The sequence below is a fragment of the Artibeus jamaicensis genome, unplaced genomic scaffold, assembly GCF_021234435.1.
Source record: "Artibeus jamaicensis isolate MK-2021 breed Jamaican fruit bat unplaced genomic scaffold, CSHL_Jam_final contig_3214, whole genome shotgun sequence".
Classification (NCBI taxonomy): Eukaryota; Metazoa; Chordata; class Mammalia; order Chiroptera; family Phyllostomidae; genus Artibeus; species Artibeus jamaicensis.
Genome location: NW_026521760.1, coordinates 5,580,587 through 5,652,675, shown reverse-complemented (window position 1 = coordinate 5,652,675; position 72,089 = coordinate 5,580,587). Strand labels below are relative to the sequence as shown.

The 72,089-nt window shown below is 34.9% G+C and overlaps 1 pseudogene; it reads left to right on the top strand.

The window, feature by feature from the left end:
• The first annotated feature begins 28,629 nt into the window (after positions 1-28,629).
• On the top strand, positions 28,630-55,045 carry LOC119055581 (myotilin-like; annotated as a pseudogene).
• Positions 55,046-72,089: the final 17,044 nt, after the last annotated feature.

Below are 72,089 nucleotides of genomic sequence, written 5' to 3'. Positions count from 1 at the left end.
TATATGCTATATATAATTTTTTGTAGATATTTTTATGGCTTGTTGAAGTCCCATATATTCTTATTTCTCTGTAAGTTTTTATCACAAATGGTGAGTTTTTCCAAATGCTTTGTCTGCAGCAATTAATATCATCATATAATGTTTCATCTTTAGCTGGTTGATACAATGCATTATGTTAATTTTTCAATTTTGAACTAACATTGAGTGCTTGGAATAAATAGTACTAAGTCATGATGTATAGTTTTTAAATATATATTTACTTTTACATTATACATATAAGTAAATATAGTATATTTGAAATTATATTTACTAATATTTTGTTAATAATTTTTACATCTAGATTTATGAGAAATATAATCTATAGTTTTCTCTTTATGTGTTATCTTTTGCTGGTTTTAAAAAATAGTACTAGTTTCATAAAATAAGTAAGAAAGCACCCTCCCTTTTATTTTGGAAGAGATTGTGTAGAATTAATGTTAATTCTTCTTTACATCTGATGGAATTTGCAAGTTAAAATATCTGGGTCTGGAGATTTCTTTTTCTGAGAGTTTTAAAATTAAAATTTCAATTCCATGAATTGTTACAGTGCTCTTCAAATGATCTATTTCAAATTAGGTTAATTTTTGGTAGTTTGCACTTTTCCAGGAGTTGGTCCATTACAGCTAAGCAGTCAGATGTGAAGAATTGTGCGGTTACCTTACTGTGTTTTGTTGTGTGTAGGTTCTCTGGTGGTATCTTCTTTGTCATGTATTTTTCTGAATTCCTATTTCTTTTCAATTCCATTTACTTCTGCTGTTATTGTTATTATTTCCTTACTTCTGCTTGCCCTGTATTTTTTTTTTTTTGCTCTTCTTTTTCTGGTTTGAGTGTCTTAGATTTTTTACATTTTCCTCTTTTCTAGTATAAGTGTTTCATGCTACATTTTGTCCTCTCAAAATTACTTTAGCTGCCTCCAACAAATATTATGTTATATTTTCAATTTCATTTAGTTCCTTGCATTTAACTTTTCCTTTAGACTTGAATCTTTGGGTTATTTAGCTATCTGTTTGGTTTCAAGTAATTGAAGATTTTCCTGTTATTCTTTCTGTTACTGATTTCTAGTTTGATTCTGTTGTGGTTAGAGAACACACTCTATATTATTTTCTTTTTTTAAAAAATTTGAGTTTTATTTTATGGATTAACATATGATTTACCTTGGTTTCCGACAAAGAATATATATCCCTTTTGTTATTGATCTGAGTGTTCTATAAATGTGTCCACATACACACACGCACGGTGTTGACAGTTTAAAATTCTACAGGTCTACAGGTATCAACATTTTAAAAATGCAGTTGAAGTATACAAACCTTGCCTTCATCATGCCTTTTATCTTCTACCCCTAATCTAATTGTCTTAAATATTTTTACTTATATTAAGATACACATGAAAGAGTTTTGTAATTTTTGCTTTAATCATCAAATAATTTAGAAAATTCAAAAAAGGAGAAATGTCATTATATTTACTCCTACTTATATGTTTTCCTTATTCTTTCTTTCCTCCTTTCTGATGTTCCATGTTTCTTACTCTTTATTGTTTCTTTCTGCTTAGAGAATTTTTAGGCATTTTTTTTGGACAGGTGTACTGAAAAAACTTCTTAGTCTTTTTCACCTGAGAATGTTTTGATTCACCTCTTCTCTCTCTCTCTCTCTCTCTTTCTTTCTTCCCTCCGTCCCTCCGTCCCTCCCTCCCTCCCTCCCTCCCTCCCTTCCTTCCTTCCTTCCTCCCAGTTGGGTCTTTACTTCTTAGAACTTGTCTGTGATATGTAATGGCTTGTATTTTTTGACAGTTCTCATTAATGCTGGGTGGAGTTAGAGTACAGGCTTCGTACACTCCCCCCAGACATCCAGGGCTGGGCAGAGAGGAAGGCCTGCATGAGGGTGCTATGCTGGGCTGCTGGCTCAGGCTCCCTGCTAGACTTCTGTTGATAAATCTCCTGTCTGAGAGAAGGAGGTCACCTCATTACTGCTAGCAGTGGTGGAAATCCTGATTTTCCCTTGGCTTCCTCTGAAACCCCCTCTGGACAAAGGAAGGAGACCTCCACACTGACAAACGGGGATAGAAATATAAGCTCCTCATGTGGTCTCTCCACTGACATCACACTAGGGGCCTTTTACCACTCATTTGGGATGAAAAGTCCCAATTTCATATTCTGACACCACCCTGGTAGAAATTTGGAGTGGGTTATCATAAGCTGATTACTGCAAATGTTTAGGCTCTGTATTTGAACTTTCTTGTGGGCTGATGACGGGGTCACAATTTTTTCTTTGGTGCTTGCCTAAAGTAAAGTGTTATAATTAAAAGTCTTCTGTTTGCTGGCTGGCCTTTTTCTGGTTTTTTTTTTTTTTTTGACTAGAGAGGAAAACATTTTTCAGGTTTGTTTCTGTTTTTTTTCTGCACCCATTGATATTTCTGGGTTGGTGCCTTCACCAGTACCTGACGACTCAGTGTTATATATATGAGGTAAAAGAACATCCAGACAAATCACCACTGTCCTCAGGCTCTCCAGACCTAGTTTGCCCTTCTTGCTCTACCTTTATCTATCACTCTAAACAAACAAACAAACAAACAAACAAACAGAAAAACAAAACATAAGTAAAAGCAGCTCAATTAGATGATGGGTAAATGACATGAAGAGATATTTTACTGAAGAGGACTGCAGATGGCAAATAGGCACATGAAATGATGCTCAATATCTCTAGCCATTAGAAAAATGCAAATTAAGACCACAAAGAGATATCACTACTTTTATATTAGCTAAAATAAAACATAATGACAATACCAAATGTTGGCAAAGATGCAGAAAAACAGCATCTCTTATGCATTACTGGGCAGAATGTAAAATGTTATAGTCACTTTGAAAAATAATCAGGTGGTTTCTTTAAAACAAATACTAAATATACACTTGCTATATGACTCAGGAGTTACACTTTTAGACATTCATTCCCAGGTAATTAAAACACACAAAAACCTGTCTATTAATATTCATATTTGCTCTGTTTGTCATGGCCCAAACCTAGAAACACTAAAAAGTGTCCATAGGTAGGTGAATGAATGGTTGATAATACAGCCACATGGATGGATCTCAAGGGTACTGTTCTGAATGAAGAAGCCTATTTCAAAAGGTCTCATACTATTTGATTATATTTATATAACATTCTATAAATGACAAAATTAAAGAGATAGAGAACATACTAGTGGCATTCAGAATTTAACAATGTTCTATATTTTTAGATTCAATTTTTATTTATTTTTAAATATATTTTATTGATATTGCCTTTACAGTTGTTCTATCCCCCCCTTCATTTCCCTACACCCTGCACACACCCTCCCCCACCATTCCCTCCCCTTTAGTTTATGACCACATGTCTCAAGTTCTTTAGATTCTATATTTCCCCTACTATTCTTGCCCTCCCCCCAATTATTTTATACCTACCTTCTATGCTACTTATTTTCTGTACCTACTCCCCCCTTCTCCTCCCACTCCTCTGTTGCTAGCCCTCCATGAGATCTTCATTTCTATGGTTCTGGTCCTGATCTAGCTGTCCTCTTAGTTTGCTTTTAAGTGTGGTTGTTAATACCTGTGAGTTTGCTGTCCTTTCACTGTTCATCTTTTTTATCTTCTTTTTCTTAGGTAAGTCCCTGTAACATTCCATATAATAAAGACTTGGTGATAATGAACTCCTTGAATTTGATCTTATCTGAGAAGCACTTTATCTGTCCTTCCATTCTAAATGAAACCTTTGCTGGATAGAGCAATCTTGGTTGTAGGTCTTTGCATTTTATGACTTGGAATACTTCTTTCCAGCCCCTTCTTGCCTGGAAGGTCTCTTTTGAGAAATCAGCTGACAGTCTGCTGGGAACTCCTTTGTAGGTGACTGTCCCCTTACCTCTTGCTGCTTCTAAGATTCTCTCCTTTATTTTAATCTTGGCTAATGCAATTCTGATGTGCCTTGGTGTGTTCCCTCTTGGGTCCAACTTCTTTGGGACTCTCTGAGCTTCCTGGATTTCCTGGAATTCTATTTCCTTTGCCAGATTGAGGAAATTCTCCTTTATTATTTGTTCAAGTAAGTTTTCTACTTGCTCTTTCTCTTCCCCTTCTGGTACCCCTATAATTCAGATGTTGGAGCACTTAAAGATGTCCTGGAGGTTCCTAAGCCTCTCCTCATTTTTTTGAATACTTGTTTCTTCATATTTTTCTGTTTGGTCATTTTTTTCTTCCTTCTGGTCCACTCTCTTGATTTGAGTCCCGGTTTCCTTTCCATCACTATTGGTTTCCTGTGCCATTCCCTTCATTTCAATTAGTTTCGCCTTCATATGTTCCTCTAATTTGCGGCTAAAATTGACCAGTTCTGTGAGCATCCTGATCACCAGTGTTTTGAACTGTGTATCTGATAGGTTGGCAATTTCTTGGTCGCTCAGAGTTATTGGCTCTGGGTCTTTGAGTTCTTCTTGAGCCATGTTTTGGTCTGTTCGTGCCTGTTACATTTGAGGAGAGGTGCCTTAGTTGTTCACTAAGGCGGAGCGACCCAGTTCACTAGTTTGTGACATTGTACGTGGGGGCGGGGCCAGAGAGGTGCAATAGCCATCCCCTCTGCTACTTCCTGCCGCTGGGGCCTGCGTGGTCTGTCTCACTGCTCGCTCCTTTGCTGGTTTATCTGCCTGCAAATGTGTGACCTCAGTCAGCCTGCCGCCTTGCACCCTCAGTGGGTCCGCTTGTTGCTACCCCATACCTGGGATCCACCCATGGCTGCCTGGGTCAGGGGATCTTTCCTGCCGAACCTGCTCCTTGGCTGGCTCCGCCCCTCTTACCTGTCTGGCTGACGGGTTTGTTTGTTGTTGTCAGACTTCCGTATAGTTAAATTTTCTGTGTTTTGGCTGCGTTTTTTGTTACTAAAACTTTGTTGTCTTTAAACTTGGTTGTGTGAGAAGGCACAATATTTCTACCTGTGCCTCCATCTTGGCAGAAGTCTCAGGATGGTCTATTTTGTTTGCTAGAGCTCCTGTAACAAAAAATTCCCACACGCCAGATACTTCAATACAACAAAATTTACTCTCACAGTTCTGGGGATTAGAAGTATGAAATTAAGCTGTGGGTAGGCTTCCTACTGGAGGTTTTCAAAAGAAATCATTCTATTCCCCTCTAGCTTCTGGTGGCTTCCCACAACCCTTGGCATTCATTCCTTGGCACATTGCCACATAACTCCCATCTCTGCCTGTAGCTTCACATGGCCTTCTCTGTGGGTTTTTTTTTTTTTTTTGTATCCTCACCTCCTCTTATAAAGACAACAGTCATTGGGTTTGGGTCCTACCCTAAATATAAGATGATTTTATTTCGAGAGCCTTAATTCTTTCTGAGAAGACTTTCCATCCAAATACCACCACATTTGAGGTTTTGGGGAGATTTGAATTTTTGAGTGATACTATTCAACTCTTTCTAGATGGTGATGGGGAAGAAGATGAAAGTGACCATAAAGAGTTAGCATGAGGGAGAGCTTTGCACTGATGGAATAGAGCTGAATCTATACAGAGCTGATTATTATATTGAGCATCACATAAATAACATTTATGATAAAGGATATATGAATTTAAATATTCATTTTACCAATATTAATTTTCTAGTTTTGATGCTCCATTACAATTATGGAATATGTAATCATTAGGGAAAAGGGATAAAAGTTACATGGGGTCTCTGCGTGCTCTCTTTGTAACTCCTTGTAAATCTATTCTTATTTCAAAATAAAAGTTAAGGGGTCTAGTGATTTTCTTATAGATGATAACAACATTTCTCTTAATTATGTGTAAAAGTTTCTTGCCTTCCTTTGTGTTTAATACAAGAAATAAATGATCCCTCTCTCTCCAAGCAAGAAAAAAATAATAATAAACATTAATAATTGCTGAAGTGTATCATGAGTCATATGTTTAATATTTTAATAGATTTCTTATGTTGCCACAGAGTTTATACATCTGTTTAGAATGTTATAAGAATGAGATCCAAGAATTGGCTCCAGAATTGAATAGCAGGACTAGCACATCATTTTCTATGTGATGAGGCTAAGTTAAAACCCAAATTAACTCTAAAGTGCCATATTGCATTTCATGTCTTCAAAACTCCTTTCTATCCTTAAGTTAATTTATTTATTATTAATTGTATATTTATTGGATTTAGTTGAAAAAAGTGTTATAGAACAATTAAAGATTTTTAAAACACAGAATCTTTTCCCTAAAGATAAAAAATAATATATACAATCTCTATATTTGCATAAACCATTTACAAAATAAATAAAATAATAAAATAGAATATTGTCCAGGGACTATCCTTAGCACTAGAAATTTACCAAAAAAATTTAAAAAGGAAAAAGAAAGAAGTGTAACCAAAAGCAGGTCTGGGTGCCTGCCTCTAAGAAAGCCAGTACTTGAAAGGCAGGTGCTGATGTAAAGGAAAGTGGTTTATTTGCAGATGCAGGCCATCTGCAAGATGGGGCATTCATGTCCCAAAGCCCATCACCTGGAAGATGGAAGACTCATGTCATAGAGCCCATCTCCATCTCTCCTTGGAAGCAGAGGTGTTTTATAAGGAGGGAGAGGGGAAAATAACAAAGAGATCATGGGAGCGATTTGCAAAGTTCTTGACATACAGACTGGTGTAGTCCATTCTAATAAGGCAAGTAATGGTTCATTGCATATCATCCTGGTTTAGTCATCTTGGCTTCACATCATCCTGGCTCCATGGATGAAGGCTGGGAAATCTCCAAGAGCTGAGATGCTTGGAGATTGGGATCTGTACCTTTTGAAGTTATTTCCTAGGATTCATATACAAACATACTGTTCATCTATAAGCCACATATTAGTCAGTGTCAGTACTTAAAGAAACAATGTCAACAGAATGGTGGGGTGGGTTCCAATTCCCACTGTTACCAATGCCCACTATCAATGTTTCTTCCATTTATGGAAGTTAGACAGCTTGAAACAAAATGTTTTAGAAAACTAAAAAGTTTAGGATCCATTCTTGCTCATAGGTGAAAAAAATGTACAGACAATTCCTGATTTAGAGTCTAATTTCCACAATTGTATGCTATAGATTCTATTGAAACACAATTTTCTCCCCAAATCCCCCTCATTTTTATCAAAAAGCCAAATCAAGACCAATTTATTTACTGTATTAAGTCCAGTTGTAATTTCACCTGACTGTTTGCAGAATAAGAATAGCAGTTGATCATATAGTCATTCTTAGGTTTTCTTTACTAGAATGTTACAAGGAATTTCAAGATTGAACTTCAGTTAGCCCCACGGGGTGGAGAAACCAAGCCACACAGTTGCCATTAGGCTTTTCCTGTGGTATCTGTAGGTTTGGGTAAACACCTCAAGTTCTTGAGGTCCTAAAAATGTCTTGAAGTTTTTCCTTGACATATCCCAGGAAAGTAACCTTCACTCCTTAGCTAAAAAGACTGCCATGAATTTAATGAATAAGCAAGTTACCAGGCCATTTCTTCAGGGGGCTTTTCTCGGCTTCAAGGTCAATCTTTATTTCTTAAAGCTTTTTTGCTGACATCCAGAGTCTAGGCTTATTTCTTTCAGACATAACATTCTAGTCAAAGTCTCGGTAAATAAATCCACAATTGGAAAGTGTAAGAAATCAGATTTCTATTGGATTCATGCAAATAAATGTATTATCATCAAAATAATAATACTCATAAGAATTGTCAAATTCTGGAGAGATCAAGTAGAGACAAAAATATAAATGCTTCAATATTGTTACAATTTACCAAATTCTCTAAGAAAACAAACAATTTTTAAAAAATCAGCAGTATTTTGAACAAAGGCATAAGAACAGTAATTATCCTCAGTTCATTTAGTCCTACAATCAATTCTTGTTTACCCTGATTATTTACCAGCATCTTCATAAACCCAGTCATTGCCCAGAGCCCCACAAATCGCTGTTATTTCAAAGGTATGATTTGTTCTGAGAAACTTATATTTTATTGTCAGAAGATGTAATATTTTTGCAAATGCATCAGAGTAAAACAAAAACTTTCTTTAAATAACCAAAAATATTTAAATGGCATGGTTATAGATCAGATTACAATGTAATTGACAAAAGAATTTACTTTTTTGTAACAACATCTTAAGATATCAATCAAGAGTACAAATAAAAGTATATTAGAGCAAGAAATCAATTCAATTTGTTCCCCATTTTGTCAGTGGTACCTGTAGTTTATATTGGGAAATAATAATTGGTTTTGGAAAATCAAAAGGAGCTTTTGACTTTTTCATTTGTTATTAAAAATGATTATTTTGCTTTACTATCTATGTGTCTTTTTTAAATTTCTTTTTTCCCCATTTCTATTTTCCTTCTTGAGTTTCCTACTCCAAAGATCTCTTCTTCCCATATGTCATTTTCTTTATCTTTTTTTTCATTTCCCCAATTCTTTCTCTTTTTGTTCCTTCCCTGTACACTGTCCTTATTGGACTTGCACAGACCCCCTTCAACTTGCACAGACCCTCTGCACTTTTCCTTGTCCCTTTTAGTTTGTCTTTTTTACTTAGCCAACCAACCCACTTCAATTTTATTTACTTTAAAATATATTGCCATAACTTAGACCTTATATTACCAAAACCATATAGTTTTTCCCAATATAATTCGAATTTTCAATTTTTAGTGACAAGTAAAAGTAATTAGCATTTTTAGATTAGAAAAATTATAAACATATTTCAGAAACATTTTTTCCCAATTGACAACTACATATTTTTTTCTTGATGATAACTATATTTCTTTAATGTGCTCAAAAGTGAGCTGTTTCATTATCTAATGACTTTGGCAAACTTTACACAGAATAGAAAAGAGGCCAGGGAGTTATTAGACTTGGCACGGCTTGTTCCTAGGACAGTGGTTCTGGGGACTCCAGAGGAGAATTTGGAATGTTTCATAGACTCATTTTTTTTCATTTTCTCTTTGAGTTGTACTGTTTCAGAGGGGAATAAGATCTTTTCTCCTCTTTGAGCCATCAATTTTGATTCTTTCTCAGTAGAATTCCTTATGATGCAGTAATATTAGAGGTCTTATTCCATTTACCAGACCTTCTGCAAAACAATTTGAGAATGAGACCACACTGTTCCTTTCAAAACAAAAACAAAAATGAAATCTAAAGCAAAGACGCAGATTTATAAAACAGCAAAGATCAAAGTTCCCAAAAGATAAGAAACCAAGCGAAACATTACAACCAAGTTTCATTTCAGACAGACAGGAGAAACAGGTGAAACCTCTCAGAAAGAAACAGACTTTCTCCTGCACATGAACAGAGAAACAAACTAATAATTAAAAGGCAATATGCAACAAGAAAAACAAACAATACCAAAACTAAAAAACAAACTCAAACAGCACTTTAATCACATCCCACACCAGGGAACTTGTTTTTGTTTGTTTGTTTTTTGTTACTGAGTCACGCCTACCTCTAAGCAGTGCCTATTGGTTTAAAAAAACCACATGGTGGGGCAGGGGCTCCTGGTTGTGAACACCAGGGACTTAACCCTGTCTGGACTCATCAGCCCACTAACAACTCATTTTCTTTCTCCTGAAAAGCATTTAAAGGCTACTGATGCCTTGAGAAGGAGAGCAGGAAGAGTCCCCGAGATAAAGAACTCTCAGCAGTTGCTGGGAAATTCCTGCAATTCCTGCTATGGGTTCAGGCTGCTTCAGGCAGTTGGGACCCCCAACCTGGGCCCTCTTCACCTTATGGGGTGCCCCATATTGTCCCATCTGGGTCGCCAAAAACTGTAACTGCCTGCCACTATGAAAGCTAATACTTGAGAGGCAAGTGCTGATGTAAAGGAAAGTGGTTTATTTGAAGATGCTAGCCATCTGCAAGATGGGGGACTCATACCACAAAACCTATCTCTACCTCTCCTTGAAGGCAGAGGGTTTTTTTTATAGGGAGGAAGAGGGAAACAGAACAAAGAGATCATGGGAGGGAGTCTCAAAGTTCTCTACACGCAGACTAGTGCAATCCATTCCAATAAGGCAAGTAATGGTCCAGTGTGCATCATACTGGTTTAGTCATCCTGGATTCACATCATCCTGGCCTCACAAATGAAGGTTGACAAATCTCCCAGAGCTGAGATACTTGAAGGTTGGGATCTATCTTTTGAAGTTACTTCCTAGGATTCATATACAAACATGCTATTCATCTATAAGCCACATATTAGTCAGAGTTAGCACTTTTAGAAACAATGTCAAAAGAATGGTGGGCTGGGTTATAATTTTCCTCTGTTACAGAAAGAAGGAAAGATAGAAAGAATACAAACCCTCAATGGTAAAGTGTGTCATTTAGAGTAATTTAACTATTTTATTAATAAAAGTATTATTTGAAAATGATTTTTCTTAGTAAACATTTTTGACTTTCTAAAATACAAAAATGATTTCCCCATGACTTAAAGCTACAGGATAGTTATATTTAGGTAACTGACTGGCAGGTGTCTCTTCTTTTAGAAATGAGATTCCTCCTCTTCTGTCCACCTCAAATTTATCACAAAATATGTTACCAAGGAGAATTTAGAGCTGATTATGATTGATGCTTCTTTGCAGGTAAAAGCTCCCTGGGTGGAATAAAAATATCATAAGGGAAATAAAGCTGTAACAGAATAGTCTACAAAGAAAGGAAGAAAGAATCACTGTTCAGGCTATGGGTTGTTTTTAAGATGATGATGCTATTTTCTAATTAGACTTGACTTTCCAATTTTTTATTTACAGATAGAAATGAGCCATGAATTATTGTTTTAAAATACCATTCTTAATCACAGCAATAGCAGGCTTACAATGAATTTTTAAATGATATCTTCTCCCACATAGTATCATAGCATAAATATTAATATTAATAATAGTACCCTACACTTATCTTTAACATCAAAAATCAAAACATATTTTACAGATTAAGTGCCTAACATTTGTGGTAGAACTCATTAGAAATTTAAGAGTAGTTATACTACAATGCAAATTGGAATTACATATAAGGGGAAGTGTAAAATTTATTTTTCAATATCAAATCAAGGTAAAATGATCAAGATAAAAATAACTATGTCCTGGATGGTGTAGCTCAGTGGACTGAGCAGTGGCCTGCAAATCAAAGGGTCACCAGTTTGATTCCCAGTCAAGGCACATGCCTGGGTTGTGGGCCAGGTCCCCAGCAGGGGGTATCTGAGAGGCAACTACATATTGATGTTTCTGTCCCTTTTTTTTTCCTTTCCCTCTCTCTGAGAATAAATAAAATCTTTAAAAAATAACTAAATAAGAAAAACTGTATATACATTTTATTTTAAATTTATTTTATTATAATTGACATATTATGTTAGTTTCAGGTGTTCAACATATTGATTCATCATTTACATATCTTATGTTGTGATCCCCACACTAAATCTAGTAACAATGACAACCATACAAAGTTGCTATAATATTACCAACTTTTTAAACAAACTCTAAAGTGACCCTGACCTTCAATAAATATCAAAAACTATTTTTAATATACATTGAACCAAATATGAAAGCAATTGCATTACAAGGATGTTATTTGTGATTTAAATATGTTTCACTACCCTTATTATACAAACTTATTGAATGTCTTATTCTGCTCTGGTTGCTATGATAAAATACAAAGGATTGGTCTGTGGCTTCTTATGGTTCTAGAGATTGGAAAGTCCAAGAACAGGGTCCTGACATATTCAGGCTTTGGTGCGGGCCCTTTCCCTCACTTGTAGAGAGCCACACCTTCTGATGTGTGCTCACGTGGCCTTTCTTCAGTGCTTCCATGTGCAGAGTCATCTAAGGGTTCTGAGGTTCCCACTCTCATTACCGAATCTAAACCTAATCCCACCTCTGAATACCACCACTTTGGGGGTTAAGGCTTCAACATTTGGATTTTGAGAGGACACAAACATTTATTCTGAAACATTGACCAGTACACCATGCAATGTTGAAAGTGAAGTTAATGAAAGTGAAGTCAGGAATGAGAGCTTGCTATTATTTCTAGGCTTTCCTTTGTGAATTACATTGTGGCACAGTAAACTAACAGGGATCATTTATTTTTTAAAGTGTTTTTTAAGATGCCTATGCATAAATTTTAGGCTTTTTCAAGCCATAGAGCAAATGAATGACAGAATTCAGAGTATAATAACGCAAACTATTTGTGTTGTGTTATCTTGGCCTTTTGTTTCTTTTTTTTAAAGATTTTATTTATTTATCTTTAGAGGGGAAGGGCAGGAGAGAGGGAGAGAAATATCAATGTATGGTTGCCACTCGTGCATCCCCTTCTGAGAACTGGCCTGCAACCCAGGCATGTGCCCTGACTGGGAATCAAACCGCAATCCTTTGGTTCCCAGGCCTGAGCTCAATCCACTGAGTTACAGTAGCCAGGGCATGACCTTTTGTTTCTTATTAATTAATTGCACTTTACTCCTTACCTTTAGCCCAAACTTCCCTATTGTCTGAAAGTCCTCCTTGTCTGGATAAATCTCTCAATTCATAGTATTCTATTTAACACTTATGGTAGTAAAATTATTGAAGTGTTGGTCTCTGTCACTAGTCAGTTAGTGCCTACTGCCCAGTGCAGTGATGGGTGTTACCTGACAGCCCTTTCTTCCAGACTACCTTCTCAAAGATGTTTTACAGCAGGGTTCAGGATAATAAAAGTAGTGTCTCCCTCCCAAGCAAAGGACAAACTTGCTTGGGGTCCATTGTAGAGGATTTGCTTCCCTAAACCGAAGGTTCCTCAGTGGGGATTCAAATCTACTGCATATACAATATGTATCTTCTCTATCTGAACCACTTCATGTTGTCCCTAATGGGACTTGAGGCTGAATCGAAAATGATACAAATGTAAAGTTTACGCATTTCTCCTTGGTCATGAGTAATAAAGTCTTTGGCTCTGTCCTAGGAACCTCGAGTCTCTTCTGACAGCATCTAGGAAACTCTAGCATGCTAACTCATTAACATTCAAGTGTACTAAAATCCCAAACACTGCACATTTATTTACATCACATATTCAATAGTTGTATGTTAAATATGTTTCACTGAATCATAGATGACAAAAAATTAAAGGCCTAATGAATCATCAAATCTACAACTTTTTTTACCGCTGTAACATAGGGGTAAAACCTTCTTTGAAGGTTCAGAGAAGTGAAGTGACTTATTCTTTGAGGTGATGATAAAAATGTATTTATATAAACACTCATTCTATGGGTAATTATTAAATTCTATCATGTTTGTTACTATTCAGACTATTTAATTAATTATATGATCATGTAGAAAATGACTATAAATGTGTCTTACCATTTCATGTCAGTGCTGATATTTACTATCAAGATTCATGTTTACAGTCATATGGTACCTTGATGTATAGCTTTAATTATTCAGAATGATGAGAAATAAATGAGGAAGATGATCTACATATGTTAAATTCATACTAAGACCAAATTCTTTAGTAGCTTAGTTGGAAAAAAAGTAAAAGAATAACTTTTCAAATAATCCCTGGTAGAATAAGCATACATATTTTGAGAAATCTGTATTGTCCAAGACATTAAATCAATGTTTTTGAGTTGCATTTTATTTTTAAACAATGACCATATTCAATTGGTAATTTTGTTTTTGTTACAATTATATGATCTGTGAACATGAGATATCTATATACTTATATTCTATAGGTAAGTGATGTTATATGCAAATGATTTAAATATACAGGAAAAACCCACAATAAAGTTTTCTAAAGAAATCTATACATTTATATTAATTTATACTTCAGAAACTCTGCTCAAAGCCATCAAGCAAGTTAAAATAAAATATAGGTTATATTAAACCCAAGATCATTCTCATGCCACTTTGATTCCCTTATTCTTTACTGTTTCTCTAAAGAATAATAGAAAAAAATTTCTCCTACTTATTAAATTTTGATGAAGTGAAACTTAATGTTAGAATGTAGTTATTTGGTTCTAGAAGACAGCAAGTTATCTGATAATTGTGGTTCAAATGTTTGGAGTCCCATTGACAAATGTATATGGCAAACTACAAGTCACTGTCTTTTTAAAATATATTTTATTAATTATGCCATTACAGTTCTATTTCCCCCTTCATTCTCCTCCACCCTGCACATACCCTCCCCCACCATTCCCCCCTTTAGCTTATGACCACGTGTCTCAAGTTCTTTAGATTCTATATTTCCCCTACTATTCTTGCCCTCCTCCCTATCTATTTTCTACCTACCATCTATGCTACTTATTTTCTGTACCTTCTCCCCCCTTCTCCTCCTCCCACTCCCCTGTCGCTAACCCTCCATAAGATCTTCATTTCTATGGTTCTGGTCCTGATCTAGCTGTCCTTTAGTTTGCTTTTGTTTTAGGTGTGGTTCTTAATAACTGTGAGTTTGCTGTCCTTTCACTGTTCATCTTTTTTATCTTCCTTTTCTTAGATAAGTCTCTTTAACAGTTCATATAATAAGGGCTTGGTGATGATGAACTCCTTGAATTTGATCTTATCTGAGAAGCACTTTATCTGTCCTTCAATTCTAAATGAAACCTTTGCTGGATAGATCAATCTTGGATGTAGGTCTTTGGATTTCATGATTTGGAATACTTCTTTCCAGCCCCTTCTTGCCTGTAAGGTCTCTTTTGAGACATCAGCTGACAGTCTGATGGGAACTCCTTTGTAGGTGACTGTCCCCTTATCTCTTGCTGCTTCTAGGATTCTGTCCTTCATTTTAATCTTGGCTAATGCAATGATGATGTGCCTTGGTGTGTTCCTTCTTGGATCCAACTTCTTTGGGACTCTCTGAACTTCCTGGATTTCCTGGAAGTCTATTTCCTTTGCCAGATTGGGGAATTTCTTTATTATTTGTTCAAATAAGTTTTCCACTTGTGGCTGTTCCTCTTCCGGTACCCCTATAATTCGGATGTTGGAACATTTAAAGATGTCCTGAAGGTTCCTAAGCCTTTCCTCATTTTTTTGAATTATTGTTTCTTCATCCTTTTCTGTTTGGTCACTTTTTTTCCTCCTTCTGGTCCACTCCTTTGATTTGAGTCCCAGTTTCCTTTCCATTACTATTGGTTTTCTGTGTATTTCCATTCATTTCAATTAGTTTAGCCTTCATATGTTCCTCTAATTTGTGACTAAAATCAACCAGTTCTGTGAACATCCTGATCACCAGTGTTTTGAACTGTGCATCTGAAAGTCTGGCTATTTCTTGGTCACTTAGAGTTATCAGCTCCGGGGATTTAAGTTCTTCTTGAGCCATGGTTTGGTCTGTTCATGCCTGTCATGTATGAGGAGGGGATCCTTAGGTGTTCACCAGGGCGGGGCCACTCAGGTAGCTGGTTTGTGGTGCTGTACGTGGGGGCGGGGTCAGAGAGGGACAATACTGGTCCCCTCTGCTGCGTCTTTCCCCTGGGGCCTGGGCGGTCTGTCTCATTGCTAGCTCCTTCACCAGTTTATCTGTGCTCGAATGTGTGACTGTAATCAGCCCTCAGTGGGTCCACCGCTTTGCACCCTTAGTGGGTCCCTCTGCTTCTCCACACCTGGGATCCACCCACGGCTGCTGGCGCACCTCGGTCATGCACCCAGGCCGGTCTGGTGGATATGTCCTGCCCGACCCCGCTCTGCTGCTGGCTCTGCCCCTCTTACTGGTTTGGCTGAAGGGTTTGTTGTTGTCAGACTTCCATGTAGTTCAATTTTCTGTGGTTTGGCTGCATTTTTGTTGCTAAAACTTTGTTGTTTTTAAACTTGGTTATGCGAGAAGGCACAGTGCTTCCACTTATGCCTCTATCTTGGCGGAAGTCCCAAATCACTGTCTTATTATTACTTATTCTGTATTGCAATATACAGTACTTCATGCAGATTTGTGAAAATAAACATGTAGCTAAATTTCTTATAATAAAATCATAACAAACAATTATTATTCTCCTTTCTTCTCGAACATTCAAAAATTAAAGTAAAAAGATGATAGTTTTGGCCCTGGCTGGGTGGCTCTGCTGATTGGAGTGTCATCTCGTATAAGGAAAGGTTTGCCGGTTTGATTCCCAGTTAGGCACATACCTAGGCTGTGGGTCAGGTCCCTGGTCAGAGCCCATCGGAGGCAGCCAGTCTACACTTCTCTCTCTCTCCCTGACTTCCTCTCTTTAAAAAATCAATAATCATATCCTTGGGTAAGGATTTAAAAAAATAATAGTGTTTGATATAATCTCATTTTCTAGTAACATTTATATATTTTTCTTTTATTTATTTAAATTATTGTCACAAATATTTTAGTCACTCCATGTTTACTTCTGTAATAAAAACTATCCTCAGACCTCTTTCTGTGTATCTCTACTGTCCACTTCTTACTATTTATTATTTCTGTATGTATAAGATGACAGAATAAAATATAATACCATGCGAATGAGTCTTTTTTTAAAATAAAGGTAGGCTTCATTAAAAAAATTATTTATTTATCTTTAGAGGGGAAGGGAAGGAGAAAGAGAGGGAAAGAAATATCAATATATGGTTGCCTCTTGTGTGTCCCCTCCTGGGAACAGGCCTGCAACCCAGGCATGTGCCCTGACTGGGAATTGAACCATGGTTGCTTGGTTCCAAGGCCCGTGCTCAATCTACTGAGCTACGCCAGCCAGGTTGAATGAGTCTTAATGTATATACAACGCACAAAAGTATATTTTAAAGTTCCATATATTTTAAATTAATTTTAAATTTTGAAATTTAATTCCAGAGTTGGTTTAATCTGACTTTATCTACAAAAGTGATGATACATCTCAATAGCAGAGCCAGAAAAATTTTGGTTCTTTTGCCTAATGTTAAACTTTAAGATTAATTTCTTTGAAAGTAGTAACATTTCATCATCAATACTTAAAATGCTTTTTCTTTTTAAATAGTATACATTTTAAGAACATAACCATGCCATGGAAGCCTGGATTGATTTCCTGTTGTGTGAGTAATTATTCTGACGCTTTTATATTGGAGTAAATCTGAGTTTCTTAAGGGAATGTATATGGTAACAATCAGAAGGCATTTAAAAGGAACAGGGGCAGGGACATAAAATGGAGTAAAAATAGCCTCTTCAATAAATGGCATTGGGAGATCTGGCCAAGTACATGCAAAAAAAATGAAACTGCAGCACCAACTTGTACACCAAAATAAACTCGAGATAGATAAAATATAGATATGCTCAAATAGCATATAATTACATATAAGTTGTGGCACCATAAAAGTCATAGAGGAGAACATAGGTGGGAAAATCTCAGATAATCTATGCAGCAATATTTTCACTGATACATACCCTAGAACAAGGGACATAAAGGAAATAATAAACAAATGGGACTTCATTGAAGTAAAAAAGCTTCTTCATGGCTAAAGAAAACACCAAAATGGAAACGGTGCCAACCACATGGGAAAATATATTTGCCAATGATACCTCAGATAGGGGTTTGATCTCCAAATATGTAAAGAACTCACACAACTCCAAACCAGGAAGAGAAACAATCCAATTAAAAAATGGGCAAACGACCTGATTAGACACTTCTCCAAAGAGGCCATACAGAGGGTCCAGGAACATAAGAAAAGATGCCCAGCATCACTAGCCATCAGAGAGATGCAAATAAAAACCAGGATGAGATACCACTACACACCTGTTGGAATGGCCATCGTAAATGAATCAACACACAACAAATGTTGGCGAGGATGTGGAGAAAAGGGAACCCTTGTGCACTGTTGGTGGGAATGCAGACTGGTGCAGCCTCTGTGGAAAACAATATGAAATTTCCTCAAAAAACTAAAGATGGACCTGCCTTTTGATCCAGGAATCCCACTGCTGGGACTATACCCTAAGAATCTTGAAACACCATTTCAAAAGAACCTATGCACCCCAATGTTCATAGCAGTGTTATTTGCAACAGCAAAGTGCTGGAAACAGCTTAAGTGCCAATTAGTAAATGAGTGCATCAAAAATCTGTGTACGTTTAAATGATGGAATACTATGCAGCAGAAAGAAAGAAGGAGCTCCTACCCTTTGCAAAAGCGTAGTGGAACTGGAGAGCATAATTAACTTGCTTAATTATCATAGGTAAGTGAAATAAGCCAGGTGGTGAAAGACAAATAGCATATAATTTCACCTATAAGTGGAACCTAATGAACAAAACTAACAAGTGAGCAAAATAGAACCAGAGACTTGGAAATAAAGAACAAACTGACAGTGACTAGAGGGGTGGAGGAGGCAGATAATGGTGGAAAGAAGGGGAAGGGGCAAACAAAGGAATATGAATAGAGGATTCATGGGCACAGACAATGGGGGGATTGACTGCGGTTGTGGGGGAGATGGGGTAGGGGAGAGCAATGGGTAAAAAGGTGGGACAACTGAAGTGAATATAAAAAAAAAGAATGGAATAAAAGGAACAAAAACCTTGTATTTGTGAATAATAATGTTATAATAAATTAACAACCCAAAATTTTAATTTTTGTGACTCAGAACCTATGGAGTGCTCTTTATTATTGTGGCTATCCTTGCAACCTGGTTTCTAGAACTGATGGAAATAATGATTAACAGCTTCTAAGTTCCAGGAGGTGAGTGGAGGAAAGATCTGAATGGCCCTGGGGCTTATTTCCTTTCTCTTTTCAAAGTTTAGTGGAGAAACTGCTGGATAGATTAAAGTTAGCTCAAGGGAAGAATAGGCTGGTAGTAGCAACTGTGTTTAGATGCTGACCTAGTCTGACCAGGCCACTTTTTTGACAACAAAACTTCCATGGTCACAATTCACATATATTTCTCTTTTCTACCTTATTCCTTTAAATATGTAAAACTGTATAAAGACAGAATTCTTCTTAATTGGGACACTGGCAATGATGCATATGGATTATTTTTGCCCAGAATAAGGTGTAAGATAGATTTTCTGGATGTACATTACAAACTTCTCTACCCTGTTTTACTCTAATAAAACTCTTATATCTACACTATAAACAAACACACCCACCACCACCACCAAATGTAAACTGGTGTCAGAATAGGACAATGCTATAAATCTGATCTTAATATACATGAGTAAAATTATAGATTCTTTTATCTAACTTTAATTAAGAAAGGCATAGCAATTAAATTGTAACATCTCTTTATGCAGGAGATATGCAGACTGGGGAGAAATCATGAGGTCAAATCTTGTAAACATGCTGATCAGAACTTCAGACAGTATTAATTAGTGGAAATATTACTTTATCTTTGGAATTCTTTTAGTTGGCTATTTCTAGGTTGCTCAAAGTAAATATTTGGATTTTATAGATTTATGGAGCACAGTCTATTAGAAAATGCCAGTGTGCATTTTGTAATTGTTTAAATAAAATATGAAAACATTTTAGAACTTAAATGGCTCTCTTTCTTGAGTTATGCCCTGTATGGAGGACTTAAAGTCTCAAACATTAAAGTGACCCAGAGCTTATCTTTATGCCCCAAGGAAGGATCTTCATAGTCCCAGATTTCTGCATACTTTGCCTCGGCTTCAATTTTTGCTGTATTCTTTGCAATTTTAGTTATACGATACCAGAAAAAGATATCTGGTTATGATTATAGTTTGACAATCTGACCCTTTGCATTATTTTAGTTGTATTTTGAAAATTATTTCTTTTAAAGATGAATTGTTCTCTGTTCAGAGAAATGATTAGTTTCGGTATTCTGGCGGCTACAGCAGCCTAAGGGGAAGCCTTCCTAAGGGGAAGTATTTTGATATAGAGGGATGGCAACTGCTCACTGGTGTAATCTTATGTTTCTTGAAAAGCCTCCAACTTGTGGGAAAAAAAATATCTACAGCTTAATGAGTATGACATGGGCCAAATCTTTTTCCTATATTATGCTATTCACTCATAATAATGAGCACATGAGCCATATAATATATTCCCTTTTGAGAATTAAGAAAACTGGGTGTTTATTGGTTTAGAGAAAAAAGAATGAAGGGGGAGAGAGAGAGACAGAGATAATAGAGAAACATCAATCCATTCCCCCCTGTATCTCCAACGGGTGACAAACCAGCAACCCAAATAAGTGCCTTGACCAAGAATCAAACCTGTCAACTTTTGGTGTAGGGGTGATGCTCCATCCAACTGCGCCACATGGCCAGGACTGGAAGTAATGGTTTTTATCTATGAGTAGGAGACTCTTCCATTCAATAATGTTTAATTTTATGTGTCATTTTGAATGAGTCGTAAACTGCTCAAATATTTGGTAAACTATTTCTGGTTGTGTCACTGAAAGATATTTAGAAATGCTAGTGCCTTTACACATATAGTTCCATATAATGTTCACTTGATTTTTAATATAAATTTAAGTCTGAGAATTTTTTGTTATTAATTTGCCATCAATTCCTTTCTTTTGCACAATCATTTCTAACTTGGAAAAAGTATCAATTTACAGTAATTGTTCATATAATTCCAATTAAGACTGAAATGCTACAATAAAAAGCAAAACAGTAACATTTTTGTTGAAAGATAAAATTAAATCTTGGCTCTTCCAACATTGCTAGAAAACCAATAAAAATTTTTCACTGCACATTATACTGAACCTTTTTTATTTATAGCTATTCTGGGCAGGAGTGCTATAAATTCATGGGAATGAAAACTGTGTGAATGATTCATCTGGCCAAGAAAAATGTCAAATGCTCTAACAATTCTTTCTAAAATTTAAAAATAAAATTTAGAGAGTTTAAAACTTTTTTCAAGTCTACTAAAAATGGAATGTTTGTATTCTGACTATTATTCTCTTCTAAGAATACATATTATTTTCTAGAATTCTAAACATTATTGTCTAGATATCATTTGTTTAATGGAGGACTTAAATTTTAGTACATTGATTTTAGCCTTTTCCCTTCCAAGAGAGGTGCAAAAGAAAGTTCTTGGATGTAGGAAAGAATGGCTAACAGTCATCAGAAACCATCAGAAATACATCTTCTGCTCTCTGAGCATGTGCAGTCTCTGGGGCTTTTGTGGCTATTACCTTAGAACATTATATGTGGTCAGGGAGCACAGAGAACTGCAACACGTTAGATACACAACTAGTAGTTTGCTCATATTTTATTCAAGGTAAACCTCAAAAACAGAAGAAAAATTGCTGCAATGCAGGTAACACTTCTGAATCTTGACTGCATGTTGGAATCACCTGAAAAGCTTTTAAGAAGCCCCTGAAATTTGATTTGATTGATTTTGGGTATTGACTTGATATGAAGATATGCAAAAGCCTTCCAGGTTATTCAAATCTGTGTCCAGAATTGAGAACTACTGAAGTTATATTTAATTTGGATTATTTCAATTTCAATTTCAGCATTTGAGATGAAAGATAATTATAATTGTAAATAGAATGTGTCTCATTTCCATATGTGATTCAACTTCAGCTTTGACCTAAAATATGATTGAAATAAAGCCCCAAATGAATATATAATGTATGGCTTGAAAGTTTGAATAAAATATATTTAATATAACTTCACTCATCTTTTTAAAATATTAATTTTTACATAAAAGCAAATGTGATCTTATGTTAGATTACTTCTTCCTAAGTGTTGAATATTGATCATTAATTCATAATTCTTTAGGTGGAAAGATATTTGTGGCACACAGTGAAAAAATGAAACTATAAAAGGTAGTACAAAAGTAAAAGAAGGATCAAGGTTAAACTCATTTTTAAGCGTGTTCGCGGGAGAGATTCTTTGAGGTTTTGTTCACAGCAGTGTGTATGTACACTAGCTAAGCCTCTGTCACAGGCTGGTAAAATAAAATGCATTTTAATTTTGACTTTATTAAAATAAATTGGTTCTGACAGTTTTCTTTTTATATGTAGGCTATTTTATTCAATTGTAATCATATCCCATATACAATTTGTAGCCTAATAAAATAGTGTATGCAAAACAGTGCAGCTAACAATAGTTTTCCAGAGAACTACAGCACAGTTTATTGAAGTGGTTGGCTCATAATTGAATATATAATCAATTCATCTACAATTTATATGTGGTTGTATCACTTGTAGATACTTTTTGAAATAAATGGTTTTTAAACGATAGATTTCAAAAGTTCTTTTTCTATTGCTTTTCATTTATTTACAATTATTTTCAAAGTCCTTGGAGCAGAATTAAGTGGTCGACAGAAACAAAATAATTAGAAGTTATGGAAAGAATAAATATACTTAGTCCTTAATGATGCATGAACCAGACCAAGTGACTTAGCTGTCAATATTAAGAATGTGTTTTCCATAAAGATGAGCTTCCCACTATCTCCCTCTGGCAGAGATGAATATGTAATATATGTATATATACATTTTATATGTCACATACATTAAACATTAATAAGTAGGTTTTTAAATAACATCTGTTACATTTTATGCATATGTTTTGGTATTGTTCACATATGATATTGACTGATTGATCTATTAATCGGAAGCATATGATTATACACACATTAGTATGCATTTTGTGTAGCTTAGCACCAGAAAAATATGCATAGATACTAAATTAACAGACCACAAGCATGTCAAAGAAACAAGTTTGGAGAAATAGAAGAATATTTGAAAGGAACAGAGTAGAAGAAAAGAATATGTGGGAGAAACTGTGAAGAAAGTAAAGGAAATGATTATTCATGTGATGCAAATGTCAGTACTTTATTGAGATGCTCCAGGCCATCCAGTCTTGAAGACTAGCCATATCCTATCCTGAGGGATTTGCTTGTTATAAGCACTTCTTTTCAGAAGTTATAGTATTTTAACACCTAGTTTGGGTTCTCAAAACAGCTACAGACACTTAGATTCCCATGACCACAGATCAAACACTACCCAGATCTTTCTGCTATCGTCCAAACGAGATAAATGCTCTATAGACACCAGTGACACACTGTGTAATGGCATTGCAGTCAAGGCCAGGCCACGTATCCAACGATGGTCCCATAGATTATAATGGAGCCAACTTTCCTGTAAGAAATAGAAGCATATGTAGCTCAAGATAATTTTTTTCTCTGGTGGAAGCAATGTGTGTGGAGCTTGGCAGTAAATTGGCACCTCAATTTTGAGTGCACAGGTCGTGTCCCAACCCGGCAACCTTTGACCTGTTTCAGCACAGAGGAACTGTCCCCTTATTGCTACCTATTTGAAGAGCACGAGAGCCCTTCTGGATCTAGCTTGATGGTCTTCAGAGTACATTATTGTAAATTCTTTCTGGGGCACCCACAGTCCTGTACAAGGACATAGGTCCCCAGGAACTACCTTAACAAATATTAAAGGCCACTGCCACTCTAGTGAAAGCTTTTTGTGGTAGTGTGGAGCCACCTGTCCCTGTACTTTGGAAATGTTTTCAGGTTGTAATGATATACACCACAGATAAGTTTTATTTCTTCTGTCAATCAATTCCATAATAGAGAGAGCCCTTTGTGCCTGATTGGGTCAATGGAACCAAAAACAAATTTCCAAAGACAAAACGTTGAGTTCTCAGCCCTACACTCTCTTCATGTTAAACACCCTCTTTTTTTTTATACCACAGAGTTCCTTACCCTGCCCACTGTTCCCACGTGCAGTAGACAAAACCCCATTGCCATGACAATTCCTGTGTTCCTTCATCTCTCCATCTTGATGTCTTATTCCTTCTGATCCTCATACCACCTGTCACTCTCAATGACTTGTCACTATTATGGTGATTTATGTCTTTCCCCACCTGTTTCTCTTCAATATTTCTGGTCAGTCCAGCCCACATGCTCATGAGGCAGCATTGTCAGCTTTGATGTCCTATTTCTGAGCCTGTCAGAAGGAAGCCAGGGGAAGGCTGGGGGGACAGTGTTTATAAAGTCTACAGTGGTATACAGTAATGTCCTCAGCCTTCACATTCATTCACTGACTCATGCACAACCAATGCCAGTTCTGCAAGCTCTGTTTATGGTAAGTTCCCTATGCAGGTATACCATTTGTTATCATTTATACTGTATTTTACCATGCCATTTTAAGTTTAGATACACAAATACTATGGCATTATAGTTGCCTTTAGCATTCAGTGCAGTAATATGCAGTACAGACTTGTAGCCTATATGTGTGATAGGCTGTACCATCCAGGTTTGTATTCCATCACTGTGATGATCACACAGTGATGGAATCACCTACCGACACATTGCTCAGCATATATCCCTGTCATTCAGTGATGGATGGCTGTGCTATCTTATTTATATGATGCTTGTGAAAACTAACAGTAAAATATTTTTCATTGTTTTCTACTGTGAAGGACAGCACTTAAAAGGACATGGCAAATTTATTAATATTTTAAACTTGGCTAAACTACAAGTGACCATGGAAGATTATAATTATGTTGAAAAAAATAGCAACAGAAACCACAAAGTACAATCTTATAAATTATAAGACAGAACCAGCTTTATCCATGACTTGCAAAGCTTGTATTTTATTTTATTCAAATCTGTGAGGAAAATATTATAACAAAGTATTTCCATAATTAATAGATCTTGTACATTATTCAATATAGCTAATGACAGGTACAATAGGTGTGCACTGTCATCGATATTACTCACATGATTCTCAGACACTAAGCAAGTGACAGTAGAAGTTTGTGTGGAGTAATTTGCATTCCTTTACTTGTGCTTGATTTCTATCATAATGTTTTCTACTTCAGACACTTTTAAAATAAAATGCATTTATCTACAAAGAAGATCCAAAAGTAATTTAACTACAAATGTATTTTATCCCTACTGTGTGGCATATCCCTACTTTATATTGATTTTTTAATCTTTCAAAGAGATTATTAACAGCTTCCTTAATATTTGTTTATAGATCACTCAAATACGAGTATCATTACATAATTAGAAAATAATTCATATGAAGTTTGTTAACTCCAAAACGAAAATGATTGCATGTGCTTTTCATCTGGATATGAATACAAGACTCCCTAAGATTTGATCATTAGTATTAGATGCTGTTTTATACACATGGAAGAAGAAGTCTAGTCTGTATTGGTAAAGGCATAACAAATTATACTTCAGAACTGTACATTAAGGTCCACACAAAATGTCTGAGAAGTTTTCCTGCTGCTGTAAATGATGGGATTTAAAAAACAAGTAGGATACATAATTTTTTGAAGATTTTATTTTAGTTTTGGGGAGAGGAAAGAGAGGGAGAGAAACATAAATCAGTTCCAACCAAGAACCTGTACCACAACCAGGCATGTGCCCTGACTGGGAATTGATCCAGCAACCATTCAGTTTGCGGACAGTGCTCAACCCACTGAGCAACACCGGCCAGGGTGATACGTGATTCTGTTAAACTTAAAAAGGTAGGAGAGTGTTTTTAAATTAAATAAAATTCAAATAGAGGAATTACATAGGACATTTCCACTAAACTTTTATTTTTTCACTTATATTTCTTCATGTAATAATGCCTCACAGATGTAAAAGACAGTAGGCTAGAATTCATGATTCTAAACCTGGTATTTCTCAGCCTGATATTTAGCCACCACCCACTATTGCGCACTACCACGGGCAAAGATTTAGATTGTGAAGAAATCATTTTCCTCATGTGTAAACTGAGAGAATTGACGAATGACATATTTTTCTCCACTAGCTATTTTAGGTATATTCCAATCATTTTACGTCTGTATTATCAATATGTTAGAGTAATCACTTACATTACAACTTCACAATTAAGTATAAGAGTGATGCTTTCCATGCCCTAAATATTTTATTTAATTACTATATTATTTTATTTTATTATAACTAAATTAAGAATCTTTATTGAAATGTTTTTTATATTTTTTTGTTCAAATGCCTGTATACTTGTTGTATTATTAAAGGGAAATGAAGGGCAAATCAAAGCCTGACAACATGAACATGAAGATCTCTAGTCAATGTGCAGGATCAAACTTCACATGGATATGTTTGTGATGTAGGCTGTCGGGCTCACAGACACTCGGTGAGGATTATCACTGGAACAATTCATAACTCTTATGACTTTTATATATGTCCTGATTCAACCATTTGTAATAAAACTGCATTTGAGGGGAATAAATTATTTTATTTATTGCCACAAATTGGTAAATATGTCACTGACCGATGACTTAGATCAGGTCTGAACTGATGACCCTGAGCTAAAAGGCTTAACATCCCATTATAAATCGACCCCGAGTTTTCTTTCTTTCCATTTGTTTTTTTAAAAGCTGTTATGTGTATGCCTGAGCACTGTTCTTTAAAGATACATTAGTGCTCTTAAGCATTTACTATAAGCAACTCTCATTGCTCTCTGGTTTCCAGGAGAACATATATTAAATATTTACCATCAAACTAAATAACTACTTACCCTATAATTCTGATTATCCTAAAATAAATTTCATTAGGTAAGTATACTGAACCACCTGTCAGTACTCAGAAGTATGTTTTTACCTAAAGATTTAAAACAAATTTGATAATATAATAGCATTTAAAAATATTACTTCATTCAGAAAACAAGATTTTGTTATTTTTTAGCTAAAAAATACTATTAAGTTAACAAGAAAAAGTCTAGAAATTTCTATTTTCCAAAGAGTAAAATCAGAGCAAAGAAATTTTCTTTTTGAAAGGACAAATTCAAATTGTACAAATGAAATATTTGTACATATCTGCCATGTCCCAGGTATAGTTCTAGGTGAAGGGACAAAATAAAGCTATGCCCATATAGGAATACTGTATTTCCCATAAACTTAGTTTTTGACTAATGAGACAGAGTAGGTTCTACCCTTTGCAATATATAGAATGCTGGGTGACACACAGAGGTATTGGGTATTCTGGGTTCATCCGACTTGTCTTTTTATCTTTGCCCTCTATTTTTTCTGCCTCTCCTTAAGTCACATCATTTGTATTTTTCCTCTGCCTTCTGTTTGTATTACTCGAACCTACTTCATATTTTACTAATTTATTTTACTATTCATATCCTTTATCTTTTTTTTTACTTTTGGCAATTATGTTTTTATTGCATACAATGTTTTTCTTGCACAAATCTGTTTTATTATAATTTGATTTCATTTTATTGAAAGTATAAATTGGCTACACTTAGGAAAGTTGGGGTAAATGAGGTTACCTTTTCTGTCTTCTCTTACTGTAATTCATTTTCAAAGTTTATTCAAATATAGACAATTATAATAAAATACTACATACTATTAGGTTTTAAAAATAAAGGGAGAAGAACAGAGAGATAATAAGTGTTTGTTAGAATAGTATAGTTCTTAACAATATCTTGTAGTTAAGTATGGGTAGAAATTTTCTTCAGTTTATGTACTGATGTCAGATAACTATATGTTTTGGAACACTGAACTCTTGTGTCTTTGCAATTGACCTTGAAGGCAGTTGTATTAAATATGAGATAAAACCTGTCATTTTCAGTGCCATATTTCCCTGCTGAGAATGTTCCAGCCAGAATGACTTGATGCCGTATGACATTTGATTGTTTATTGAAGAATAAATGGGAAGATTATTGTTTCTTCAAAAAAAAAACATTTAAAATAATGTCTGTTGGTGCCTCTATACCATTAGATCCATAAGTTTTAATATTTTTACTGAGTGTATACAAGCATCATTAATAAATATTAACAATATTTTAAAAAACTGACTACTAGGTATATCCAAGATAAGTATAATGGTCTCATTTAATATATTATTCAAAAATTGCATAATATATTTTGTGAAATTTGTGGGAGGAGACCTTCAAGGATAATACTTTGTAAGACTTTATAAATCATATAATTCTAATTTACAAGATGTAATGCATATTCTTTTAAACATTGTTTTTATTCTAGTAGAAATATGCATCTATTTTTTAGTATGATTCAAAATTTTTCTGTTGACTACTTTGGGATGCTTATTTAGTTTTGCATAATTTATGGGTATGGAAGCATCAGTAACCTTTAATAATTAGGATAAAGCACAAATACTTTATTTTTTTAAATATTTTATTTATTTATTTTTAGAAAGAGGGGAAGGGAAGGAGAAAGAGAGTTAGAGAAATATCAATGTGTGGTTGCCTCTCATGTGACCCCCCACTGGGGACCTGGCCTGCAACCCAGGCATGTGCCCTGATTGGGAATCGAACCAGTGACACTTTGAGTTCGCAGCCTGCGCTCAATCCACTGACCTACACCAGCAAGAGCAAAAACTTTATATTTAAAGCCATAAAACAAATTATTGTTAAGAGAATTCCATTTTGGTTGCCATTTTTGGTATCATTGCATTAACTTCTGCATAGTTCTTTTTACCCACCTTAACACACCATTATAAGATGCTTAATTTTACTTACATGATCTCTACTTGCAGTGTCTACATGGAGCAAAGTATTTTAATTTAAAATTAAGAAGCTAAAGAAGTTGTTAATAAAAGTCCAAAATGATTGGCAGGAGAGAACTCAAAACAGCACTGAAAACCACAAATGAAATCACTATTGAAGTGAAAAATAAAAGACTAAATTATCCAAACACTACCATTTATATTAATGTTGAATAGTTTATATGCTAAAAAGTATCAATATCAGCATTTGTCCATGTTTCAACCCCTACACTACCCCAATTTGGTAGTCTAGCCTAGCTTTTGTAGATCAGATAATGGGCAAATCTGGAACTGCATACTTTGCACTAAATGAAGCAGGTAAGCATTATGGCAAAATCAACTTCCTCTTCTGGACATGCAGTGAGCCAACATTTCGTGACTTCCTTTGTAGTGCAGTATGACTATTGGAGTTGTTGGGATTGCACTGTGAATTGAAGTGGTGATCTAAAATTGGAATAGATAGAATATACTATCTAGTAAAAAAAAAGTCACTTTTATTAAAGTGTAGCATTAGTACTGTAACAATATTATCTCCCAAAAGCAATACAAAGTTAAAGTTGCTTCAAACACCTCCTATGTGCATTCTTTTTTTCCTCTTCCTACTTGGTACAGTTAATGACAAGCCCCCAGGGGGTGGTAGAACCCCATTTTAAAGTGCATGGGTCTCTAAATACCTTCATGGAGAAGAACAACTCAATGATTTATGACACCTGTTTTGGACTCTTGTTTAAATAAATGATCTTCTGTTTTATTTGAGCCATTGTATGTTTTTGAGGGTTTTTTTTACTTATCATTGTTCAGTTAGAGTTTTAAAATCATAATTCTGCCTAACCATATGAACACACACATCATTCTGCCTGAGGAGAGTTTTCTTTGTAAGTTGGAACTTCTTGTGGTGCTAGACTTCAATAGTCCTGGCTGTTTTATGCCAGCTTCTGGCCTTGTAAGAGGACTTCATCTGTGAAACATTCTTACCTATTTCCTTATTACTTTTATGGTTCTTAAAAGACTACCTCACCTCATGCATTGCATGCTCCTGAGTGTCTTCTAGTAACTGATTAATAGTCTGCTTATACATTAATAGCTTGACTCTTGACTTTTTAGCTAGACTCTTACTCTGAACTGCATAGTAACTGTAAACTTCAGAGACTATTGTCTGTCTGCCCAGCTCCTGTATCTGGCCTGTTTATTTGTACCCCACCTAGCCCCATGTCTGATTTTCCCAACTTGTCTTGGATTTAAAGTTGATGTATCTTTGTCTGAAGTCCTATTGGAAGACTGGCAATGAGAGAAGCTAAGGTGTGCTATGTGTTTAATACAGTATATCTATGACCATATAAAGTACAAAGAGGAACTCAGCATAGCATTCTGCTTAAAAGGGTAGGCCTCCGGGTTAAGTCACCTGGTTTCCAATCCTGGCTTTATCACTCACTAGTTGTAAATTAAAAGTTGTTGCCCTGATTAATGTTGCTTAGTGGTTGAGTGCTGGCCTGAGAATCAAAGGGTCGCTGGTTTGATTCCCAGTCAGGGCACTTGCCTGGGCTGTGGGCCAAGTTCTTAGTAGGGGGCATGTGAGAGGCAACCACACATTGATGTTTCTCTCCCTCTCTTTCTCCTTCCTTTCTCCTCTCTCTAAAAATAAATAAATAAGATTTTTATTTAAAAAATGTCTTTTTCATTAAAATGGGATCTCCTCTTTATCATATGTCTTGAAAAAATGTGCCTAGAAAACTTCTTTAGGCACTGAAAAGTCATTTTGAAAGATACAAGTTCCCTACAGCTCATTCTTAAATATATTTTATGTGAGCCATTTTAATAATTTTTAATGTTTTCTTCCTTTCTAAGAATAATGTTTACCAGCTTCTCTAATATCTTACTTATTAAATGTTTGGATAAAGTAATAACATAGTAATTAGAAAATAATACAAAAAGAATTGAAAATGCACATTTCTTCTTTTATTAATATGTGATTGACATATAACATTGTACATTGGTATTTTAATTCTCATAATATTATTATATCTCCTTCGGAAGGAGATGTAATAATATCTCCTTTGGAGGGAATCTTTCTAAAGTTTAAATGAATCAGTGATGCATCTGAAACTTGACAGGAAACTGATTGACATGTAATTTGTACATATTAGAAAGTAGACTAACTTGCTGATCAAAAAATAAAAATAAAAATCCACAAATAACAAATTTTCGTAAAGTGGTTTGAAAATAGCAGAGGTTTATTCCTAATTTATGTGGTAGTGGGAGGCAGGTAAAAAGGTCGGCAGAGTGGTCCTCCTTCCAGTAATTATGCATGGTTGACATTGCTTCTCAGGTCGCCCTCAGAATTACCTCCATTCTCATTGTTGACAAGGCAGATGATTATGGGAAAGCTTCCAAACAAGAAAAGGCTTCCAGTTTTTACGGACTAGTTTGGAACAGGTGCATATTGCTTCTGCTCACATTTCAATGGGCCAGAAGTAGGTTCAGTGAAGCTTTGGAAATATACTCCAACTTTTTCCAGGAAAAAGAGAGGCTCTTGTATTTTGGACAGTAGCTAATAATTTTTGGGACAAATGTCTTTTCATCTTCAGTGTATGTTGTAGTGATACCTGCTCCACAGAAAAGCAGTCTAATTAACCGGCATGTTACTAATCTTAGATCTGTCAAACAGTTCACAACATGGGAACCCAGTAATGAAACATAGACTTATTTAAGTAAATTAATATGCTAAACAATAACACTCTCTACATCATTAAGAACTATTCACATATAGTATTTTCCATTTTTTATTGTTATTCTATTAGAGTTGTCTCCGGTTTTTTCCCCTCTGCCCTCCTCCACCCAGCCCACCCCCCACTCCCGCAGTCAATCCCCACACCACGGTCCATGTCCCTGGGCCACTCATACATGCTCTTTGACTAGCCCCTTTCCTTCTGTCCACCATTATCCCCCTTACCCTCCCCTCTGGTCACTGTCAGTCTGTTTCCCTGTTTCCATGCCTATGGTTCTATTTTGCAATGATGTGGGTAGAACTGAAGAATATTATGCCGAGTGAAATAAGGCAGTTGGTGAAAGACAGACACCATATGATCTCACCTATAAGAGGAATCTAATGAACAAAATAAACAAAAAAATAGAACCAAATATAATATATTAATTATGGTAATCATAAATTATGAATGAATGATAGTTTAAGCAAGTTCCCCCTATTTATTATTTAACTATTTGCCATCATTGTAAACAATTGAAAATGATATGACACTTTTAAAAGACTTTTTAAATCTTTTTATATAATTTTGAAAAAAGGTATGGCTGGTGTGGCTGTGTGGACTGAGTGCCGGCCTGTGAAACAGTGTTGTCACCAGTTCGATTCCCAGGGAGGGCAGCAAGCCTGGGTTGCGGGTCAAGTCCTCAGTAGGGGGAATGTGAAAAACAACTACACATTGCTGTTTCTCTCCCTTCCTTTTTCTCTCTCTGAAAAAATAAATAAATAAAATTTAAAAAAAAACGATTCTCCTGCTTTTTTAGCTGTATTACCAAAACATGCATGTCTAGGTGGCAGTTCATTTGAATGGATGAATGAATTATTTAGTAAAAGTTGCCGATACAAGTGGTTAGTCATCTAGAAGAAAATATAGTTTGGTCATTAAGTCAAATATAATCAAAATTAAATTTTGAGAGGTAAAAGACTTAAGTTAAAAAATAAAACTTAAGGGAACTCTTGAAGGGCAGTTATGTCTATGTTAGAATAAATAAAAGTAAAAACTTGAATCTATGAAAAATGTTTTGATAAAAAGTGTACCATTAAATAAAGTGAAGTAAAAGATACATTGATGGAAAAATATTGCAACTCTAGCTCAGATAGTTTACAAGGTATAAATCTTTGAGAGTTAACTAAACAAAAACAAACTCACAAATATTTTATAGAAACAAAACAAACTAAAATAATAAGCAAATGATAAACAAATGATCAATAATCATAAAATCATATACAACAATAATAGGAAATGCAAATAGGTACAGATATTTTGGAATATTATCAGACATTATCTGTTAAATCAAGAGGCAAATACTTTCTGACCTGGAAATCATGCTCCATGATCTTCTATTCTATGCACAATTAGTAACCAATATGTAGTATTCAGGAACAGAGATGTTTATTACAGCATCATTTCAGTGTAAAGAAAGTGGCAACAATCTGAACAGGAAATAAAAGTATGTTGTGACATAACATGGAATACTTTGCAGACAAAGTAAGTGAGTCAGAGCTTCCTCCTATTTTCTCAGAAGTGTTGCATTGAGGCATTGTTGACTGTAAAAACAGAGATGCAGAGAGTTATGGGAAAAACGAGCCATTTTTATAAAATAACCAATAATACATTTTTACTAAATGCATAGTTATAAGTGTACATATTTAAATTATACTTAATATGTTGGTATTATGGGCAGATTGAAACTGTGAAAGCATAAAAATAGAGATAAAATTATATTCATGTCAATATCTGTTGTATTAACTTTATGTTTCTGCACAAGAAATCACCACAACCTTTATGGTGTAAAATACTATGATTGTATTATCCCCCAGATTCTGTGGTTTTGCAATGGGGTTAGCTAGGTCCTCTGCTTGGATTCTCAACAGGCTATACTCAAGGTATGTCCCAGTGCTGTGCTTCCATCTGGGGCTCGAGGTCCTTTCTGAAGTCTGTGTTGTGGTTGTGGACAGAATTGGAAAAACTTGTGTGCTTCTGAGCCAGAAGAGATCCAGGGACCAGTTATGGTTGTCAGACAAGAAGTGTGTCTCCAGTCCTACATGAGCCTCAGTGTAGGATACTTTTTCCAAAAGACCGTACATGTTAAATTCATTTTACTCATTTGTTTCTTTATCATATATGGGGAGTAATGAGTGATACTGAGACTTCTTTATCTGTCGGCATTGCAGTTACAACTATATGCAGCCTGATTTGGTTACATTAGTTTTTGTTTTTAACTTTGCTTCAGAATATTTTGCATTCATTCAGTAGACTGGAAATCTTCAAATAGGTCCCTCATGGATGATTTCAAATAATGTGTGCTGTCTTTTGCGTTTCATATCATTCCTTAGATGTAACACTTAGTAAAAATCACGATGCTCCATTTTATTTTTAAATATTGGCAAGAATAAGAGCACGTATGGAGAACAAAAGTTACAGTTCAAATGCTACTTTGAGTGTTTCAGATTTTCTAAGGAGGCAATGCCAATGGACATAATTATTTCAAGCAGTTGTTTACACAAGTAACTTCAAGGAATTTTGCAATCAAGGCACATATAGCAAAAATATTATTTAAGTAAGAATTAAGCCATGAAGACAAGCTGTTTTGAAAATCAATTTCTCAGTAACTCTGTACTAAATCACTGATTTAGCCAGACTCATCTCTAGAAAGTAATATGCATATTTTAGCTTAAAGTCCAGGAAGATGTATTTAATAACAAGAGAAGGTTAAATTTGTAAGTTATGAAAGATTTTGTAACTTTATTTTATTGAAGACACTATCATGAATGTCCCCCTTTTCCCCTCCTCTCTCCCTCCACCCAGCCTTCACCTCTGCTCAGTCCTGTCACAGAAATTGCAGAATAATTATTTTTTATAATACTGTATCTTGTCCTTTTTGTTATTGTCTTTCAGAGGGTCTCATAAATCACTGAATCAGTAGATTAAAGAAAGGACTTGATGTCAAGATAGCTGAGATCCAATTCAAATCCACACTTCTATTGATAATGTTTAATCTTCATTTGAGGTTATTTTCTCATCTCTAGAACAACCCTATATGCATCTTTCTGGGGAAAAAATCTCTTTCAAGAACTTAAGAATCATAAATACAATTTGGGTGGAGAAAGGAAAATAAATTCACATATCGGTGCATTTTTTAAATGTTAGTTTGCTTTTGGAGGAATAATAACTCTATTTTATCCTTTTCATTTCCTTCATCATCTACTTATATCTCATCTCAAAGATTACTCAAGAAGCAAGAAGTCAAAGGGAGAACTGAGATCATTAACAAAAATTGTTTTTATATATTTCAAAAATACAATTAAACTTGTGTTCTTACCATTCAGTTGTAAAATGAAAGGGCACAATGTTCTATGTAATATAAATGAACACCTATTATGTAACATGATTTTATTTTTATTTTTTATTATTATTTTATAATCCTCATTCAAGTTTATATTTATCGATTTTAGAGAGAGAAGAAGGGAGAGAGAGAGAAAATAAAACATTGATGTGAGAGAGAAACACTGACCAGCTGCCCATCTTCACCTCATATACTTGGACTGGGGATTGAACCCATAACTTCTTGGCGTAGGGAATGATGCTCCAACCAGTGGAGCCACTGGGGCAGGGCCCATATTTTTATTTGTTTTTAATTTTTAAACTTTTAATTGAATTTATTGTGGTGAAATTGGTTAATTAAATTATATAAGTTTCAGGTGTATAATTCTACAATACATCATGTGTATATTATATCTTGGGTTCACCTCCCCAAGTCAACTATCCATACATTTAAAACAAGACTGCTGTCATAGTCAGAAAGGACATTTATTCTCTCCCATAGCCATTTTTTGTGAGCCTGTCCCGAGTCATTCTAAAATGACAACATATTTTTTAAATGGCACACAACAAGTGAAAATAGAATAATATTAAGTAAACTCAGCTGATAAAAGTGTGGACATTTTGAGACCTCATTGTGATGATATTTTCTCCCTCTGGGTAACTGAATCTATGTTCTTAGTGGGTTTAATGCCTAGAGTTATATGAGTTTTTATAATTCCATCATAATAAAAATAATGTGGCAATAATTCTACCTGTGTACCTTTTAATTTATTCATAGCCTGCATACTGATCCAGTAATTAGTGTAAAATCTCAGTATTTATGGCTAATTAGAAAAAACACACTTCAAATTTTTATATGCTCTTCAATAAAGAGTTGCTAGCTTAGGTATGTTTAAAGCACTTTCAAATGCATACATTACTGTTTTATCATCCAAACTTAAACACAAAGCAAAATCAGAAATATTTAAATAAATAGATTTTCAAAATTATGAGACAATTGGATACCACAATTTTCTGTTTTCAGGCTGTGCATCAGTAATAATTTTTACTGATATTCAGTGTGCAATTTCTAAATTTGACCCTATTCTTGACAGGGCCAAAAATGACTGCAGTTATCTCAGAAGAGCCGAATCATCTCACATAGCTTCATGGTTCTTTAACAATATGACAGAGCATTTGCCAGCTGGAGCTGCACCCAGGAAATAGTGATTAGGGTTGCCATCAGAGAACTCGTTCAGTTTCAAAGCCACAGCATGGACAGTTGCTTAAGGTCCTGCTAATCCTTCTGAAGGACACAGGTTTTACACTGCAGTGTACGTGGAAGCCCCGAGTATGAAGTAAGTAATTATAAGTTAGGACCAGGCGCAAAAATGACAGGGAAACCTGACAAAGTATTCTCCCATATTTCCTACATAAATCGTGTAGAATAGGTTACCTCCCACTGTACTATATAGTGTCCTTCATTAAATTATTTTAGTCCCCATCAGTGTGCAGTGTGGTTCAAAGAGCTAGGTTGATGAACTAGATTAATTTTACATGAGGCTGTGGGACTATGTGTAAAAAGCAATTAAAATGCACAATAGCTTTGAGCATCTTTTAATCTTTTCTACAATTTATAGGCAATTCTTTAAAGCTTTTGCTATCTCAAAGTGTTATATAGTAGTTAATACAAAGCAGTATGAAATTTTTGTGGGTTTAAGAGTGGGTTTATTTGTAGATTTGCATTAATTGTCACAGTCGATACTAAATGATAAGCTTTTAACATACTACAATAATATTACCTTCTATCTGTGATAAATTTTATATTTTCATGCAATTTTCACTCTAACAAGATTAGCTATTGCTGATTGTCCACACAGATGTCCAGGTATCAACCTTTACTCTAAATAAAGATGGAGAGAGCAGCTGTCAATTCACTATGTATATGCCTGTCCAGTGCAGTTTTTATTTGTGAGGATGTTTCAGGGAGCATGCCAGAAAGGAAGTCTGATGACTATCTTTGTAATTGTGTTTCTAATCTTGCTTCCTATATCTCAATGATATACGAAGAGAGATTAAAATGTCAGCTATCAAATTGAAAAAAAAGAATAAATAGAAGTGAGTTGTAATAATCAATTGCTATTTCCCTTGGAAATGTGGTTTTGGAGTTTTGCATATTGGAGATTAGATTTTAAAATTTGTTTGTGATGCTTTGTAATCAGCATAGTTTTGCAGAGAGGAGAAGCTGTTTGAAACAACGTTCTCTTCACCATTGGTGAGCAACACTTCGATACAGTGCTCTCACCACTTGCTTTGTATTTCATTAGCAACAGCCAGTCTCTTGGCCGCTGTCACCTAGTGCGATGGAAGCACAACTTGGCTTGGCCATGTGAGCCGGCCTTGAAACTCGGTCGGAGTTCATTATGCTGCTTCTGCCTCATTTAGGCCCAGGTGTGGAGGAACATAAAACTAAAAACTTAGCTTGAGACACACATGAAAAGAATTTTAGTTTTGTAAGGAATTAGGAAATGCTTTAGGATAGACGGGTTTGTACAGACATGAAATAAATACGCTTAAAGAAAAACTAGCTTGTAAAGAGAAAGGGGCAAGAAGCACACAAAGAATGGAAACGACAAAGAGGTGTATAAGAAAAACCATTGAGAAGGCATGTTATGAAAGTGTGCACACTCACACAAGCAGCAAATGCAGCACTAGCAGTCTGAGGGAAAAGAATGCTCGTATATCTGGCCAGAACTGCAAAAGGAAATACAATTGAGAAAGGCATTAATTATTGAGGAAATATTCAAAACCAAAAAACGGGCAATAAAATATATGAGATTTGAAATCACATGCACTTTGTTATAATTGTGATGGTATAAGAGTAACTGAAATTTAACAGAAAAATAAATAACTGGAGTATCAACATAGCAAAATATAAGCTATTTTGGAAATACCCAGGGGTAATGAGAAGATAGAATTCATGGAAACATACTCCACTTGTGGCTATTACTTTCATATAAGAAAGTATATTAAACATATGTTTTACCTCAACTGTTTGCCTTACTGAATAAACACTGAAGTTGAATTAAATTGGTCTTCCCAGTCAAGGTTAGAAAATAAAAGAAACCAATATAATAAGCATACTTTTAATGGGGCTACATTTTTAGTATTTCCTAAATTTACATGTACTTCTTATTTTCCCATAACTTGTGAATTTTTTTCTTTTTTCTTCTTTTTTGCCATTTTCCTTATCACCAATTTACCTCCTCTTTGTACATCACAATCATTGTCATTTTTTCATGATGCTTCCCTTGCTATATTTCTATCTGCTTCTCATCTTTGTTTCTATTTATCAATCTGTCATTTTCCTAATTCTAATCCTACTTATTATTTATCTAATAATATTTTCTAATTTTATACATATACACTACATATATGTTTATTTATTTATTATTAATTTTGTTTGTTTTTGTGCAGGCTGAGAGGCTTTTAAAAAACCTTTTAAATTTTTTAATATATGTTTATTGTTCAAGTACAGTTATCTCCATTTTCCCGCCACTGCTCTCCCCCGCCCCAGTCATCCCCACTTCCCACCCTTGATCCTACCCTCCTTTGGCTCTGTCCATTTGTCCTGTATACATGTTCCCTGGTGGCCCTTCCCCTATTTTCCCCCATTATCCCTCTCCCCCATCCCCTCTGGTTACTGTCAGTTTGTTCTTTATTTCGATGCCTCTGGTATTATTTTGCTTGCTTGTTTGTTTTGTTGATTAGGTTACACTTATGGGTGAGATCATATGGTATTTGTCTTTCATCACCTGGTTTATTTCAATTAGCATAATGCTCTTCAGATCCATCCATCCTGTTGTGAAGTGTAGAAACTCCTTCTTTCTTTCTGCTGCATAGTATTCCATTGTGTAAATGTACCACAGTTTTTTGATCTACTCATTTACTGATGGAAACTTAGGTTGCTTCTAGCACTTGGCTATTGTAAATTGTGCTGCAATGAACATTGGGGTGCATAGGTTCTTTTGGATTAGTGTTTGAGGGTTCTTAGGATATAATCCCAGCAGTGGAATTGCTGGGTCAAAAAGCAGTTCCATTTTTAGTTTTCTGAGAAAACTCCATACTGTTTTCCACAGTGGCTGCACCAGTCTGCATTCCCACCAACAGTGCACTAGGGTTCCCTTTTCTCCACAACCTCTCCAGCACTTGTTGTGTTGATTTCTTTATGATGGCCATTCTGACCTGTGTGAAGAGGTATCTCACTGTGGTTTTAACCTGAATCTCTGTGATGGCTAGTGATGCTAAGCATCTTTTCATATGTCCATAGACCCTCTGTAGGTCCTCGTTGGAGGAGTGTCTGATCATGTCCGTTGCCCATTTTTTAATTGGGTTGTCTTCCTGGAGTGGAAAAAACTCTTTCCGTAAGGAATTTAAGGACAGGGTTTGGGAAATTTCTGGGGTCCCTGAAACTGCCTTGTGAATGAGATCCTCCTCTAATTTTTCTGTATTGTTTGTCCACAAAATGGTTAAACTTTTGTTTAGAGGTCTGGCAAGTACACATGCTGGTGCTCTGATCACATTACACTTCCTGGTTTTTGTCAGTATATCTGTTAAAATCATCCACAGGAACCTGTGTTGAGTGCTATGTTTGGACAAGAAGGTGGAAAACTATATATGTAAAAGCACATAATGTGATAGACTCTGGTTTACAGCTTCCAATTCACCATTTTTTTAGCTGTCTGAATGAAACAAGAAACTTTACCCATCTATGTCTCTGATTTCATTATATATAAAATAAACATACAGTAAGAAGCACTTTGAAATATTGCTTTTAAAAAGTAAAATTATGAATGTGTTTAGCACAATGGCTGCAACGTAAAAAGTACTCAATGAAAGTTAGCTATTGTTATAATTATAAGGTGATAGTATAGATATATATATAATTACAGTACAGTAATTATATACAGTGAAAGTATAAGGTGTTTTATATTGAAATCTCAGGACACTTCCCTCACTTGGCACAGGAGTGAGGGATGTGTGGAGGTGGTTTACAGATATGGCTGAAAACCGTCTAAACCACAGGAAGCAAACCCAAGGCCTGCGGGCCGAATCCAGCCCTCCACCTTGTTTTATCTGGCCTGGCACCTTGTTTCTACCCGGTGGCAGCACCAAGACCCTTGCCCCTAGTTAAGGAGTAGTTCCATTTATATCGTCCCACAATTACATTCAGCCCTTTGAAGGCAACCATGAGCCAGAGGTGGCTCCCAGTGAAAATGAGTTTTACTCCCCTGGTCTAGACAGTGGGGTAGATGGAACTGATACAGTAGAAGAAGAATGTGGAAGGTGTTATTAACAGAAATATGAGGTTGACAGTGCCACACAGAGAGAATTTAATAATCTGTGATTCTGGAAGAATGAGTATGCAGAGTGCTTTGGTTTTGCAGCTTATTTGATTGGTTTAGGTAAATTGAACTTTGAGTTTAGTGGTTGTATGTACTGTGACAGTTTTCAGTTTTTTTTTTCCCTCGGCACAACCAAGCTTATTTGATTGGTTTGGGTAAATTGAATTTTGAGTTTAGCAGTTGTATGTACTGTGGTAGTTTTCAATTTGTTTTTCTGTGGCATGGTGAATAATGTGCTTTGGCCTGAAAGACAGATGAAACATTTTTTAATTGTTTCATTGGTAAGATTTTTCTTGAATAATCGTCACTCTGGTGATATTTTCAAAAACAGATTATTTGTATTTACAATATTGCATTTCCCAAAATTTTAAGGAAAAATTAAATTCTGTTTTTTTCTACCAGAAATTAATTTTCTGGTAGAAAATTCTGTTTTTTTTTCTACCAGAATTTTCCCTGAATTCTTGAAATTCTCCCAAGATGTGTCTTAATATTTCCTTGAAATTTACTATATTCTAAAAGGTGACTTTTGTCAAAAGTGAGACTCAAGAACCATATGTTGTGTGTTGGCAAATTCTGGGATATTTATAATTTCATCAGAGTTGATAGACATGGTTGAGGAAAGATGAAAACAATGTTTTAGCAATCTCTGTAAAAATTTTTCTCTTGTGATATGAAAATAGTTTATTTTTCTTCAAAGCAATGGTTATAGCACATGCTCTACCCTAAACTCCATATTTTAAAACTTCAAAAGTTTGTTTCTCTGTGGTTGGCACTGTTTTGTTGCATTAGTTGTGAAAGCCTTAAAGTTGAAAGTAAATTGAGAAGTATTGATTTAGCGTAGGCTTACAGAGAAAGTAGCTTAGAAAAATAAAACTTACTTGATTGCATCATAGATCTTCGTTATAATGCAGTAAGTTATTGCTTTGAACCTATGCACCTTTAAAACAGGCTTGAAATAATTCTTAATATAGACTACCCTGTTTGAGGGTAGTCTATAGGGTATTTGAGAAATACCCTGTTTCTCAAAATATGGGAATACTGTATGATACTGACTACATTACTGGTGTTTACACACAGTATTTAAATATTTTAAAGCAATTTGTATTGTCTTTTTAAAATAAATGTCTTTGTAGGATATGTTGTGGCCAGCTGTGCCAGATTGTCTGAGACCGAAAGGTTTCCTGGACTCGGCTTTTAGTGCTCAAACAGGATAGTCCTGGATACACCTGGATGGTTGGTTACTCTCAATGTATTGTACAGAAAACAGGCAGACTATATAAAATAAATAAACATCCACATGGCCCCCATCTGCCATATAATCACAATTTAAATTCAACTAATAATAATTGGCTCTGATTCCTAGATAGGATTCAATACATTCTGGTTGTTTTCAGGCATGAACATATTTCTAGAAAAAGCTACTACTTGGACTACTATGTTCATTATCAAATGAAACATATATGTCCACAGGAAATCAGCATTTAGCATTTATGATAATATCATAAAGTTCTACTTTAATTAGGGTATGATAATTATTGAATTATGAGCCAGATTAAAAGGGGAAGCAAATGCAATAGGAAATTGAGCAGGTGGTGGTCACAGATACTAAAGGAATAAAAAAGGAATGACAAAATGCACATGGTTAAAATCTATCCCTTTCCTGTTTATTTCTAAACTTTTATTTCTAGAATCCACTAAAATTTAAGGTAGCAATTTAAGAAAACTTAAAACAATCAGATGCTAATCTAGGATAATTTGTTCCATCTGGAATATTGATTGAGCTGTACAATATTTGTAGGTAAATACTTTACATTATTTATGAGCATTAGCTAGTAAGCATTTTATGTATTGCTTGAACTGCATTAACAAGAAAAAACAAAACACCAACAATAGTTAAGAGATGCTTAAAAAGTTCTGAATGTTGAGACAAGATTTTTTTGTCTATAAAAACTAAAATGGCACCTTGACATCAGTTAATTACCTAGACATTGCTCCATTTCTTTGTTTTCTATCACCTCAGAACTTTATATATGTTCAGAGATAAGTGAAAACTACAAAGATGTCAGTTCTTCTTAAATTACCTTGTAAATTAAACACAATCCTGAAAAATATACCAAAAAACATTTTTGTGGAGTTTGACAAATTGAAAGTAAGTTTTAGCTTCCTGTCAAAGGTGAGATCATATGGTATTTTAGAAGAGGTAAACTTGTGGGGGGGGGGGTGGGGGGGGGTTAGACAGAAGCATGAACAAGTAGATAGAACACTCAAAAAGAAAAACTATGAGAAGGAACTAGACACAGCAAATACTAAACCATATCATAAAGTCTCTATAATTGGAAATTAGTTATATACAGAAAGAAAATAAATTATTGGATTTAAGTAAGAAGCCCAGAAAAAAACCAAAAAAATATGAAGATTTTGTATATTATATAGGTGAAACGTCAAATTATTGGAGCAAAAAAAATCTATTCAATAAATTTTGTGTGCTTCATATCTAGTAAGATAATAAAATATTGATATATTTTAGTACATTAAAATGTAAATTTTTGATAAAATTCTGTACCCATTTATGATAAAAACTATCAGCAAAGTGGGAATAGAAGAAACATATCTAAACATATCTATACATATATGATAAACCCTCTGCCAGTATCATACTCAATGGGCAAAAAATACAAGCATTCCCCTTAAGATCAGGAATAAAACAGAGGTGTCCACTTTCACCTCTCTTATTCAACATAGTACTGGAAGTCCTAGCCACAGCAATCAGATATGAAGAAATAAAAAGGTATCCAAATTGGAAAGGAGGAAGTACAACTGTCTTTATTTTCAGATGACGTGATACTGTATATATAGAACCCAACTTATGCCATCCAGAAACTGCTAGAATTGATAAATGAATTCAGCAAAGTAGCAGGATACAAAATTTATATTAGAAATCAATTGCATTTTTATATGCTAATAATGAACTAACAAAAACAGAAATTAAGAAAATAATCCTATTCACAATTGCTTCAAAAAGAATCAAATACGTAGGAATAAACCTAACCAAGGATGTAAAAGAGTGTGGAGCACTCTCCCGCATTGTCACATTTTATTCTGATAATATGCAGTGGGTACTGTTACAACTTATATGAGTGTTTGCACATATGTGATATGGACATGAATTCTATTAGAATAATTGCCCACAAATTACAAGTAATTTGAACTCATTCAATGAGCATTCAATAGCCCTTTTGTAAGTAATAGACAGAAATAATGATTATAAATTCTTCAGGCAACCTAAAATATGTTCAGTACCTTGATCTCACCAATTAGCCTTACTCTTTTCATAGAAGACAAGCAGAGTAGTGATTTATGTTAGTAAATGTGGCTCACTTCCTTTGCTTCTGTAAGTCAATTGGCTTGAATGTTTTAAAAAGTTGTCATTCAACACCTGGCTTATTTCACTCAGCATAATGCTTTCCAGTTCCATCCATGCTGTTGCAAAGGGTAGGAGCTCCTTTTTCCTTTCTGCTGCATAGGATTCCATTGTGTATATGTACCATAATTTTTTGATCCATTCATTTACTGACAGGCACCTAGGTTCCTTCCAACTCTTGGCTATTGTAAATTGTGCTGCTATGAACGTTGGGTGCATAGGTTCTTTGGGATTGGTGTTTTAGGGTTCTTAGGATATAATCCTAGCAGAGGAATCGCTGGGTCAAAAGGCAGGTCCATTTTTAGTTTTCTGAGAAAATTCCATACTGTTTTCCATAGTGGTTGTACCAGTCTGCAATCCCACCAACAGTGAACTAGGGTCCCCTTTTCCCCACAACCTCTGTAACATTTGTTGTTTGTTGCTTTGTTTATAATGGCCATTCTGACCAGTGTAAAGTGGTATCTCATTGTGGTTTTAATTTGCATCTCTCTAATGGCTAGCGATATTGAGCATCTTTTCATGTGTCTCTGGATCCTCTGTATGTCCTCCTTGGAGAAGTGTCTGTTCAAGTTCTTTTCCCATTTTTTAATTGGGTTAGTTGTCTTCTTAGAGTGCAGTCGTGTGACTTCTTTGTATATTTTGGAGATTAAACCTTTGTCTGAGGTAACAACAAAACAAACAAGCAAGCAAAATAAAAACAAAGACACAGAAATAGAGAACAGGGGGACAGCAACCAGAGGAGAGAGGGGAGGGAATTTAAGGAGAAATAGGGGAGGGATTTACAGGAACAAGTATAAAGGACACAGGGACAACAACTAAGGGGGGGTGGAAATGGGAGGGAGGTGGGGAGCACGGAGTGGGGTGGGCTAGGATGGGAGTAATAGACAGAAAACTGTACTTGAAAAATAATTAAATAAAAAAATTATTGCCATTATACTTTGAAATAGCAATGCGTTTAATAAAAAAATAATAAAAAATAAAAAGTTGATGTCAAAACAACAAGCTAGGAGACTGTTATAAACTAAAAGGGATTAAGGAAAGATTACAAGCAGTGAATGAAAAATTCAGTGAATGAACTTTAACTGGATCTGGTTAGAAAAACTGGCTCCTAAAAACATATTAGAGACATTTGAATAAAAACTGAATGTTTTTTATAAAGAACTGCTAGATTTTTTAGTTATTCTAGTGGTATTTTGGTTATGTAAGACCTGTGTACATGTTAAGAGTAATATGGCAAAATATTAACAACTAATGGATGAGGGTGGTGGGTATGTGGATAATTCCTTATTCTTTCAATTTTTATGTTTAAATTTTTCTAATAAAAGTTTGAATTTTTAATTTTATTTTAATTGTTGTTCATGTACAGTTTTCTGTCTTTTACTCCCATCCCAGCCCACCACACAGCCCTCCCCACCTCCCTCCCATTTCCACCCCCACCTAGTTTTTGTCCATGTGTCCTTTATACTGGTTCCTGTAAACCCTTCCCCTTTTCCCCTGAAATTCCCTCCCCTCTCCCCTCTGGTCACTGTCAAAAAAAAAAGATGATATATTGGTAAATGTGGCTCACTTGTTTGCTTCAATCCAATGAGAACTCAGAATTAAGACGAGAACTGAATATAATGATAATTATAAAAAATTTACAGATTAAATGGTAGGATATGTAAATCTTTATCAAAATAATCTGGGGGAGGGTTGATTGGAGAAATTGGGTGGGGATTTAGTTGAAACAATATTGACTATGACTTATTAGTTGTTGAAGCTGGATGCTTGGTATATTTTTATAATTTTCTATAATTAAATGCTAAAATTAGAAAAAAAGATTATTTTGTAACTTAAAACTGATGAGTCACAATCAGACAAATAGTCTTTTGTCTTAATACTGTAGTTCAATACAGCAAGTACATAAGTTTCTCTTCCTCAAACAAAATGCTTTTAGCATTCATAAAATTATACAATTTTCCATTTGCCTTTGCCCACCTAAAATAATTGTGGCTAACAGCCAACTATATTATTCATTTTGTATCAGGAACAAGTGACTATTCTTAAAACAGATCCTGTGCTCCTTTAAATTGCTTTTCTTCATTCTCCAGTTGGCCCAGACCGTTACTGAGTTAAATCTCCCTTAATGAAGAATATTGCCTCACTGAACTTTACTTTGTCTGCAAATGAGAGGAATAATTTGGAATTCCTGAAGTCCAGAAATGCAGTTCAAAATGAGATGGCAAAATGCTAAAATTGTGTACCTCTTCTCTAAGGGCTTTTTTCTGAAGTGTGTTTTTTTCTTAGAAACATTACATTGTCAGAGGATATATTTTAAATCTATAATCCTGGATACAAATAATCAGTGGACTAATTATTCTAGAAAAGTTTATTTTTATCAAGATGCAAATGAACTTATGAATAAAAGTATGCCATATGAGGGGAGAGGGGCAAGAAAGGTGTAGGGTAGTGTTCCTGCTCTCCACTGTGCTCCTCTGCCCCCCAGCACTTTCTGTATGAAGGGGAAACTGCCAATCAAATTGTCTGAGTCCAGGGAATTGACAGCATCGTACTCTGTAGGTGAGAGCACTGCCCTAAAGCCACTGTGCTTCTTCCATTCTTTTATATTTTTTGCTTTCATTGTATTTCATCCACTGTCATATCACTAACATTTGTCGAAGTTGGCTGCACATATCTGATGATCTTTCTTGCCCTTTTACTCTGATTTCTATTAGGGAGGCAGATAAAGAAAATAAAGCCAAAGTTTGAAAAAAGGGAGAAGTAGGCTTTTCATTAAACAATGTACTGCATCATAGCCTTTACCAGACCCCGTGTCATGCTGTGGATTTAGCCTATGTGCTAATAATTTGGAATTTTAATTTGGATTTTCTTTTCTTTTCATAGGCCCCTCTCTTCATCATGTGAATGAGTGTGTGAGTGTGTGAGTGTGTGAGTGTGTGTGTGTGTGTGTGTGTGTGTGTGTGTTTTCAAGTGAGGGTTGTTAGAAGTGATTGGTAAAATGTTCCTTGTATCTTGCTTGGTTCAAAATAACACAAAATTACCACCAGAAGCCTTAGCTCTACAAACCGAATGCACACTCAGCAGAGGCATTTGTTTTACACTATCTTATTTTTTATTTAATGGCTGAACATTTTGATTATTTTATGAAATTATTTTCGTGAGCAAATAATTATTTTTAAGCTGGTGGGCCTGACAATGGCTATGAAAATAGCTGATACAAACATACCAAATTAGAAGTTGAAAGTTACAGAATCTAAAAATATTTACTTTAATTTCACCTGTATTTGCTTGAGCTTCTTGTAGACACCACACTTCTCTGAGAAATGCAAATTCCTTCTCCTCCTTTGCTCCCTTTAGGTGCCAGGATTGCTTTTTCAGCCAGCAGGAGCATCAAGCCGGGCTGTGCCCTTTTTCATTCCTGCCTTGCCCTTGACATTACCTTTCAGTTAGCCAGAAAGCAATCACATGACCCCAACAGTGTCAAAATTGTAGTATTTTAAAAGTCTCAACTATGCATCCCCATGTTTCTCAGATCTCCTGACTGTTCTTACCATCAAGAAACCACATACACTTAATCAAATGCCTTCATACAGAGACACCTATTTAGCTAAACTCTAATGTATTATAATAAAAAAACTAATTATTTTACTGCAAAACTTTTCACTGCAGATATAAAATAAATATTCATATACTATTTAAATATGAAGTGAAATTAAATAAACATGTAGACACAATTTATTGTAACTGATGAATGTAATAAATTAGCATTGAGTATACACTTTTCAAATGAGGGCTTTTTCCTCCATTTGGTTATACAGATAATGAATTTAAACTTAATTTAAAATAATAAATATGAAGGTATACTCAAATACAAAGTTTGGATTCAATTTTAATGTTCTTTTTTCCATATTAATTTTCACTTATTTTTAAGCAATTACCCAAGTATATAGTCCTAAAATAAACAATTATCAGCTTATATGGATAATAATACTGAAAACCCTGTGTGGCCAAATATATTGCACTATTTAAAGTATTTTTAGACCTCTGTGAGGTGGGATGCATTTTAGGAATGTAGCTACAGCGATCAGATTTTATTTTTCGGATACACCAAGGCCCGGAGTAAGTGAAGTGTGCTGGAGGAAGGTACAAATGCAAGGCAAAGGGAGCCAGAGCTGGTAATCCCAGTGCCTCGAAATACGCTAGTAAGTATTCATCTCTAAACCTGCTACTGTTGCTGAGTAGGAATTCATGATTCCTATTTATGTATGTTCTGACTTTTTAAAAATTAAAAATCCAGAACTCTGCACTTTGTAATTCTGATAACAGAGCATGCTTAACGTTGGCTTGGAGTATCGGGGTGTTCTCACTGTGGTAGGTATGATGGAAAGTAAGAAAACTAATTTGTAGAGAGTATTTATACAATACAAGACTGGGCACTCAGTTTTTATTACTGGGGAATATTTAAGCTGTTTTTGATTCTGCCAATGCTTTCTAGGTTGAGTTAAAACAACTGATGTACTTAAGCTTTAAGAACTGGTATATTTTCCAGGAACACTCTATCAGAGAAGTGATGCTTGATATCTGAACCTCACAGCCATCCATGTACATATCACCATACCCACATAGTCAGCTGTACCCTGAAAGTGTTACAGTGACAACTGTTGGCTGTAATATGAAAAGATATGGGTTATTCTTGCTTATTTTAAAAATAGTGCTATAGACAATTTTATGCCTACTGTTTATGAAAGGGGTATTTTCTCAGAGTATCATCTCTTATTCCGGGCTCTAATTGATACCGACTCCAACAGCTTCCATTGGATCAAAACACTTGCTTCCTGTCTAGCATCCTTCCATTTACTGCATGCACAGGTTCCAGAGTCATTTTTTAAAAATAATATTGATCGTGCTACTTCTCTGCTGTAAGGTCTCTCCTGGCTTCTCGTGAACTTTAGAATCAAGGCCTTTAAGAATCCCGTACTCTGAATGTAATCTACCTCCCTATCACTATGCCTCCCTATAATCCCACTCCGTTGGACAATTTTATTGGCTTTTCAAAAATAAACTTTATCAGTCAGGATTTAATTCAAGTGATAAACTCTCTATGTATTTAAACAAGAAAGACATTCGGTGCAGAGAATTAAGTGAATTGTGTGACTGCAAAACCGATGGAAATGTCGAAGGCCAAAACCAGATTCTACCTCAGGGTCCAGGACTAATTCTCACAACTGTGAAGCGGCCATGCACCAGGGCAGCAACTTCCCCTGACGCCGCACCACAGGAGCTAACGTGGGAATCCCAGGGCCTCTGCCTCAGACGGCAGCCGACCTCAAGAATGCTGAAAAATGGGCTGTGGAGCAGAGCTGCAAAGACTGTCACCACATCGGGATGCCATGTGACCTCTGCTTCATTCTTTTCCTTTCAATTGTCCTTTTCATCCTCACTTTGGGGAAAATCAGCTTCCTCCTTTGGGCAGAAAACACAGTCCCTGAAGACAGTAGTTGTTCTTTTCTAAACCCTTCTATTTTATTTAGAGAGTTTCTTTCCAAGACATATTAACATTTGGTTGAGTGAGGTCCCCAAATGTTTATCATACAATATCATTATTCTAAAGGGAGAAAGTGTTCTCTGGTAAACAAGTAAAAAGACAGATGGAAATATCTTAAGAGAGTTCAAGATCAAGAAACAATTCATATCTGCAAACAAACATATTTTAATGGATTCTATTTCTGTTTCCTACTAATTGCGCACTATAAGAAAGGCTGTATGTGACCTGGCCACTTTATACATGTTATTTCTTAATCTTTCCAACCACTTTCCATCCACTACCACTGCAGGTCTTCTTATCCCAATTTAGTAGATGAAGAAAATTAATCTTAGTGAGGTAAAGAGATTTGCCCATTGTAAGAGAAAAGATTAACATTCAAAACCAATTATGACTGCCACCCAGGCTCTTCTGCATGTAAAATAACACCTATTTTTATGTTTAAAATGTATGCCTACAGGAAACATTAAAAACTTATAGTTTTGCATTGTTTAAAACTATGGAAGGAAGGTAAATAGAAATAAAGATGCTTCGGTAAACATAAAGGTAATTGTAAGTATATATTATTGTAAATGAACAATCTACATTAGTTCATTTATATAATATTATATATTTAAATGGTGCAGAGAGGATTATTTGTCAAGTAATCAAGTTACTCACAGGGGAGAAGAAATCGTATTTCTCATTGTGGACAATTATTAGTACAATGTGTACTTTTTATTCCCTTATAATTGCATGTTCCCTTTTGTCACATCTGCACAAGACAGACTAATTAAAGAACATTAGCTGCATTGTGGAAGCCACATTTGGCTTTAATTAACATTGGACAATAAGAAAGACAGTTTGCTTTATATTACCATTCTTTATTTGATGCACACATACACACATACAAAGCCTGGGCGCAGAAAGGCAGCTATGTAAAATGGTAGAAAGCTTCTCAATTTGGAGTTACATTCAGCCTGCCTAAAATATTTTTTAAAATGCAGAAAAATGTCTTTCTTCTTTTTGATATTTCAGACAGTTTTGTGGCATTCCAATACAAAATGATTTTAAACCACAAGTCAGTTTTATAATGATTACTCTAAAAGTGAATTGGATAATCAAAGTCACCTGGTGCTTTGATTAAGAGCAGAATCTAGAACTCACTGGAAATTAAAATCACAATGTATATTGAAGTTAGACCTTAAAGAAGTAAGACTTGAGACCTTGGAGTTGACTAATGCAGTTTAGTAAAAAAGAAGCTTATATTATAATTGAGTAAACTTTCAATTAAACCCATTTTATATAGGGTAGGAATGCATTTAGATTCCCTGTATGATAAATTCCAGTAATCTTATTCCCCTGTCAGGTGAGTATTGACCATGTGTATCAGTTAGCTTTTGCTGTATAACAAACCACTGCATATCTGTAGTTTAACAATCATCTATTTAACTTATGATTCTGTGATTTGGCATTTGGTCCAACCTTATCCAGGCAGTTCCTATCTCAGTGGGATTTACTTATGCATCAGAGCTCAACAGTATAACCAGTGAGAAATGCTTACGTGGAATGACTGCAGATGGGAGAATGTTTCACTCCCCATCATCCCTCACTCTTCAGTAGGCCAGCTGGAACTTGTGTACATGACAGCTGGGCAGAGTGGAAGTGACTGGACTCCTGAGCCCCAGGCTCAACATTGGCATTCTGTTGCTTGAACTACATTCTATTGGCCAACCAAATCACACAGCCAGCTCATATTCAAGAAGTGGAAAAAGTAACTCCACACCTTGATGGAAAGAAATCCAAAGCCACATTGAAAAGGCATGAACATAAGAGGACTGAAGGATTATGGCCAGTGTTTCAATCTGCTATGCCACACTGGAAAACAAATTTTGTTGATGAAGTTGTTCTCTTGATAATGAAGTATCCTACAAACAAAAGTAGGCTTCAGAAAAGGGAGGTGTATGTATTGCTCTTCCAATTTCCAAAACATTTTTCAGTGTCACTTCTGGCTCAACATAAGTTTCTGCTGTGACTCCTCTGTGAGATTTCTTCCCAACTGCCTTAGGCTGCTGCTTAGCATTCTACATTTTCATTAGTTTAACTTATTTAATATCCAAATCTTCCACTGAAATATTTTTGAGTATGTTCTTTCTGCCCCCCAAAGTTGATTCCCTGAGAATCTCTTATGAAAAGATTTATAAAAATTATTATGTGTTTTTCATGTGGTGCTTTCATGTAGTATTCTGTTTTTCATATCTGTAGTATTCTCAGACTTCATACTTTGAGATATATTATCTTCATCTAATGTTTTCCCTACATAAGATTTGTTGTCTTGAAAATGTTTTCTATAATTAGCTACACTTGTTACATGCATTTTAATTTACCTTAAAAGTTTGTATGTGTGTGTATATATATATACTTTTTAAAATATTTTATTTATTTATTTATTTTTAGAGAGAGGGGAAGAGAAGGAGAAAGAGTAAAACAGAAACATCAATGTGTGGTTGCTTCTCATGCATCTCCTACTGGGAACTGGCCTGCAACCCAGGCATGTGCCCTGACTGGGAATCAAACCAGTGACCCTTTGCCTCACAGGCCCATGCTCAATCTACTGAGCTACACCAGCCAGGGCTATCTATATATATACTTTTTTGATATATATAATACATATATTAGATGTGTTTTTATTTATTTATTTATTTATTTATTTATTTATTTATTTATTTATTTTTAGAGAACTTGGAAAAGGAAGGAGAAAAAGAGGGAGAGAAACATCAATGTGTGGTTGCTTCTTGACTGCCCCCTACTGGAGGCCTAGCCCACAACCCAGGCATGAACTCTCATTGGGAATCAAACTGGCGACCTTCTGGTTCACAAGCTCACACTCAATCCACTGAGCTACACCAGCCAGGTCAGATGTCAACAGTAATAATTTTTGTTTTAAACATTTGTTGACAGTAATAATTTTGTTATCTTTCTATCTTCATTATAATACTCTGTAGGACAAGGATAACACTGTTTCCATAGTAGTGTATAATTTACTCCTCTAAGTATCTATCAATAATTGTTTTTGGAGCTAAATTATTATGTCATCTCTGTTTATATGTGTGTGCACACGCCTGTACATATTAAATACACACATACATATATGCATACACCTATATATTATGCATGTATGAGTAAATGTGTGTGCATAGATGATTATATAGATAAATAAAAAATAAGTAAATATTATTGACACAAATTACCCATTTGAATGTCACATATAATAACCAACATATTCTTAAAATTTCAACATATTCATAGGCTCATAGGACATTTTATTTTTCTCTTTTCACACTTGTATATTACTGATTAGCAGTAATCAGTTATATATGTGCATAACTGTGTCCATAATAAAGTTTAAAAAATTTTTTCTGGTAAGAATAACATTCTGATAAAATTTGCATTCTGAAATAAGGAGTTAATACTGGACAAAGAAATGTGGAATAAAAGTAATAAGACTCTTGAACATTAATTTACTGGTTTAAGTATTTTTAATCTAATGCTCCATTCATAAATGAAAATGAGAATGAAAGTTATATTCCTCTAGATTCTGCCAGAAAAAAGTAACTTTGGCTATTTTGCAATCTATGTAACAACAGAATATCAATATTATAATAGTCCTGAATTTATTATACTTCAAAGCAATAGCAGTTCAAATATTAAAATCCTTCAAAAATGAAAGATATTAATATATTTGTTTTAAGATTGGAAAAGAACCCTATTTTTATCTTTATGATTGGTAGTCACATATCTCTGATCACTTAAACTGTAACCATCGCGTCCTTCAGAGATACTGACAAAGTTGCTTTCCTCATTTGAAAAATATGAGTAAGAATCACACCTATTTTGTTCGTTATGGTTAAATGAAAAATTGCATTTATTATAAAAATGGTGAAGATGATACAACTCAAGACGATGGTGCAAACATCAGATGAACTCCCCTAACTTGCCTGTGTACCATTGTACGTGTGTCAGAAAAAATCAGTAAGTTTTTCTTAGCCTTCTTTCAAATGTGAAAAATGGGAATTAAAAATAACTACTTCCTGGTATTATGCATGTACATTAATAGGATAACATTATGCATAAGCCTAGAATGGTTAGCTTCCTAACAACAAAATCTCTTACAGCCAAACTGTAGTAGTAGACTGTATGAGCAGGCTATGTAGTGAGGACAAGGTCAGGTGACACTGAATAGTCTATGGCATGCACTATAAATATCCATGTGCCACAATGGCCATGAGAGTTGGAGCATGGTATGTTGTATGTTTGGACAGAAACACACATATGGATAGTACCATTAGTGGGTATCTATTCTGCCATTTTTTTAATGAAAAATCCACATTCACAGACCTTGACATGTCCAGGGTCATCTAATAGGTCTCCTGATTCCAAAATTCATGATATTTTTCCTCCACTACCTACTTTTGCTTTTACACATACACACATGCACCTCTCAGTTAAACCATTTTTGTCAAAAACAGATATAAACAGAACACTTTTAGTTTAACCTCTTATGATCACTGATCTCTATCTTATAGTGCTGATCTGTTTTTACCTATCAGTTTATGACAAAAGAAACAATTGAAATGCTTTTAAAGTAAACATATTTTAAGGAGGTCTTGGCCTTTTATAAATCAAAACATCTACATTATATTTATAAACTTATATACGATAGAAACTTCTATCACCCCCAAATTATAGCCCATTTGTATAGCCAAGAATTTATAGAATTTAATGCAAACTTCTATATAGTCAAGTTATTTTTTTATTGCATTTTAATAATAAGCCCTGTCAGGTACTTTTAAGTGTTGTATGAAAGAGTCTATCTTTTCTGTTTCTAAACATTATTTTTGCTTCTATATTATTTAATTAATATAAGAATTCTCAAGACAGTCATATTTAAACACATATTTTGTGGAAACTTCTGACTTCTCTAGGCAGACCAGTCTTCCTTTACCACCCATGCCCCCCACTACACCGAGCAAATATTTCTGCCTCCTGGCCAGTGTCTTCCTCTTATTTCCCTGCTTCTCTGCAGCCTTCTTCTGGTTCCAACCAGAGCCAAAGGGTGACAGCCACCTGTAATCAGCCCCCAGGCAGCTTCCTTTGTCTCCACGTTATCATCACAAGGTGATGACAGCAGCAGCAAAATCCTTCCACTGTGGACTCCAACAGTCACCAGTAAATGACAAGCCACCCCAAACTGCAAAAGCTGTGCCAGAGACTCCTGATCATGAAACACAGGACCAAAAAAAGACGTTTCAATTAAAGGTTAAGATTTGGAGAGAAAGCTGAAATATAAGGACAGCCTTCTTCATAATGGAAATCAATAGCTAACAGCTAAGGAGATGCCGTCTCGTGATCTGCTGTGGCAAGCTCCTATGATATTTACCACACACAACTCAGAACATGAAAAACTGCCACTTACTATGTCTCCAGAAGTATATCATCCCCAAAGGGAGAGGTGAATGATCAGGATGCAACCCAGGAGAAATATTACCTGCCACATTTCATTCAGTACCAGGGAACATGTCAACTGAAGGAAGACGATTCTGCAGAATGGACTTCAAAGTGAGTGGAGGGTTAACTCTGATGTGCCTTGCTATATAAATGGAAGATCAGTTTAATCAGATGATTTTCACAAAATGATAGTGTCTCACAAGGGTTTTCATTCACTCATCTTTGAAGGGATCAGATCTTCAGATGCTGGGACTCATGCATGTGTTGCCAACAACACAAAAGGAGAAGCTGTGCAGCTGGACATCCTTGCAAAAAAAAAAAAACAGGGAGAAACACCAACGTTTATTGCAAACCTCAGAGCAAAAATATGCTTGAGGGAGACTCAGTGAAGCTAAATAGCATAACTGATCTCAGCTGATCTCCACCACAGCTGATTCGGAAAAGAAATAGCAAAATGGTACAATTCTACCATGACCATGATAACTCTAGATTTGTTACTTTACTGATAAAAGGTGTAAACAAGAAAGATGTGGGGTGATAAACTACTGTCTGTATTTAGTGAAGCGAGTGACCATCTGTGACACAATGTTAAATGTTATAGCTCCTTAAAATCAGACTCTTCCAACTCCTAAGCAGTTACATGTTCAACCAAGTTTCAGAAAATATTTAGCATTCAATAGGAAAGGTTTGGATGTAAAACAAGCTTTTAACCCAGGAGACTTTCAGCATCTGGCAGCTCAATCTAGACTCTATAAAAGTGAAAAATTTATATAAATTTATGAACATTAGAAAACACAACTGCAATATTAATAATATATTTGCTTAATTAGTTGAAATAAATCCATGGCTATACCAACAGATTGTGACTTTAACTAGGTAATATTGGATTGGCCAAAACATTTGTTCATTTTTTTCTTCCTCAGATACCCTTAGTAGTACTTAGTTGTCTTTAATTTTCTTCAAAATAATTTTGTTAGGTTGTATTGTGACAACTGTCATATCAGCATGGATTTTTTTAATCAAAATTGGTGAATTTTTTGTGTAGCCATTTTGGTATTGAAGATGGAAGAAAATACACAATATTTTTAGCATATTGTGCTTTACTATTTCAAGAGTGATAAAAATTCAACTGAAAGGCAAAAAAATGTGCAGTATATGGAGAAGGTGCTGGGACTGATTGAAAGTGTCAAAAGTGGTTTGCAAAGTTTCATGGTAAAGATTTCTCAATGGATGATGTTCCACAGTTGGGTAGACCAGTTGAAGTTGATAGTGATCAAGTGAAGATGTTAATTAAAACAATCAATATTATGCCACATGGGAGACGGCCAACATACTCAAAAGTGTCCAGAATGATAAAGTTATTGGTGAAAATGAGAAATATATCTTTCCTTTACAGAAAAAACTAAGTGGAATTTTGTTCAACCCAATGTAACTGACATACACATATGCACAAACACATATAAGAGCTGATTATACATATATGTGTATGTACAATAATATTTAAAATATTAAATAGAAGTGATGAAAGTGGACTGTCTTGTCTTGTTACTAATCTTAGGGGGAAAGCTTTTAGTTTTTGCCCATTGAGTATGATGTTGGCTGTACGTCTCTCATATATGGCCTTTATCATGTTGAGAAATGTTCCCTCTACCCCTACTTTACTGAGTGTTTTTGTCATAAATGGGTGTTGTGCCTTATCAAATGATTTTTCACATCTACTGATATGATCGTGTGATTTTTTTCTTCCCTTTTGTTTATGTGATGCATTATGTTTACTGATTTGCAGATATTACACCATCCTTACATTCATGGGATGAATCCACTTGGCCAGGGTGCATGATATTTTCAGTGTATGCTGAATGTGGTTTGCCAATATTTTGTTGAGAATTTTAGCATCTGTGTTCAGCAGCGATATTGGCCTGTAGTTTCCTCCCTTTGTGGTGCCTTTATCTGGTTTCGGGATTGGGATAAAGCAAAATACAACCAGAGACATCAAAATCAAGAACAAACTGACAGTAACATGAGCAGAGGGGGAGAGGGATGATAGTGGATAACAGGAGACGGGTCATCAAGGAACATGTATAAAGGACACATGGACAAAGTCAAAGGGGGTAGGTTTGAGGGTGGTACGTGGGGATGGCTGGCTCAGGTGGTATGGTGGGGTGAAAATGGAGACAATATATTTGAACAATAAAAAATTTAAAACACTCAAATGTAAAATAAAAATATTTAAAATATTAAGCTTTAATGTTAAAAATTATAAATGTATTTAATAATATTTATCTTTCGACCCTTGTACATTTTAGTTATTTCTATGGTTTGTGAAGCCAGTAGACAATCTGGTTTTCTAATTGTACAGGAGTATATTTAAATGTAAGATTTTACATTTAACATTTAAGTCATGAACATTAAACAGTTGCAGATTATGAATTAAAATCAACTTTTTAAAAGCACATCTAACACTTCCAATACAGTTTACTGGTACTGCTTTTTAAATACTATTTAACCCATTTTCTATTCTACTTACTAACATGGTAGAAATTATGGGAGTGTTCTATAGTTTTATTTCAAAAAGGAATACAATTTCAAATATTTAAAACAATAATGACAGCAACAAGATCATACATTATCTCTTATATCAAAACAGTTAGCTATTTATCTGAGTATCTAAGTGATTTTTTTAGAAAAATATCCCTGAAAAAGAAATTTTAATTTTAATGTTTCCTCTGAATCTGAGTTGTGTCTGCTTTCAACTCTATTCATAATTTTTCTACTTCCTACTGCTATATTTTCCACCAGACTAATTTTATAAACAATGTATATTTAAGAGAGCTTTGTAAATTGTAGTTTTCAAGTTAAGAAAGCTAAGAATGAACTTCAGGAGGAGACTAATGGCACTCAATTAGACATCATATGATTTTTGTATTTGCTACTCTTAAAGTCATTACATTAAATGGCAGCTTTATTACTGTCTGCAAAAAAATGATATATTGCTGAAATAAAAATATACAGATTTTACTTTAATTTATAATTCAAAATGATGCATAACAAACATAATGTACATTTTTAGCTGCTAGGAAAGAAGGTGAATAACATTTTAATGTTTTAATGGGTTAGACATGATGCTTTACATTTATTATCTTATTGCGCTTTCAAAAAATCTTGCAAGATAAGTGTCATTCCCATTTTACAGATGGAAAACCAAGACTTAGAAAACTTAAGTCTCTTGTTCAACAAGACACATCTATCACTGGAAGAGCTAGCATTGTTTTCTACTTCGCATGACTAAAAAACGAATGTTAAGGTCTTGGCCAGGTAGCTCATTTGGCTAAAGTATCATGTAATCCAATGGATGCATAAATAAGAGGAACAACAAATTGATGTTTCTCTTCCTCTTTCTAAAATCAATAAACAATAAAAATGAAAGAAATGAATGTTCTTTTTTAAAAATTTTATTTAGTTATTTTTTAAGTATAGTTTTTTGTCTATTTCTCCCATCCCAGCCTCCCCCGCTCCATGCTCCCCACCTCCCTCCCATTTCCACCACCCTTAGTTCTTGTCCCTGTGTCCTTCATACTTGTTCCTCCAAGTCCCTCCCCATATTTCCCCTTAAATTCCCTTCCCTCTCCCCTCTGGTCACCATCCCCTTGTTCTCTATTTCAGTGTCCTGGTTTTTATTCTGTTTGCTTGTTTGTTTTGTTGTTTAGCTTCCTGTCGAAGGTGAGATCATATGGTATTTGTCTTTCAACACCTGGCCTACTTCATTGTACAAACTCAATATTTTAAGTCATATTTATAGATAATTTAAGAATCTATCCATTGCATCATGAAAGGCAAGATGATCTGTTCCATTTCAGTTGCATACAATACAAAATGATGTGTGCACTGACCAGCAGTGCCCACGGCATCATGGATAAAACATGAGACAAATTCACACAGACTACTGAGTCCTGTGGAGGAAAAGGGCCAGTGAGGCTATTCCCTCAAGGGGGAGGAGCCTCAGAAGGGCCTCTTCACCCTCTCAAGGGGAGAGAGAGGGTCCTGACTCTTGCCTAGTCAGGCTTTTATTGGGATTTTTGCACAGGAGTTCAGGTACAGCTTATTAATCATTGTCAAGCAGTCAACAGTAGATAGTATACAAAAAATCATTTGGGCTTCTTCTAAATCAGGGCCTGTCAGCTAAAAGGCTACAGAACTTTGTGAACATAAACTCTTTTTTTTTGCTCAGGCCCTTATCATCTAACTAAAAGCATTCTTAAAGAAAGCAGGTCTCACAGGGTTTCACATATTCCTTCTCAGGCCTGATTACCCAGGGAGCCTGCCATTCCAGCACAAGGCTTGCACCACCTTCCCCATCATAGGTGTTTAGGCCTAAGTGGATTAGAGCCAGGAAGTTCTTCTCCCAGAGGGCATGGGGACTAGGGCTTCATCACAGCCCAGAGGTGAGGGTCCATCACTCCGTCTTTGTCACAGCCCACCCCAGTCCTTCCATGATGGCCTCCCAAGTGATCGTGTCTGGCCTAGGTTGCCCCTCCTCTGAAGGGTCTCACCTGTCTCTGACCATCCGACCATACTTTGGGAGCAGGGAGATGAAGCAGGGGAAGCATATGCTGACAGAGACAAGCCTTGTCTTCTCAGTGGCTCGCAGTCTGCAGGTCGCTCACTCAGCCTTAGACATGGGAGACAGTTTACAATTACTGAAACCAGGCAGGGTGGTCCCCAACAGCAAAACTAATAAGTAAAGTGATTTTTAAAGTGACCCTTCCTCATTTTCTCTTGCATGTGAAATAGAAAATTTTATTTCTCAAGCTGAAGTACATGAAGTTCAAGTCAGGTGAACAAGGCCAGCAGCACAGACAAGGAGATTTGTTAGATTTTCTATAGCCCTTGTAAGAATTGTTAAATATTTCCAAAGTGACCAGAGTCTTCAAATAAAGATAAAATGGATAAAAGTTAGTATTAAAAGAAATCTTCATAATTATTAATGTTAAGCTCATTTGCAACTAACAGTTCAATCTAATAACTGAATTTCAAGATTAGCTTAATACTTGACCTATTATGTAATATATTTATTATAAATAAGTAAAAATTTTGATGAGATTCTTCTTCATTTATAGCATAAACATGGGCTTAAAATGAGTATCTTCTATTAAATCCTGTGCTACTCTCAGAATGTATAAGAAATGAGTAAGTAATACAGATGACAATAGGATTTCTCTTCATCAATAGAAAACACTTGCACCATTTTTATTTTCATGTGCATTATAATTAAAAAAATCTATGTTAAAGTTCTGAGCAACTCAATTATTTATTTGCAAATTATTGTTAATGTGAATACATTTACTTTTCTCAGAAATTTTAGTTTTTTATTTTTATTGAATGTGTTTGTAGTATATAGTTTGTTCCTGTCTGTGGTTAGCTTCATTTTTTTCAAGTCTTTGAAAGGATGTGGGCAAATGAATATTAACCAATGTAAGTTTATGGTTGGTTCACTATAGCCATTACTTCCTTATGTAATTGGCCTCTGAGAGTATTATTTGAAAAGAGAAATCCATTATATTCAACTATATATTCTACTACAAATCATGTCATATGTGGACATATTTCCATTACCATTTATCCCTCTTATACACTCTCCTACCTCCACCCATTCCCCTTCCCTATCAAAAAAAAAAGACCACACTGTTGTTTGTGTCTATGAGTTCTTTCTCTTGTTATTTTCCTTTTTGCTGAATCCTTATACTCTCAACCCCAATCCCTGCCTCAGAGCTGGACATAATTACTTTTATGTCACCTAATTTGTATATTAATCAAAATATTAAATGGTTTTATTAGTTTATTACTTTTGGTTCTTTACAAAATTCAATCTTTTTTATTTTATTAACAGGATTCTATATTTTCTTTTCCTGTCTTTTCTTTCTTTTTCTTCTTCCTTTCTTATGTCTTTCTTTTGGTTTGTGAATAGATACACAACTCTAAGGATATTTTTAGAATGATAATTTTAGTTCACTAATTTCTTTTATAACTTACTGTGCAAATGGTAATGCCTCAAAACACTTTAGTAATGAAAGTGATAGGCCTATAATCACTGAGGTTAAATCTAATAATAGACTGCTATGAAGAATTTTATCCTGATACATACTGTGTATTTATAGGTAAATTAATTAATAGGCCTTGATTTCATGGATATCAATTTTGGAACATAGGGTGTGCAATGATAAAATATTATAAGATGGGAGATAAACTAAAGAGTTCATGTGCCCATTTAATATCATTTAGTTTCATATGTATTTCAATATCAAAGTTGATGTATTTCATTAACCAATTTCGTAACCCCTGAATTATCTGCTAACCTTCTGCTACAACCTTTTCCATGGGTTACCATTTCTAGTACTATAATAATCATCTGTGGGTTTAAGTTATAAATATGACAAACTAAGTCATGGGGCATGGAAGACAATGTAATTTAATGGATCAGTGAACAGTGAACATAAAACTTAGTTTTTTAAATTACACTCTTGAAGTTTGTTTTAAAGTTTATGAAACCATGTCTACATACATCTGTTAGAAAAATGAATGGTTTCCACCAATTACAGTCTGTAAAACCTTGACCTATTTAAAAATTGTATGTACTCTTTGACCCCACATTACCTTTAATTTATTTGACTTTTCTTCCCTTTATTCTCATGAGAATAAATTCTTATATTTATTCCAATGGAATGTTATAGGTGCTTTAATGTGTATTTATATCACTGTATTTATAGTTATTTATGTACATTCTTTTGTCACATTTTGCAGAGCACACTTTGAGAAAAAGACTTTATGTCATTTTTAAGTATTTATTTATTATAAGCTGAAATGTATCTGAAATTTTTTAAATTTTTTCCTAAATAATTTTTCATCTATAATAGGAGCTCAATTAATATTTGTTGAATTGACTTTATCCCTTTCTTTCTTATTGAGAAATTTGTTTGAAATTAAAAACATTTGACTACAGTGGCTGTAGGTGTTAGATAAGAGACAGCTTCCCTTTAAGGGAATACTTTCTCTAGCCTATTATTCAAGATAATAACTTCACATATGCTTTTTTCCTTGAAAATTTTTTAAATATATATTTTTTGATTATGCCATTATAGTTGTTCTATTCCCCCCTTCATTACCCTCCACCCTGCACACCCCCTCCCCCACAAATTCCCCCCTTTAGTTTATGACCACGTGCCTCAAGTTCTTTAGATTCTATATTTCCCATACTATTCTTGCCCTCCCCCTATCTATTTTCTACCTACCATCTATGCTACTTATTTTCTGTACCTTCTCCCCCCTTCTCTTCCTCCTACTCCCTTGTTGCTACCCCTGCATGTGATCTTCATCGCTATGGTTCTGCTTCTGATCTAGCTGTCCTCTTAGTTTGCTTTTGATTTAGGTGTGGCTCTTAATAACTGTGAGTTTGCTGTCCTTTCACTGTTCTTATTTTTTATCTTTTTTTTAAGTAAGTCCCTTTAACAGTTCATATAATAAGGGCTTGGTGATGATGATGAACTCCTTGAATTTGATCTTAGCTGACAAGCACTTTATCTGCCCTTCCATTCTAAATGAAAGTTTTGCTGGATAGATCAATCTTGGATGTAGTTCTTTGGATTTCATGACTTGGAATACTTCTTTCCAGCCCCTTCTTGCCTGTAAGGTCTCTTTTGAGAAATCCACTGACAGTCTGATGAGAACTTCTTTGTAGGTGACTGTCTCCTTATCTCTTGCTGCTTCTAGGATTCTCTCCTTCATTTTAATCTTGGCTAATATAGTTATGATGTGCCTTGGTGTGTTCCTTCTTGGGTCCAACTTCTTTGGGACTCTCTGAGCTTCCTGGATTTCCTGGAAGTCTATTTCCTTTGCCAGATTGGGAAAGTTCTCCTTAATTATTTGTTCCAATAAGTTTTCCACTCCTGGATGTCCCTCTTCCCCTTCTGGTACCCCTATAATTCGGATGTTGGAGTATTTAAAGATGTCCTGGAGGTTCCTTAGCCTCTCTTCATTTTTTTGAATTCTTGTTTCTTTATATTTTTCTGTTTGGTCTTTTTTTTTCTTCCTTCTGGTCCATTCCCTTGATCTGAGTCCCAGTTTTCTTTCTATCACTATTAGTTTCCTGTGCATTTCCCTTCATTTCAACTAGTTTAGCCTTCATATGTTCCTCTAATTTGTGACTAAAATCAACCAGTTCTGTGAGCATCCTGATCACCAATGTTTTGAACTGCACATCTGAAAGTTTGGCTATTTCTTCCTCGCTTAGATTTATGGGCTCTAGGGCTTTGAGCAGTTCTCAAGCCAAGTTTTGGTCTGTTCACACCTGTTACGTGTGAGGAGCGGAGCCTTAGGTATTCAGCACGGTGGGGCTACCCAGATTGCTGGTTTGTGACGCTGTATGTGGGGGGGGGGGTCACAGAAGGACAATGGTGGTCCCCTGTGCTGCTTCCCGCCACTGGGGCCTGTGCAGTCTGTCTCACTGCTCACTCTTTTGCCTGGTTTATCTGTGTGCAAATGTGTGACCGCAGCCAGCCTGCGCCTTGCGCCCTCAGTGGGTTTGCCCTTTGCTACCCCACACCTGGGATCCACCCACGGCCGCCTGCGTGCCTGGGTCATGCACCTGTGTTGGTCTGGTGGATCCTTCCTGCCTGATCCCGCTCCACTGCTGGCTCTACCCTCTTACCGGTCTGGCTGAACGGTTCGTTGTTGTCGGATTTTAGTATAGTTTAATTTTCTGTGGTTTGGCTGCATTTTTGTTGCTAAAACTTTGTTTTTAAACTTGTGTGAGAAGGCACACTGTTTCCACCTATGCCTCCATCTTGGCGGAAGTCCTGAAATTTTGAATCACTTCAATTCTATGACAGATATTTATTTGCATAAATTATGTGTATTTTCTTCTTCTTTATTAACACCAAGCCATATTTGTGAGGGCAGCAATGTATCTGGATAAGTTTCCTAATTTCTCAACTTTTATTACAACTAAGGGTAGTCTGCTCTGTATTATTGCCATTCGGTTGTAAGCAGGAATTGTTAGAACTCATGAAATCATTTTAAGGAAAGACAGTCAGCTGGTTTGGATTTTTGCTTCTTGTAGTTGAAATATTTGAGTAAGAAGTTAAAAAGCTTGCAGTGAGAAGTTGCCATGTTACCCTTAACCTGCCTTAAATGCTTATTCATAAACAAAGTGAACCTAGTTGAAGTAAAATATATTTATATTTCATGAAAGTAAACCAGAAAAAATGTTGTAGTAAATACTTCATTTAATAAATTAAAATTTGCAAAATGTATTTTACAGTTAAAAATATATTTCTAAATAATTTTACTTTGATTTAGTTTTTTTTAGATTGTATTTATTTATTTGTAGAGAGAGGAGAAGGGAAAGAGAAAGAGAGGGAGAAAACATCAATGTGTGGTTGCACTTTCTTCTGGGGACATGGCTTGCAACCCAGGCATGTGCCCTGACTGGGAATAGAACCGGTAAAGCTTTGGTTGGCAGGCCTGCACTCAATCCATTGAGCTACACCAGCCAGGGCAGTGATTTAGTTTTTAATTTTATTTATTTATTGTTAGGGAGGTGAAGGACAAAGAGAGGGAGAGAAACATCAATGTGTGGTTGCCTCTTATGTGCCCCCTGCTGGGGACCTGGCCTGCGACCCAGGCATATGCACTAGACTGGGAATTGAACTGGTAACCCTTTGGTTCACAGGCCCATGCTCAATTCACTGAGCCACATCAGCCAGAGATGATATCATAAAGATAGTATTAAGAGAGATAAGTGTTTTTATTTATGTTTTTATGATACTTGACAAGAAAAGATTATCTTTTATATTCTTAAAATATTAATAATAATTAATAATACAGACTCACAAATAACAGAATATATATTAGAACATATTTTAAATGAATATATAATATTTACTTTATTGAAATAGTTTAGCACAACTAATGTCAAAAGGATAGAAATTAGTGATTTTTAACAGGAAATAACCAATAAAGCACTAATTGCCATCATGAAATTAAATTGTGCAAAATATTACAATGGAAAAGCTATGCCAATAGTTGTAGGGAACTGACTATTATAGCAATAGTAAATTTTTGAATACCTTACAAATGGAAAGAAAATCATATAGGTGTGTTAGATACTGTCTGAAACATGGAGGGCACAGTGACTCTCTCAAACATCCCAAAGAGATATGTACAATCATAAAAGATGCCTTGTGATGAAAGTTTTACAAATCTCTCTCTTAACCCTATCCAGTACTTAAAATTAATATGAGTCTATTAGTCTATTCTAGCAGAAAGTCCTTTCCATTGTTTGAACCTATTGTCATATAGGAAATATGAATAAGTCTTTGTTCTCATAATAAACCATTTTGAAAATTATAAACAATTTTGGTCTCAAATATATTGTTTCAAAAATATGAATTCATTTTCCATTAAAAAATAAATTATTCTATTCAGCCAATGTTCCCTCCAAATAACTTTTAAACATGAGACCAATAAAGGACTATAAAACTTCAAAAGAATATTTTTATTGTAGGTTTAAATATAATATGAACTGCCATTTGAATTTGCCTACCATACTATCACCAAGAAATCATCAATAGGTATTCTCTAGCTTCTTCATGGATTATTTAATGAAGGATTATATACTGTTTGTGATTTTAAATTATTCAAATAATTTTTTCACCTATTGGTTTCTACATTCTGTTTTTACTCTCTTTTTCACATGCTAGCTCTCTACCTATCTGAAGAGTTGTTAGGCTTTCTTGGAAGACTCTTTATGTTCTTTAGGTAAATCTCAAACATTCACCTCAAAGATCTAGAATGTAAAGATAATTTAATTTTATTTTGTATAGAAAATGTTTAATTATTACTAATTTTTTTATTCTTCAAGTACAATTGTCTCCATCTTTCCTGACTACTCTCCCCAACCCCACCACCCCCCCTCAATCCTACTCCCCTTTGGTTTGTCCATGGATCCTTTATACGTGTTCTTTGATGACCCTTCCCCTTATTTCCCCCATTATCTCCCTCCTGCTTCCCCTCTGATCACTGTCAGATTGTTCTTTATTTCAACATTCCTGATTCTGTGTTGCTTGCTTTCTTGTTTTTTTGTTGACTAGGTCCCACTTATAGGTGAGATCACATGGTATTTGTCTTTCACTGGCTGGCTTATTTCACTTAGCATAATGCTCTCCAGTTCCATCCATGCTGCTGAGAAAGGTATGAGCTCCTTCCTTCTTCTTTCTGCTATGTAGTGTTCTACTGTATAAATGTACCATGGTTCTTCAATCCACTTATTTACTGGTGGGCACTTAGGTTACTTCCAGCACTTGGTTATTATAAATTGTGCTGCTATAAACATTGGGGTGCATAGGTTCTTTTGGGTTGGTGTTTCAGAGTCTTTAGGGTATAACCACAATGTTGGAATTGAGAAGTCAAAAGGCAGTTCTATTTTTAGTTTTTTGAGGGAACTCCATACTGTTTTCCACAGTGGCTGCACCAGTCTGCATTCCCACCAACAGTGCACGAGGGTTCCCTTTTCTCCACAACCTCTCCAGAAGCTGTTTGTTGATTTGCTTTTGATGGCCATTCTGAATTATGTGAAATGTTAGCAATGGCTTTTTGGAACAAATATGCATTGTTAAAACTCTTTTTTAAAGTATATCCCCTCCCATTTCCAAGACTAGAAAACTGTACATGCTTACAGTTAAGTGTTTGAGTCCAAATGTGTTACTTCACATGAATCACAATTTGTTTTTTGAGAACTCTAAGTTCTTACTCTTGCCAGCACATGGAAAACCTTCAATAAATATTGCTTAGCAGAGAAATGAATGGGTGAAGAAACAGAAAAATACATTAGTTTTCTGTGACCACTTCTAAAGAAAACCAAGTTGGCTTCCCTTCATATTTTCAACTCTTTCTAAAGAGAAGAATATTTTAAATTATTCATTACAGAATTCTCTTTGAGAACATTAAAAATTTCAAAATTTGATTTTTGGGGGTTACACACTATTTTAATCAGGGTTATTTTTCTTCATCTACAGTCTTCATTTCTCTCCCCCATTCTATATTTTCCTTAGTTCACTGACCGCAGTTCAGGTATCTTATCTCTAGATAATAATAATTTTGTGTGAATATAATTTTCCCACATCAATATGTTTAGATCCATGTGTCTGTTTCTTAAGGCCTTTTGTTCTAAAATGGACTCAAGCTCCCCCAAATATCATTTGTTACCTCCTTCAAAGCTTTATGAGTATCCTTCCAGACAGAATAGTCTGAAATAAAGTGGGACCTCAGGAATTAAGTATGTTTTCTCTCTAGTTTTCTTTAGCCACAGCATTTATAACAAGCTGTAGACAGATGAATTCCCTATGTTTCTGCTTTCCAGGAGGGTAACTCATTACACACTTCAACTTTCTAATTAATTTTCTTATATGTTAATGACAGTCATCTATCTTGCATCTGAGATATTCACTATCTCTTTCTGTGTTCATTCAAATTGCTCAGCCTTGATATGATGCCATGGCAGTTTTCTCATCAATAGCAAGAATATAGTATGTAGTAATACCTCCTGATTACTCCTATATCATGATTGTATTTCTCTTTCTCTCTCCTTCTGTTTTAATTCAAGTAGCCTTTGGTGTTTCTCTAAACTCTTATTTTTGACATATGTCAACATCATTTCTAATAATTTTTAAAATATATTTTATTGATTTTGCCATTACAGTTGTTCTATTCCCCCCTTCATTCCCCTCTACCCTGCATACCCCCTCCCCTACCAATTCCCCCCCATTTTGTTTATGTCCATGTGTCACAAGTTCTTTAGATTCTATATTTCCCATACTATTCTTGCCCTCCCTCCATATCTATTTTCTACCTACTGTCTATGCTACTTATTTTCTGTACCTTCTCCCCCCTTCTCCTCCTCCCACTCCCCTGTTGCTAACCCTCCATGTGATCTTCATTTCTATGGTTCTGCTCCTGATCTAGCTGTCCTTTTAGTTTGTTTTTGCTTTAGGTGTAGGTCTTAATAACTGCAAGTTTGCTGTCCTTTCACTGTTCATCTTTTTTATCTTCTTTTTCTTAGGTAAGTCCCTTTAACATTTCATATAATAAGGGCTTGGTGATGATAAACTCCTCAAATTTGACCTTATCTGGGAAGCACTTTATCTGCCCTTCCATTCTAAATGAAAGCTTTGCTGGATAGAGCAATCTTGGAACATGGTATACTTCTTTATCGGTGTGAGTTTTTTCTGTTTTCAACCTATTCTTTGATAGTTTACATTTTCATTCAATATATGTGTTATCAACTAAATTAAAGGTTTTGTGTGTGTGCACATTCACTGACTGATCAGATGGATTTATTTATTTAGCATTTAATTTGTTTAATAATCTTGATTAAATACAAACTGTATATATGAATTCTATAAAGTCAGAGACATAAAAATAAAAATAACAAAATTCCTGACCTCAGTAATCTATTACAAGAAGACATAGAATTTGAACAAGCATAATATGCATGCTTCTCTCTGTTAAAAGAATATTTCCTTTCCATTCTAGATCTTATTCTTATTTTTTTTGGACTTGACTTAGTTTCAGTATAAACTCTTGGAATCCATTTCTCTCTCAGACTGAGTTTGATGATCAACAGTTTTGGTCTGACAACTACCCAGGCATAACATAGCTAAGCTACTTATCATGAAATATAATGTCTGTCTTCCTTGTCCATCCCCCTCAGGGCCTTGGGCTTCTGGAATGCATAATACATCTCTGCGGTCCCAGTGCTTAGAATGCATAGGAGATACTCAATACATTACTTTAGAGTGCTCCAATGAGGGAATGACTATGTGCTGTAATAAAGTTTTTATGTATACACCATTAGGAAGATGGATGAGTTATTTTCATTCACACAATATTTTTTGTTTGCTTTTTTATTGGAGTGAATTATTTATTTAACCTATGATCATACTTTTATTTGTCCATGTTAAATTTAAGAACTATCTTTATCAAATTTAAAGAATACATTTTGTGGAATAGAGTTTTGAGGATGATTTGTATTCTTCTTCCTAGAGTTATAAAATGTTCTAACTGAATTAATTCTTAGAGATTTTTATCATTATTGTATTATTCTACCAAATTATGATTTAAATTAGATGGCTATGTTTACAATTACATGAGCTCCACCCAAATAAATGTCTCTCTGTAATTAAGTGGGATTCATGACTTTCAGTCAAAGTCTCATCTCATATTAATATCATCATATTAATCTCCATTTAAGAGAATCCTTTTAGAAATTCTCACAATAAACCCTTCAGATAATCACCAGGCTCATCCCACTTCATCCTGGATTTTATAAGTGTTTCTTGCATATTTTATATCCCACTAATAGCATTAAGATGCTGGCTCAAACTTAACTTGTTGCTACTCATTATTCTAAATGTCCATGTGTGATGTGCTTTGTAATTTTCTGTCAATGAGGTACCTGAATAGAAGTGCCCAATAAATATAAGGAACCACATGGTCTGATATTTGTAGAGATCAGGATAAAAAGTTGCTAGAATGAACATTTAATTTTAGCTGTTTATGAAAATAAATCTAAAAATATATTTTCATTCCCAAGAATTAATTTTGTCACTTAAAGAGTAAGTAGTGAGCAAAAGAAAATGATGCTGATTCATCCTAAAACTCAGTCATGCCCCAGATTTAAAAAAGAAAAATATCAAGATAAAAGATCTCTTTTTTTGTATTTATCCTCTTCAAATATTTTTAGTTATATATCTAAATATTGTCATTTGCAAAAGGAAGTGTCAGGGTATCCTGCAGCTATGACTGAATTAACCTAGTTTCTGCCTTGCTACATTTGAAAATCAATATGTACCTTAAGAATCAGTAAAGAAAGGTAACTTGGGCCCTTGACAGAATGAATTTCATTAGCTCAAAGGTTTGAAGGCACTACTGGAATACCAACAACTCTTGAGCACTTGATTCACTTGTTGGGTACTGGGCTAAAGCTGATATCGCTGGTCCCTTGAGAAAGTCAACAGTATTTTAAGAGTGAGACTGCAGGAGTGTTAAATTACACATTAGATTAAGAAGAAGAGCTGAGGCGAATAGATGGCACACATGTCTAATTCTTTATCCAGCTCTGAGCACAATGTTCTACCTGGCAGAAATGGGAAATTAAGTTTGAGGAAAATTAAACATTTTCTGCTGCCAGAGAAATTATCAATTAATGAGATAAAGTGCCACAGAGCATGTTCCTATCTTGAGATTGTCACAAATATAAGAGACAATAAACTTAGGCAGATTTTGTATACTGTCTTTTAATTATAAATAAGCATGAATAAATATTTATTTCTAAAATATTATTAGTCTTTCTGATATACTGCCTCAAAAATAACACTAAAATTGATACTATTACTTACAATAAAAATTTAATTATACTATAGAGCACCTTTCTCAGGGAAAATTACATGAGGGCATATTTTTAGCTTATGACATTTTGTTTGATAAATTTAGAAACAGGACATTTATTTATTCATTTGAGTCATAAATTTTAGTAATAAGTTCTATTTTTTGGTTGTATAATTTTATTTTTTAATACTAATAAACATTAGTATTAAATATTTTCATCTGTAATGGGATGTATTTTAAAGACAATGAAGCAATTTGAGGGTAAGAGAATATCGTAATAGGGTTAAAATGATAATTTTATAAACACGCGTTCACAAGCATGACCTCTTGTCACTACTCAATCATTTCTCTCTTCCCTAAATATTATTTCACTCATGCTAATTTTCCTTAAATCTTATCTAACATATGCAGACACATGCACATACATGCAACAAATCCCTTTAGGATAAAAAGGTAAATTTTTAATTAAACTTTAATTATAAAAAATATTATCTTTTTTTTTATTTGCTAAGGGAATATAAATCACATTTTCAAGTATATCACATAACAAGTATTGACAAGTGATACAGCGAGCATATAATTTATTTTGAAGATATTTTAAAATGTCTGTCAAATTAATAAGGAAGTAAAGTGATTCTCCATTCTATTTTTGGTGGAATTTTATAAAGCTGCCAATATTTGATAACTTTTGACCTATAAAAAAGTCATATTTACTTTATTTAAAGTAACGATATTTCTCAATATGATGAGACCCTAGTAATTATGATTTATGAGTTTTTCCCATTTTTCAGAAAGTACAATGTTACATTGCAACGAGAAATATACTTTATATCCTCTTTTGCTATGAAAATATCCCAACATTTAGATGGAAGGTTCACCCATCTAAAGAAAACTCTCAGTTGCCATTTGCAGATATTTTCCAAGGCAGCTTGGCATGAAAGAAAGGGCGTGGTCTCTGTAACCAGGGAAAGACAGGACAGGGTACTTTTCCTGCCATTTTCTAACCTTCTTCCTCCATTGTCTTGACCTCTGTGAATAGCATCATCTCCATCACTTTTTAAAAATAATTTTTCTCTCTGATTAAAAATCATAACAGGTACACAATGCCTGGTCCCAAGCCAATGTATTCTTGGTGTAGGCCATGCTTTCTATCAGATATCGTTTTGGGAAGCTAGAAATGCTCTGCATACAGCTATCTTTACAATAAAATATGGATAGCATTCTCTAAGCAGCACTTTTTGTTTAACTTCTTTTTTTTACTAGAGCAATTACCCCTACTGTCACTAATAGCAAATACCGTTGAGTAATCACTATATGCTATTCTCTATATTAAGGCAGTATACTATTTAATCAACACAACCATCTTATAAATTAATTATATCATTTATCATTTTAAAGATACAAAAACAGAGGCTTAGAGAGTTTAGACAAGTGGTAACATCAGAATTTTAGCCCAAGATCACCTGACATCATAGCAACAAGCTCTTAGTCATTATAACATATCCACTTTCTTATCACAATTCAATACCTGAACATAGATGGAGAAAGAATATTTCTCTTTCAGGAAGCTGTCAAATTCATCAGAAGAAACTAGGGTTTGCTTAATTTTACTTATTCTTTTAGAAATAATATAAAAATAAATGTATGCAGGTACCACATTTTCATATTGCAAGAAAAATAGTGAATTGAATGTTGCTTAGAGGCTAAAGTATAACAAGCAATCTGTTTCACCTTACACAATTTCACTTTAAAAACATAGTTTTATTAACAATATGGAGATATAACTAGTTTTAGCTTCAAAGAAAATCGTTCCATGTTTCTAGTCTGTTCTCTAAATGGTTTTCTACGTAACAGCTGCTGACGCAGTCCTGCATACGTGTAGCTTAACAGCTATGCCACCTTGTAAATCTCCATATTGCTGAATCTTAGGAGCCTGTGGTTTCAAAATTAATTTATGTTGTTTTTATTAGTGCTCATACCAGAATGTCTTAGAATTTGGCTAATAGATCTCTGTTCAGAAATTATACAATGTCCATATGTTTTGGTTCTCCTAGGTATTAACTTGAATGTGTAACCCTCTGCCCCTAGTTTGCTGAGGAACCAGGATTAAAGGGACATTGGGTGTTGCCAAATCCTGACACTGAGTTGGGACAGAGGCTTCTTTCCCTGTGCCAGTCTAGACTCCCTTTACACGGGCTCTTCTTGGAGAAGTTCTAGACCAATGACCCCTACCCTTCTTTGTGCTTGTTTGTCAATCTTGAGAGTTAAGATAATTTGTCACTTTGCCAACAGAAAAGAAGCAAACTGCAGTACGAGAAGGGAGATATTTGTGAATCAGGCTAGTCCTGTCATTTGCTAGCAGGGTTCTTTCTTTTCCTTA